We start from the raw sequence: 72089 nt of genomic DNA, 5'->3' as shown, positions 1-72089 counted from the left end.
CCACTATATTTAATTGAATTATTACACTTGGATCCAATGGATCATCCAAATGCACCACATGGGTTAATGGAGAAAATTTCATCATGGGGCCGCGTTTGGATGTGCAGCAAAATCCTATAATATTTACAATGAGGCTGCGTTTGGATGTGCACCAAAATCCTATAATATTTTCAATGAGGAATCAGCTCTCAAATTACAATTATGGTTCCTTTCAATACCAAATTGGAAGTAATGTAATGGCAATTTGGAGCCTAATCCCTAAATATGAATAGCAAGCAAGGTGTTTTTATTGAACTAAGATTATTGCAATTCAATTTGATAATGCATCCAAACACTACCTTACCTATTTTATTTGATTTTTATGGTCATTTCTATAACACAGCCAGGCTGGTCTTGTGGACTTTTGTAGGTTCTTGGGCCAACCCTGTCCGACCCAGTTAGGATGGCCCATGGATCTATACTGGGCCTGAACATTAACAACCCAGCTCTAGTATTGAATTAATGACATATCGATTGAAGGCCAGGCACAAGCCCGATTGAAGGCCCGTTTAGAACTTCCTTGGGCCTAAAAGGTTAATGGAGCGGATTGAGACTGACATCGATCTGGCCCACTGAAAATCCTGCACATGAGGTCTTCATTTACTATGCCTCGAGCCTCAGTAATCCTACATGCACCTCTATGTGTGATCAATGGTTACAACCTAGCACACCTGCAGGATATCGGAGCCGTGCATAAGTGGGCCCCACCATCTCAATAATCTGGCCCAAAAGAAGGCTGGTCAGCTCATCAACTGGGCCAAACTCATATGGGAACACTGGACAATTTGGAAAGATTTCTTCGAATTTGTGGGCCCACGTGATGATAATCAATTCCTATTAATCAATTTTAATCATTCAGTTGAAACTATTAAAATTTGTGGTCATTTGCATAAACCGCTTTTTATGATTAGAACGTCCCGAACGAAGCTTATCGACGATCGGAGAGAAGGAGCGCATTCATATCGATCGATCGAAATGACTTGTTTCCTTACCTTCTGGTCATTGTCGGCACTAGCGTCGCTCTGAATATGGTAAGTCCAGTGGCTATATGTGGACCACTTAATTCTCATTAGTGATCCCACATGAATTCTTAACAAGCATACAATGCATGCTTCTATTTTCCAACCGGGTGTAGGTGACTGGCGACGGGGAATTTAAACTGATTACAGGAACGAATTTAGGCGGCGGAACCATCTCCGGTCTCGCGAGGTTTTTAACTGGGTGTGAGAGGTATGCTTACCATTTTATAGTGATATATTAACTTAGGCTGTGTGTGGACACACAATCTAATTGAGTTGCAAATGCTAGAGTTTAATAATGCCTGTGGCGAAGTTGTAGTTGGTAGCCTATTAAGGCCAACTTGAAAGTAACATGATTGTAATTTGGATAATTTCCATGCGAATGCTAGTGAAGGAAATTGCAATTCAGTTAGATATTGCATCCAAATGCACCCTTAGCTACTTTGACCAGAATGTGGGTGCACTTGGAAGTAGTGTTGGACCATCCAAACTTGTTGATGACTTGGACCCATCATCCAGTGGGGGTATCATTGCTCATCTAACCGCCCATTTGGTGGGTCTGGGGTGGATTGGGCTGTGGTGGGAAAACATCTCAGCAATGGGGTAAAATCCTTTAGGCCTGTTTGGATGCCATACAAAAATCAGCCCAACTCATTAACACGGCCGAGTCAACTTGACTAGCCCAGAAATTGAGCCGAGTATATGTGAAACTCATTGGCGAGCTTGACTGAGTTCAGACTCGGCGTGACTAGAGTTGTGCACGAACTGAGTTAGCTCAATTAATTCGCTCTACTCGACTTGCTCTAGGTTTGAGCTAGTCGAGCTGATTTTTTTAGCTCGAAATTTGAGTTCGAGCTAGACCGATCTCGACTCGATTTGGCTCGGAAATTGACTCAAACTTGACTCAGTTCGAAAGATCATGTTCACTTAGTGTGTGTGTATGTGTGTGTGTGTGTGTGTGTGTGTGTATAACTATAAAACCTAAACTCGAACTTAGCTTGTAGGCTTGAACTCGAATTCGGCTCAAAAGAGAGCTCAAACCCGACTTGAGTTGGCCCGAGCTGATCGAGCTGCCCAGTCAGGCTCGAGGACCGAGCCAAGCCGAATTCAAGCTGGGGTAGCCAGCTAGCCGAGCCGAGCCGAGCTCGGCCAAGCTTGACTCAATTCGACTCGTGTATAGGCATGACTGGTCAAATCAGCTTGCATACTCAGTCAACTGGACACAACTCAGACCGAGTGAACTCAAGTTGACTAGAGTTTTTATGTTTTTAAATTATGATTTAAACACTTTTTTAGTAACATGGCATTGTTGTAATCATTCAGTTCTACAGGAAATCAAATAAAAATAATTAGAAAAAGCGTTTGGCTGTCCACGGATTCTCTTTATATCTTTAACTCTGTATATATCCTTCTTCCAGTTTTGATGATTTCATAGAGCTAAGCCAAAAGGGAGATAGCCATGCATTGGACCTGACCATTGGAGATATTTATGGTGGAATTGGATATCCTAAGGTATTGTTTTCTCTACTGAATATTTACTCCTGTTCTACAAGTGTTGATGATGTACCATAGATATTCGCCAACTATCTTGGGTGACCCGTCCGAGTCAACTTAAACTCAGTTAAGTCCATCAGTCAACCCTTGATTCAGTCGAGTCACCCTGAGTTGACTCAGTACTAGGGGTGGCAATAGGCTGGACTGCCCAACCTGACCTTGTAAGTATGGTTAAAAGTTGGGGGGGTTGGTTCATGTTAAGGATCAACCCTTAGCCCTACCCAAGGTTCTTATACCTCAACCCTAACCCAACCCAACCCAACCTCAGTTGGGAATTCTCAACCCAAGCTCAACCCAAGTGGGCTTGGTTGGGTTGGTCGGGTGGATATATGCTAATATTTTCGTTATGACAACCGTTTATTATGTTTTCAATACACGACTTATTTTTTGTGCCTATGATTTTATTAATTATATACATAGTTATTTATTGTAAAGAACTTTTTATTTGTTTCTAAACAAACAAGCTAAAATATAGGACAACTACTTCTTTAAAAGTCGTGTCGTGTAGCACTCAATCTATTTGGGAGAGAAATCTAGCATATCTTGTTAGCTTGAGCCTTCGGAAATGCATGGACCAATGAAACCCGATGGTACTCGAATTTCCTGTACCTTCAACACAAACGATCCACACTCGTATATATATCAATTGGGTTTGAGTTGGGTCAAGCAACCCAAGACCTCAACCCAAGTTTTATCGGGTTGGTGTTTGTATAACTCAAGCCTGAGACCGAACCCGATACTTTCTGCCTAAGCCCAACCCAATGTCGGGTCGGTCACAAGTTGATCGGGTTGAAACCACTCAACTTTCAGCCCTACCTGTAAGACCAATGCTTGGGCCCCTGAACTTGGCCTGATGTCGGGGCCCGAGATTGAAATCCACGCCCGATGCTAGGTCCGAGCTGGAAAGATCCAATCATTAGTGGGCCACCATTACAATAGTTTTAAGATGCTTGTTAGTGATTCTCCGCTATCTGGCTGGAAAAGGTGGTTCGAGAGCTTCCTCTCTCCCAGCAAGCAAGACAAGATGAGATCACCACTTCTCAGTAATGGACTTCTTTGAATTCTTCCTTAGCGGTAGATGTCCTTTCATAGATTCTCAAACCTTTTTTTTCAGTGCAACACAAGAAAGCGCCCTCTTTTTGTCATCCCTGCAGCTCCCCAGAGGCTTTTTTGGTATTGAACGCATGGCGTAGCTAGGACCCTTCCAAGAAAGCGAACGGTCAGCGTGAAGGTTCAAGACTTAGCCGAGCGTTAGCGAAGCGGAACGAAGTGTATACACGTAGTTTTAATATAATCATTGGATGTGTGGAATAATCTAACATTTCACATTCAAAATAGATGGTTGTCTAAGGATTAGAATAACATATTTACAGAATATAATACGCACATATAAAGCCATAGTTGGGTCATAAAATGACTTTAGCCCGAGCCTGGCCCCACAAATTGATTAGGCCATTCATGTGAGGTCCAAGCCCAGAACCATGCTAGTAGTTCCAAGCCCAGCCACCATTGAGTCAATATTGAGAACAGAGAATAACTCGGCCTAATTGCGAGTTGACTCAAGAAACCAGAAGAGTCAGTCCGAGTCATTGGGTTGGTCATTGACTCAGGAAACCAGTAGCCTTCTCCAAGCCATTCATGGTATGGGTTTAAGAATCCTACTCCAAAAACTCCAAACAGGATTTCTCCCATGGTCTAAAAATAATTAAAGTACGTGTCTATTTAGCACTCCATTTCCATACATGTGCCACACGTGTAGAGAGTCTGGACCGCTCATCTGTTGGCCTTTACCATGGATGAGGCATGTTCCGAAAATCAGACCAGTCTAGTGATCATAACCATCGATTGGACGACTTTACCATTACAATTGGGTAGTAGAAAAAAGTACAACCAACGGCCAGTAGTTACGCATCTTGTGTAAATTTTTGCGGTATGACCCACCATAGTAGGGTCCTACAGATGAACGGTCCGGATCTAGCACGTGTGTCACATCTACCAAGCATTTGCCAGTTACAGGTTACTCATCATCCCATACACTTGTACGTTGTTGTGATAGTCAATGGCCTATATTGGTCTGTAATTGTAAGGCCCAGCAAACAAATTGCATTGATCAACTTTGGAAAGGTTGTTTCATTTCTAGAGATTTTAACGGTTGAGATTTTTCGTTCATGGTCACAGGTTGATTTTCCATCTACAACAGTTGCTGCTAGCTTTGGAAAGGTTGGATTTAAATCAAAGCTCTATGATTATAAAGCTGAGGATATTGCTGCTTCCCTCTCTAATTCTTTCACATGCAACATTACACATGTAATTAACCTTACTCATTTCTTTCTGGTCACTATACATTTATGGAAGTATGGTTCTAAATATTATCCAAAACCGAGTCAACTCAATAACAATGTAGAGCAAATCAAGATCAAATTGTAAAAAGAGGGGACAAGTCTAAAAGTTTTATGGTCTATTTGGGAGTGTGGATTTGGAACCCCTGGATTTGAAATCCTCCTATTATGTTTGGCACCTTGGATTAAAATCCCCTTAAATCCAAAAGTAGTTATGTATAATATATTTATGAGGGTTTGAATTTAATTGCTAAATTAACTTTAGTATTTCTAATTAGTGCACATATGTAATGTTTAACACAATGGTTGTAATAAGCCTGTTAAAATATGTACTTGGCCCGAAAATGATGAAATTTCAAGTCTCGATGGGCCACAAGCACAAGATCACATTTGAGTGACTAACCAATAATTTTTAACCGTTGATTTACGTGGACAATATTTGGATGGCGCAGATCATTGTATTAAAGTAACTATAGCGATGCAATCAACAATCTAATTGTTTTGGGATATCATTAGTGGGCCATGTGACCAATAGATTAATAGTCTAGAGACATACATGTTACACATGATTTTAAATGTAATCCAAGCTTTCACCTTGGATTTCAAACCCTCTCTTTGAGGGGATTTGAAATCCCCTCGAATCTATGGTGCCAAACAGCCTAGTATGACAGTGAATAACCCTTGTTTGGTAACTTGTTTGGATTGGTAGAATCCTCTTTTGTACTATGGAAATGAAATTAGTTATATCATATGTGATGCTTTTAGACCACCCTCGTAATATCCTTGGATCACACATGGATGAAAAAATCTCAGTGGATGGACTATCTTTACCAACCATAGGTTTTTTTTTTTTTTAAAGGAAGAAGAGAGACTAATGGTTAGCATTCATTAGGAAAGCCCATTGTTAGGATTACTCGTTTGGTGTGTTTTCAACAGTGGGCCATCTATCATATAGGACCCACTAAATTGGTCATCTTTGATGAGCACGATGGATCTCAGCCGTTCTCTTTATGTGTTTTTTTTAATGATTGATATCATGTTTTAATATTACCTGATCTGTGCATTGTAGATTTCCTACCTTGTAGCAAAGCTCACAGGGGTTAGAAGGATCATTTTTGGAGGATCTTACATTCGCGGGGTGGCAAGCGTGATGGACAACATTTCTAATTTGATTGGCCACTGGTAAGAATTTGAACTGCTAATAACTTCAAAGTTGTAGCGTTTGGATGCATAGAGGGCCCGTTTGGCCAGGTGGATTGGAAGGGATTGAATGGTATTAGGGTGGATGGCATGGATTTCTAGGTAATGATGGTGTTGTCAGTGGATTGTCTTGAGATTCATGGGATTGCTATATCCCTGGATTGCTATATCCAGTCTGTTTGGCAGGCCCGGCCAATCCCGAGATTAAACCTTCCCATCCCTTCCAATCCCTCGGACCAAACACGTCCCAGGCAAATTTGAACGGATTAGGGTGGATTGGATGGGATTTAAAGGTAATGATGGTGTTGTCAGTGGATTGTCTTAAGACCCATGGGATTGGGATCAGATCACCGACTCTGTTTGGCATGCCCAGCCAATCCCGGGATTTAACTTCCAATCCCGTCCAATACCATCCAATCCCTTCCAATCCGACCGGCCAAATGGGCCAAGTGAATTAAATTGCAAACATTCAATTTAATCAAAAGGAAGTAGCCCCTAAGTTGCACATATTTCTCTCAACTCCAATTTGGGTTGTAAGTCAATTGCAATTTGAAGTCCAAACAGACCCTAAACAACAAACGCTAATAATACCAATCTTCATCATCATCTAAACCTTATCCCAACTAATTGGGGTTAGCTACATGAATCTGTTTCTGCCATTACACTTTATTAATGATCAAAACTTTAATTAAATCATAAGTCATCAAGTTTTTTCTTACTATCTCCATTCATGGTTTTTTGGACCTTTTTCTTGCCCTTTAAAAGCCTTTAAATTGTATGAACTCACTATTAACTAGCATATTTCTTGGTTCCCATAGCACATGACTAAATCATCTATGTCTACTTTCCTTCATCTTATTTTCTATTGGTACTACTAAATTTCATTGGATTTGTTCATTTCTAATTCTATCATTCTGGGTCTTTATCAGCCATCCATCACAACAATCTCATTTCAACTACACTCATTTGATGGACATCTTGCTCTTTAACTGCCCAACATCTTGTCCCATGAAGTACCGGGTCTTAAAGTCATTAATTCTATAAAATTTCCCTTTCAGTTTGAATGGTATACGACGATTACATAAAATTCTAAAGGCACGTCTCCATTTCTTCCACCAGACTATCGATCAAAATTGAATTACAATTTGTAGTCTAAAAAAGTCAAAAAACCAAAAAACTCATTTTCTACATTTATATTGAAGAATCTCTTCCAAATTAAAGTTATATTACTTTCACATTGGACTTGAAATTCATGTAACCCTAATGCAAGGGCTACTTCTTGCTAGGAAATTCTCTTTACTAAACTGAATGTGTGCAATTTGATTCACTCATGATCTTTAAATATAGTTTTTTAATTTTTTCCCTCAATATATTCTTTTTTTTCCTTCTTCTTTGGCATTGGACATATTCTTCTATTTACCATAACATGTGGTTCAATTAAAGTTGTAACTAAGGTCAATATGGTTCATTTTAATATCAACTACCCAATCCAATGTAGAAGAGGTGATCAAAGCAAGGGTGATGCCATTCTAAGCTAGAGTTGAAGAAATCATAATTCAATTCTACTTTTTTCGAATTAATATATCACAATCCAATTCAATTTACCATCCAAACACCATTTCTTCCCTATATTGTTATTCTCTTCAGATTATTCTCTCACAAGCTTCTTTGTTTCCTCTTTCAGGTCTCAAGGTCAAGTTCAAGCAATATTTTTTCGCCATGAAGGTTTTTTAGGGGCTATAGGCGCTTTATTGGTTAATGGCAATCTTAAGTTTGTAAAAACATCAATACATAATTTCACAAAAGAAGTTAATGAATAGAATAAAATCAACAACCTTCTTAGCCTTCGATGAAGCGATATGCATTGGCTTGTGTAGCTTTAAAAGCAAACTACACACATGTTAGACCTATCAAAAAAAACTCTTTATTATTTTTATTCTAATATATTGCATCATATGGGTTGTATCTGTAATACATGAATTTACTTTTCTATTAAGTTCGCGGATTTATATTGTAGCCAGGTAAGGTGCATCGGCACTAAGTGCAAAGGGTCTTGTACCCATGACTCACAATTTCCTTACTAGCTTCATGAAATAGATTTTCAAAATTCTATAAAAAGATTATTGCTAGCTGCTCAAAGTGAAAAGTAAAAATGTTTTGATAAAGACATTCCTCAATAATGTCATTATGACTCTCAAAATCACTCATAGAGTTTTTTTTTTGGTATGTAGTTCATTGCCAATCTAAAATTGGTTTACAACCAGTGATGTGCCGATGTAGCTCTTCACAATGTTGACATGATATTGGATGATTGCTTAAGGAGTATGGGTGGGTCTTAGTCATTTTGAAAGGTTCTCAACATCAGATCATGAGTATGCACATTGAAAAAGGATAATATACATTAAAGAAAATCTTTCAAGGTTGTTTGGATACTTGTAATCTTTTTAGTTGTAAACACATTACACCTGAAAAGAATTTACGGTGTAATCAATTTACATGCTATTTTGTTTGGCTTTTAAGTGGTAATCTATTTACAGGTAAATAGATTGTGTGTTTGGCTAACCTATAAAGTGTTTACAATGAATAAAGCATGTATTAATACCAGAGAGCTTGGACAGTAAATCTTCCAAAATCTGCAAAAATCACATAACAAAGACGTAATTTTTTTAGGGCCCTTAGAGGGCATTAAAGCATGCACACACAAAACGAATTGGATGTCTTCCACCCATTATAGTGGGCCTCAAATGCAATCTAGAAGTTTTTAATGGTGGACGTCCCATCCTTCCCTCGTGTGGTCCATTTGATAATGGGTGAGCTATTTTTTAAGGCCATAAGAAAGCATCAAGGGAAGTACATGATGGATAGATTGGATGTACTATACACATTATAGTGGGCCCCACATATCATGAATGTATATTAACCATTGTGTTCTAACATGTATAATGTCTTTTTGGTTGTAAAGACTTCACCGATAATATAAAACATGGCTTTTTACCAGGTTTAAGATTATAGCTAAAGGTTGTAATCTGTTTATAGCTAAAAGTTGTAATATGTTTACAACATGTAAAGCCTTTATAGGCAAATACTGGCATCCAAATAGGCCTTGTAATCAGATTACTAGTAATCCCTTTACAATTTAAGGACTTTACACGCATCCCAATGACCCCTTAGGCCTTACTACAATAGCATTAAAACCAAGATATACTATAGGGCATTTAAAAGTGAAGCACAGTAAAATACACCAATTAAAAAAAAAAAATAGAAATGAATTTACCTCGAATACGTAATCATGATCGTTATCTTTATTATATAGAAATGAAGGAAAACTCACCAGAGAAGCTAATTCTTAACTGCAAGAGGGAAGATAATTCTCTAAATTTCATGGACTAAAATTTCTAGGACTGAGGGATTTCTCCAAAATTCACCCCACTTAAGACAATTCTCTTGCACTTGCATTAATTGATAGAGTAATGAAAATTTATGGTTTTACTTGCACTTACTGGTGTTTACCAATAATTCATTTTTCGATTGACGGTTGACAAGGCCACTGGTGGTGGGACATTTGCATTTCGAGGCATCTTCAAAGATGAGTGGCCCCGTATAGCAATTCTAATCATTTTGGGTCCCTCTAGGAGATAGAGAGAGAGAGAGAGAGAGAGAGAGAGAGAGAGAGAGAGGCCCACTTCAATAATGATGAGTGGCCCCATATAGCAATTCTGATCATTTTGGGTCCCACTTTGAGAGAGAGAGAGAGAGAGAGAGAGAGAGAGAGAGACTGGTTGTAGATGGGCCTTTGGCAGTAGGCCCAGTCTGAGTAAAAAAAAAAAAAAAAAAAAAGGTTGACCAAGGGCAGGGGTCCAAATTGATTAGATCCTTATTTCCCAGGTGAATGTTCAGGTGCCACACATGCATAAAAAAGACATCTAGAAAAAGATCAATGATCTAGTGGGCTAGGTGCATGGTTACCTATCTGGACCATTCATTACTTCCAGCGCACTCTTCATAGGCTGCCCTCAAAAAAATCATACTAATTGGATGATCCAAATCATCCAATTAGCAACATGTAAAAATAAAGTTACAAGATGACATGCACTTAGATCATATATCATTTTTAGAAAAATGAAACCAACATTCTACATTCAAGATGCATCTGTGGCCTGAGGATTGGAAGGGTATATTTATAGGACAAAACATGTACATGTAAAGTCAAGCTGAGCTAAGTTGAGCTGGGCTTGGTTTGGCTCAAAGGATTGAACCGAAGCCTAGCCCAAAAATTGATCCAGCATACATGCTTGCTGGCCTATGGACCAAGCTAGTTGATCTGAGCCCAGTCAAAAGTTGGACATGGCTCACCGAGCCAGGTGGGCCAACCTGTCAATTGCTACCTGGTCCAAAAACCAAAGAACTCAACTCATACTCTGATGTAAAGCGGGTTGCAGACACTTTCATGGCAAAGATGGACCAGAGAAGGCCTAATCGAAGGCAGAAACAATCTGGACCGTCAGAATGTTTTAAGTATCTTACAAACTGGGATGATTTTTTAAACAATATATGATTTTGGGGTAGGAGAATTTACTTAAGCCAACCAACCCTACTATTTTGGGTTACCCAAGCTGAATTTGTGTGATTCCATCAGATCGACGGTTAAAAGTTTCATTTAGTTTTTTTTTTTTTTACTATAAATAGTAAGTTCTAGTTTGAGTATAACTTTTGATCCTTTGAGTTGTATAAATCGTCCCCAACATGAAAAGGGCTTAGAAAAGTTATGAGAATAACATGGTAGGGCCAAATTGGAAACTTATTATTTTGGCCAAAAACCATAAAGTCTAGTAAGAATAGAGGTAATCTATAAATAGTAAGTATAGTCAGTCACATTTTTAGGGTGTTTGAGTTAGAGTCTAAGTTAAAACTCCATCCTAGGTTTGAGTTCCTTATTTTAAAAATCGTAATTTTTTTAAAAATTATCAATCAAATTATTTTAAATTTATTAGGAATTATTCATACTTTTATCCCTCATTGATTCGAGGAGGCTCCATGAGGAGTCTAAAGAGTTCTATATATTTGGAGTACTTATCCCCTTAAGAGCGCAGAATTATGCTAGTTAAGAGTGAGTTCATACAAGTTGAAGGCGCTTTTAAATGCATCCATTTCTAATTGTTTGTTTTTATCACTCATATATTGCAGTATTATCATTTCAAGTACACTCATCCCATGAACATGTTGCTCATTAACTACTCGACACTTTGTACCATAAAGTATGGGATCTTATAATCATCCTATATAAAAAAATTCATTCAGTTTTAAGTGGTACACAACAATCACTTAAAAATATAGAGGCATCTTCATTTCTTCCACCCCTCCCTTGAACTCAAATGCTAAGAATACCACACTTGGTGTTTTTTTTTTTTCCTACTTTCTTAGACTATTAGACTATTGACCACAATTCTATTCAAATGCGTTTAGGTGCACAATCGAATTGCAATTGGTAGTTTGTTTAAGTTATAAAAAAAAAACCAAAATCCCATTTTCTACATTCATATTGAGGCATCTCTTCCTAATTAAAGTTATATTACTTTCGCATTGGACTCAAAATTCATGTAACTACAATGTGAGGGCTACTTCTAATTGCTAAGAAATTCTCTTGGCTAAACCGAATGTGTTCATTTCAATTCACTCATGCTCTCTAAATATAGTTTTGTAAATTTAATTTTTCTCAATATATAATTGTTCTCTCTCTCTCTCTCTCTCTCTCTCTCTCTCTCTCTCTCTCTCTCTCTCTCTTTGATATTAAACATATTTTTCTATTTCCTATAACATGTGTTGGGGGAAAACATAGATGATTCGATAGGTCGACTTATGGAATGGAATGACTTTACAAACCAGCACGGACCCAATGAGATTTAAGCCTTAAGGGGCTTTTACGTCCGAAGACAAGTTGACCTTCAAGGAGGTCGAATTAACTATAAGGACACTCAAAGAGGATGCAACTGCAAGTCCACTCAAATCGCCAATTGCCGACCTAACCTATAGGTCGACCATAGCTCGGTCATAGCTTGGCTATAGCTCAACCTTATCTCAATCATAGCGCGGGATAACCTCTAAAAGAAAGCAAATGCCAATTCAACGGAAAGCTCAATATGGCTTACACGATTTTCTCCCGGACCAATAGTCTGAGAATCTCTCCAACAACCCGAAGATCTTGGGACCAAGATATTCGGAGGATCAAATATGATCCCGAGAACCTCGGACGACGATAATCTCGAGAGGATCTTGGACAAATCTCTGAACGGATTCGTATTCGGCATATTAGGAAGAACTCTTTACGGCATTGTCTTCCTTCTCTTATAAATAGATGTGCCCCCAACCAATGTAAGGTACGCATACATATCCCAATACTCGACGAGTGACTCTTTTCCTTAAAAGATCCTATCCTATAAAATACCCAAGGTCCTGACTTAGGCATCGGAGGGTCCCATGTACAAGCCAGGGTCTCCTTTGTCTGTTATTTTCATATGTGCAGGTCCTGAAGGGTTAACTAGGGAGGGCCTACCGAAAAACTGCATAAACAACATGTAATTCAATTAAAGTTGTAACTAAAGTCATTATGGTCCATTCCAGATGCTCGATGGGACTTAATATCAACCATCGAATTTAATACAAAATAGATAATCAAAGCAAGGGCGGTACCATTCTAAGTTAGAGTTGAAGAGATCATAATTCAGTTCCACTTTTTCCAATCGTTATATTACAATTCAATTCAATTTAGCATCCAAACATTGTTTCTTACATATTAGTCTCTTCGGATTATTTTCTCACATGCCTCTTTGTTCCTCTTTTAGGTCTCAAGGTCATGTTCGAGCAATATTTTTATGCCATGAAGGTTTTTTAAGAGCTATAGTTCTCTATTGGTCAACGGCAAGCTTAGGTTTGAAAAAAAACATTGATACATAATTTCACAAAAATTGTCAACGAATAGAATAAAATCAATAGCTTTTTGAGCCTTTAACAAAGCGATATGTGTTGGCGTGTATGGCTTACATATGATAGAGCCTATAGGATATACTATTTTCTTAATTGTAAAATAATATTTTTATTCTTACATGCTACATCATATGGGTTGTATCTCTAATGCATGGATTTGCCTTGTTATTAATGTTGCATATTGATATTTAGCTGATTTAGGTGCATCGGCACTAAGTCATCGACTCAGAGATTTTTGTTACATAGTTCCTCGTCAATCTAAAACTAGTTCACAACTAGTGATGTACTTAGGCAACTCTTTAGGAAGGAAGATGTGTCACTGAATGATTGCTTAAGTGGTATGGTTGGTTCTTAGCCATTTTGAGGGCTTCTCAACACCAGTATATGAGTGTGCACATTGGAAAAATATCCCAATGAAGAAAAGCTCTTGCATCTCACTATAAGGCACAAGACTAAGATGTACATGTGAAGCACAGTAAAATACATTAATTTAAAATTTTTAGAAGTCAATTTACTTTAAATATGTAACCATGAGTATTTTCATCATTGCATGAAGACGAAGAAAAGTTCACTAGAAATATTGATTCTTATCCATAAGAGTAAAAAAACGCTATAAATGGGATCTCTAAATTTCATAAACTTTAGCTTATTCGAGGGAGAAAATTCTTCATAATTCACTCTAATTAAGACAATTCTCATTTACCTACAGTAGTTAATATAGTAATAAAAAGTTATGATTTTACCTGCACTTTAAAGAATTCTCACCAAGCAGATTCCTGGAGCATGGTCTATCCCTCGTAAGACTCAACTAAAACCAATGAGTATGATTAGCTAAAAATGATCCCACATCTTACAGTTAAACCTCTAAATGTGAGTCACGCGCACACACACACACACAAATAACTTTAGTAGCTATCAATGCTTAATTTAGTGATAGATGTACTGTGTTTTAACATTAAAGTCCTAAGATCAAGTTGGATAAGATATGTAGAAAATAAATAGAGATTACTTTGATACCTTAGAAGAGTGTGATGGTACTTTAGTAGAGTGTGATGGATGATACACACGCAGCTAGAGATTTCATACATTGAATAGCAAAAACCAAAGTTAAACTTCCCCAACTTAGATGTACCATGAACTGAAAATATGGCCATTTGATAATTTGACAATTGGATTGCTGTTCATTTATTGGACATTTAAAATTGAAAAATTCCAATCGTCTTATTCCATTTTTAAAAAATGGCCAAGAATCAAAGGTTATTATTGTTCAACCAGTGGATTGTGACACTTGTGTATTAACGACAATGGTATAGGTAATTTATTGGAATTAATATGAGTTAACTATGTCACTTGTACATACAATATTGAGTGGGTAGGTATCAAGTGTCATGCTCTGCCAGAGTATCAAAGAACTGATCACATACATCCGGATATAAGTTAATTACCATGCATTCGAGCCGCGTGGGATCCAAACTTTTTAACTTAAATGTAAACCAAACCATGCATCTGATGGAAATGTTAACAGTATATCCCATGAATCTTCCAGACGCGTAGAAAACTACCCACCATGATGTATGTGTTTTATCCATGCCTTTCATCCATTTTTTCAGCTCATTTTACAGCATGAGCCCAAAAATGAAGTAAATCCAAATCTCAGGTGGACCACACTACAGGAAACTAGTGTCAATTGAACATGCACCGTTAAAAACTTGCAAGGCCCCACTGTAATGTTTATTTGCCATTTGACCCCTCACACAGGCCTAGATGAAGGGAAAACACAAGTATCAGCTTTCTCTAGAGCTTTTGTGGTATCTAAAAAGTTTTCAACGGTAGGCATTCGATCCCCACTGTTTCTTGTGGCGCGGTCCACTTAAGATTTGAATCTGCTTCATTTTTGGGCTCATGTCCTAAAATAAGCTTAAAAAATGGATGGACGGAGTAGATAAAATACATACTTCATGGTGGGCCTCACAGTGCTTGGACATCAGCTGGCAGGCTAGTGTTGGGGTCCCTAGCCAAACCGCGTCGAATATTCGCGAGTAAATACTCAGGTGGGACATCATACAGGGAGCAATGTACGGCGCATAAAATCTATACATTCACTTATTGTGGCCAAAATGAATCTTAAATAGCCTCATTCTATCATGTATGCCTTCATCTTATTTATTCTCACCTGATGAATGGATCAGATTGAATATAAAAACTAATTTGGGTCCCACATTCTAGGTAGAAGTTTCTCTGATGGGCATCACCCTCCTCCACGTTCACATTGTTACCTCTTTCATGTCCCACATAATTTATGGACCACACTCAATTTTTGGATCTACGGATAAAATTAGTCTTCTCATCTAATGAACGGATTGGATGGAACTAAAACACCATGATGGACCCCACGATACTCGAACACGCATGGGAATTACCGTACGTTCTGAAGCACGTGATCATTCCCCGGATTGCGTCCTACCCCCACCCGGACAGTAATCCGTCCGGGAAGGATCCTGTGGGGCCCACCGTGATGTAAGTATTTTATCCACGCCGTTCATCGTTTTTCTCAGATCATTTAAAGATATGAGACAAAATCTGAGGCAGGTAAAGGGCTTAGGTGGACTACAAAGAGGGGATTGAAATTCCACCATTAAAAACTTCTTGGGAGCTGGAGAAGTTTCCAGTCAAGCTGATATTTGTTTTTTCACTTCGTCCACGTCTACATGACGTTATGAATAGGTTGGATGGTAAAAAAACATCACGGCGGCCCTTAGAAAGGTTTCAACGGTGGGTGTAATTATCACCACATCTTCTTTTGGTGTGGTCCACTTGAGCTGTGGACCTACTTCATTTTTTAAATCATACCTTAAATTGATCTGAGAAAAGCGATGAACAGCGTGGATAAGACACTTACATCACAGTGGGCCCCACAGAGCCTTGCCCGGACGGATTACCGTACGGGTGGGGTAGGACGCGATCCGCGTCCCATCCCTTCAAAGCAGTCGGAGTTTACAACACAAGTAAGAAGAAGGGAGAAGAAGCACCTTCTCCTCACCTTCTCCTCCATTCATCATCCGCACCGTCCATGGCGACGCCATCATCGCCATCGGCCATCTTCTCCTCCATCATCCCATCCATACCGTCCAAATACTCGGACAGCCTCACGATCCTTACCATCTCCATCCTTACGGCCATCATCACTGAGGCAATCTCCTACATCCTCATCTACCGCACCACATCCTACAAATCCCTCCGTTCATCCATCCTCAAGTCCTCCAAGAAGCTCGATCTCATCAAAACCCCACCATCAAACCCTAGCAAGAAGGCCCACGGCAAATCGAAGAAGATCGACCGCATCGAGACCGCCCTCAAGGAATCCACCCGCGATCTCTCCCTCTCCAAGTTCAAATCCGGCGCTGTCGTTGCTCTTGTCCTCTTCGCCGTCTTCGGCTTCCTCAATTCCCTCTTTGAGGGGAAGGTCGTCGCAAAATTGCCGTTCCGGCCTGCTGCTATCATCCAGAAAATGAGCCACCGTGGGCTGGCTGGAGACGATCCCACCGACTGCTCGATGGCGTTCCTGTATTTCCTCTGCTCGATCAGCATACGGACGAACCTGCAGAAGTTTCTAGGGTTCACACCGCCAAGGGGGGCTGCTGGGGCAGGGCTGTTCCCGATGCCGGATCCAAAGACCAGTTGATCGGGGGAGATCAGATGGCGACGATGACGGTGCCGTCCGGTTTGTTTTCTTGTTATCCATTGATATTTTGATTTTGGAATTGCATGGTGTAGTAGTAGTTTGGTTGGATCAGATATTGTGAATTTTCTATATTGGTATGATCTTCTTTCACGACGATGGTCTCTAATTAGATTCTTGTTCTGATGATTGGAATGGCTGAGATCAACTGACCAAAGCGGCCCATTCTTAAATTGTTAGTGATTTGCATTTGGATAGTTTCAGAATTGAGAAAGGTAGAAGATAGTTGAAATGTTTACATGCTAGAATTACAGATCTGGAATGATAATTCTCATGGCAGTTTTCATTCCAACAGTTTTTTCAGTAACATTAGGGGCATTTCGGGCAGGAAGAAGTGGACATCTTCAGTGAATCCCAGCTATTTAGGTTAATCTCTCTTGATTAGGGGCATTTTAATTAAACCTGCTGATATGTTACGAATATCTGAAGCTGTCTCTTCTGAGAAGGAGAGAGTGTCCTTTTTTAAGGGGGGGCATTTTAATTAAACCTGCTGATATGTTACGAATATCTGAAGCTGTCTCTTCTGAGAAGGAGAGAGTGTCCTTTTTTAAGGGGGGGGGGGGGGGGGGGAAGACAACGTTTCATATCTTTTCCCAGATGGAATATCAACACAGTCGAAATGTTCCATTCCTGTGGGGAAAATGGAATCAGCATCAAATTGGGATTTGACAATTATAGTAATTTTAGGTATCTTGCATATGATTGTGCGGATGATTGTAGTTTCTTGAGGGACAAGGGCTGTGTTTGGATGCCAAAGTGAACTGAGTCGCGAATCTTCAGTTTAATGAAGAGGAGATGACAACTATTGACGATGTTTTCTATCATTTATATTGAAGAAGTAGCCCTCAACTTGCAATTACAAGCCGTTTAAGTCCAGCTTGGAAGAAACGAAATTTGCCAATTTGAACCCAATCCATGGCCTCGATGTGGATACTACAAAAGGAAATTACTATTTTGTTCTTTCTACTTTATAAGAGTGTAACAATTACAATTCAATTCAATAGTGCATCCAAACGCTCCCTAAGCTTTTTCGTCAACTGCTTTTCTTTCAAACAAGAGCAATTCACATGATTCATAATCTTCATTGCTGCCATTGCCTTGTCCAACCTATTTGGGTTCAGCCTTATGAATCCAATTTTGCAAGTCATTCCAATCCAAGGCCCTATCCTCAGTAAATGAACAAGCTGAAAAAAGGGAAGGATCTTCTTCTGTGGATGCCTCTTGTTCTTGTTTGGTCCCCGTCGTTTCAGAAGTTGTTTCTATTTTTACTTCTGTTTCTCCTACAATTTCCCCCTTTTCTTCTGTCCTTCGTATACCTTTTTTGCCACCTCAATCAATCCTCTCATATGCTTTTCAGGACCTTCAACCTCGATCAATGTTCCAGACTTCACTGTACTTGACCAAACCATCTCAATTTGCTCTCCATCATGTTGTCTCTTATTGAGATTACTCCTAGGCAGCTTTGGATGACCTCATTCATAATTCTATCCTCCTAAACTTTTTACACGTCCACCTTAACTTTTTCATCTCTGCAGCACCCAATTGCAGCTCATCCTGCCTTCTAACTGCTCATAAGCATATTCAGGCGAATTGTCTTATAAAAATTTCCTTAAGTTTCATATGCATTCAACAACCACACAGCACTCTGGAGGTACATCTCCCATAAAATCACATTATTCAAAAAAGAAGAAGAAGAAAAAATTGATGACCTTATTTTATCGATTTGAATCGAACCATCACATGTCAATAAGGGGCTGTCCACACATGACCATAACTGGCCATGTTGTTCATGTCATTGGAACATTTGTGTGTCACATCGTATTGGAGAAGAGAAGATTTGGTGGTTGCATTCATTTAGTTAATGGATGAGATATAACTCGAGATGTGCTATTCACAATTTTATTTGACTGATTGGTGTGTATGATAATGATGATTTATATATTTATTTATTCTTCTCAATTCCAATCAGCTTATCAATGAGATAAAATACAAGTTTGGTGAATGAATCATTTTATGATTGTCATATTTGGATCGTGTACCATGTACTTTAAGTAATAATGTTGAATGCTTTGTTTGTTAAGTTCCTTGATGGCCTATTTTACAGAAATGGGTGGTGTATTTGGATAAAAGACAACTTTATGCCCATGAACTTATGACTGAGTTAGTTGTTCTAATTGACTTTTTTATCAGTTAGTTGTTGTTAATTGTTATAATCAATTAGTTTAATTTGTATTATTGCTATTGAACTTGGATGAGATTTTTTGGGTTTAACCATTTAGGCTTGGCAAAGAAAATTTCAAGAGTAAAGTTTCAGATAGGGCTTCAAAAGAATGCAAAATATCGTTAAGTGCCAAGACATAAGCACCCAGGCAAGACCAGGGTAATGTAGCCTCCCAAAGAAAACCCAGTCGGAAATTTACCTTTGGTGGCCCCGAGCCTTCTTTCTTTCCTTCTTTTGAGTGGTGGCCCTCAACCACTTTGGGATTTTTTCTTGCAAAGAGCTTTGGTGAGAGTATCTTGGGTCTCTATTCTTCAAGACAAGATTACAAGTGCTTGGGCAGTGGGTGTAGGGCTTCGGGAAGGATGGAGAACTTATATAACTGGATCTTAAGTAATTCACTCATTGATTTGCCTCTTGGAGGGGTGTCCTTCACGTGGTCAAACTATCAAGCCAATTTGGTAATGTTGAGAATAGACAGATTTCTCATTTCAGGGGATTGGGAAGAATTATATCTGGAAGTGTTGCAAGTGGCAGATTGCTGTCTTGGTTTTTTACCACACCCTCTAATTCCTTCATGCAATGTGGATTGGGATTCCCATCCTTAGATTTTCGACTTTGAGACTCAGATTGACTTGTTTGGTATCCAATCAAGTCAATTGAACTGGATCCAGTAATACCAATTCCAAGTCGATTTGGACACTTTGCTTGTCTGAGTCTTAAAACCACGTCCCATCTTCTTTCTTTTTGAACTAATGTGGTTTGAAGAGGAGGGACTCAAGCAGCATTTAAAGGAGTGGTGGAACAAAGTCCAAGTCCATGGAAATGAAGGTCGAATATTGTTGTCTAACTCGAGTTTCTTAAGGAAAACTCAAGGAATGGAGTATGAATCGTTTTGGGGAAATGGAAGAAGTGATTGCTAAACTTCTCCTCAAGATGGGAACAAGTCTAACAGCAACAAATCTAGCGGAAATAAGCTCGATATCAAATACAAGACAAAAGCGGAGGAAGAAATAGTGTGATTACACCAGTCTTGAGCTTTATGGCTCAAAGAAGGGACTAAAACACAATTCTTTCATCGAATGGCTAGCCCTAGAAGATGGATTAATGGAATTCAAAACATACAGGCGGATGGCTTGGCATTGGACAAACCGAAGTATGTGACGCAATTGTAGGCTTCTATAAAAAACATTATAAAAAAGGGTTTTTTACTGCAAAATTTCCCACAAATTAGGTACCAAATAGTGCCCTCTATGAACCGAAATGTCAGTGAAATGCTTTTTAGCGGTGAAATTACCATAATGCCCACCATGCACTTTTTCTTCAGAAAGCGGTGAACTGCAGAACTTTGGGGCTCACGTGATATTTTTATAATATCCAACTCATCCAATAGATGTAATCCGCCAAGATGTCCAGAAGAAGAAAAAAAAGGTCAATCTAAATGTATGATGAGCCACCATAAAAATCAATATACACTTAAAAACATCAATACGCACATGCAACCCATTGTGTGATTCAATTAGAAAGATTTTTGGTCCGTGTGATTATTATTGTTCGGTGCATGTTTGACAGGTTGGATGTCATACTCATACCACGTGGGCCCCAAAAATTTATGACTTCATTACTTTTTAAAGAAAAACAATACATGAGGGTAGGTAATTTCCCTTCTTAAAAATCAGTACTTGCGTATTTTGATTCATGAAGGAATCTTTTGGTAAATTTGGAATTTATGAGGCATTTTCCTGTAAAAATCCCTATAAAAAACAGGACTGGAGAATATCGCTTCTTGATAATCTTGAAATTGATCGAATTAGTAATGTGGCTCTTTGGGAAGACTGATGGAAGTTGAACAAGTTAAGGAAGCAATCAACACCTTGGGTCGAGACAAGGCATTGAGCCCAGATGGATTCCCTGAGTGTTCTTCAAGCTATTCTGGGAGGACATCAAAGATGATTTGATAGGGTTTATAAATGCCTTCTACCATTGGGTTTGTATTTTGAAAGAGTTGGTGCACCTTCTTCATTACCCTTTTACTGAAGAAGGAAGAAAGCAAAGTAGTAGGCCCATACAAAACAGATACAAAGGACCAAAAGAAAAGACAACAGACTCTGCCTCTTGACAACTGAGGTAGGTCTCTAAGGTTTTTGGGAGGGCTAAATCGGATGTAATTGATTGGGCCTCAAATGTTAAGACCCTTCTTGAGTGTTCCATTTCATCTACCCTTTGGGTGGTTTTGTGGTCATTCCAGCGATTTTGGCCTTTCTAATAAAATCATTACCTTCCAAAAAACAAAAAGAAAAAAGAAAGAGACAACTGAGGTACCATTTATTGGCCAACAATAAATTACTTAATCTATTAAGTAATTTAAAAATAATAATGTCTAAGATATCTAGTAATTTGAATAAAATAATTAATCCTACTGGTATTATTATAAGAAATAATAATATTAAAATGACTATTGGGAAAAATATCATTTTTTGCAACACTAATAAATTCCATATCCTAAAATTATAAAAATGAAAAAGAAAATGCTTAAAGGAATATAAAGAGACATTTTATGCTTAAAACTTTGAATAATGAAAACTTCTCTTAATAAAAAGATTACAAGACTTGATACAAAGATTGTAAAATAAATACTTACAAACCAAATTTGTTTGCAAGAAATTACAAGCTTGTGGAGATACATGATGTAGGGTTACACTTGTTTTACAAGGATTGAGTTAGTAGAAGAGGCTTTATGTCTCTGAAAATTGTGAGTGAGAGTGATCCAGTGATGCCCTCCTACTATGGAGGAGAGAGCTTTATATAAACTGCGGATTTGAGCTTTGTTGAAGTCCGAAAGTTGCCTGGAAGATGCTTGAGGGGAACTATGCTTGTTTCTTTTGCATTATTTGGTGGTTGTTACAGTACTTCCGTGCTGCTATAGTGACTGCTATAATTGATTGCTATAGCAATCTTGTCGGTTTGTCTTCTTGCGGAGCTGACATCTCTAGAATATTCTTGAAAATCTTTGATATTGCTTTTGTGATTAACTACTAATGTGATATTACTATTACAATCGTGGTATAAAATCTATCCCATAACAATCATCTTCATTTTGCCGTAAATAATGAGTACTTGAAACTTCAAAGTCTTCTTGTGGTCCAAATGCTAATGCTGCTTCATTTAATATGGTCACATATTCGGCTTTTGTCTTTGCTGCTGCTAATCTTGCTTGTATTGAAGTCTTTGAAACTAAGAACTGTTAATCTTGAGTAGAGATTGATTGAGATTTTGAAAGATTAATTCTATAGATAATACCCATAGAATCAAAGTTCTACAACAAACATCTTTAATCTAGAACTACAATATTTCTACAAGACTGAAGTCTACCCAATAATACCCATAGAATCAAAGTTCAAAAACAAGCCTATTCCTCTCATCATCCAGCAATGTTTTCCTCCAAATTGGCATTGGCCAGCAACAATAGGAAGTAAAATACACAAGTATTATGAATTTATTTTAGCAGATACTGATTCATGTATTTTTACTCATATAAGAGAGACAAGATAACATAAAAGTAGCTTACTCAAAATGTCAAATTTTAAAAGTAATTACTTTCTCAGAATGGGGGCCTAATCTCAACTCAACACGACAATTTTCTCAAGAATTTAGTCCACCAAATTTTACATATTATGATTATCAAAAAGTATGGTTGTATGCATTTTTCTATCAAAACTAAAATCTTTCTCATTCATAGTTTTTCCATTTCCATCAAAAAACAAACTTAAATTTTCTCTTATGGTTTCGTCAATTCTAGAATTACTTTAAACCAGATTCAAAAATTTTACCTCCACCAATACAAGAAAGATTTTCTTATTTTTTAGAAAATTACAAATTTTTAGACCAACAAAACCAGTCTCCGAAACTATTAACCTTTTTCTCCCTATTTTCTGTAGCATACATTAGTACATGGGAATACCATATTCAAGGAATTACTTTATCTCCAGGACCTTATTTAATTGGACGTTTTAAAAGTAAGTGCTAGAAACAATTTACGTTAGACAGACTTTTAAAATTTACTCTTCATTCATTTTTTTCAAAACAATATTCATCTTTCAAAATCTCAATCAATCTCTACTCAAAATCAACAGTTCTTAGTTTCAAAGACTTCAATACAAGCAAGATTACAGTAGCAAAGACAAAAGCTGAATATATGACGATATTAAATGAAACAGCATCAGCATTAGGACCACAAGAAGATTATGAAGTTTCAAATACTCATTATTTACAGCAAAATGAAGATGATTATTATGTAATAAATTTTATACCATAATTGTAATAGTAATATCACATTAGTAGTTAATCACAAAAGCAACAACATAGTCACAACATCAAGGATTTTTCAAGAATATTCTAAAGATGCCGGCTCCACAAGAAAACAAACTAACAAGATTACTGTAACAATCAATTGTAGCAATCATTATGACAGCACGGAAGTACTGTAGCAGCACAGAAATACTATAGCAATCAGCGGATAATTTCAAAAGAAACAAGTATAGTTCCCCTCAAGCATCTTCCAGGCAACTTCCGGACTTGAACAAAGCTCAAATCCGCAATCTATCTAAAGCTCTCTCCTCCATAGTAGGAGGGCATCACTGGATTACTCGATCACTCTCACTCACAATTTTTAGAGAAATAAAGCCTCTTTTACTAACCCAATCCCTGTAAAACAAGTGTGACCCTACATCATGTATCTCCGCAAGCTTGTAATTTCTTTCAAACAAATTTAATTTGTATGTATTTATTTTACAATCTTTGTATCAAGTCTTGTAATCTTTTTATTAAGAGAAGTTTTCATTATTCAAAGTTTTAAACAAAAAATGTCTCTTTATATTCCTTTAAGCATTTAGGGTTGCTCCACTAGTATTGTTGAAATTGAGTTATTGCATGTCAATGGTACATTTCTTGGGTCCATGCACATCAAGTGTTGCGCTCTGGTTGAGATTTCCATGTAATTACAAGGAACTGGCATCCACACAAAAATGAGAAGACAACGATTAGGTGTCGCCCTGGCCCTGACCTCACCTAACAGTGCAGCACTGACCATGGGATTGCATAAAGAACAGGTGGACCAAACTTTTGTGTCCACCATGATGTATGTGTTTTTATTTAACGTCCATTTTGCAATCTCATTTTAGGGCATGAGCCAAAAAATAGGCAAATCCAAGTTGAAGTAGACTACACCATAAGAATAATAGGATTAATGATTCCCACCTTCTCAACCTTTCTAAGGCCTACCATGATATTTATTTGCTATTGAACCTGCTCGTAAGGTTACACAAACTTGGACGAGGGTGTAGCTTGGGTGGATCCCAGATCCATCCAGATCATTGGATCCCTAACTGTAGCACCCATCATGAGGTCCACCATGATGTATGTGCCTTACATCCATGTTGTCCATCTATTTTGAGAGCTCACTTTGAGGAATGATCATAAATACGAAGAAAATTGAAATATCAGGTGGACTACACCATAGGAAAGAGTGCTGATTGACCGTTAAAAACTTCTTGTGGGCCGCAAAATTTTTATATCAATCTAATATTTTTGTGTCCCTCTGTTCATGTCTTTGTGAACTTATCAATAAGTTGGATGGCAAATAAACATACATTCCGGTGGCCCCTAAATAGTTTTTAGTGCTACACATTTAATTACCATTATTTCCTGTGGTGTGGTCTACCTAAGTTTTGGATTTGCTTCGTTTTGGGATCATCCCCTAAATTGAGCGGTCAAAATAGTTAGGAGGGAGTGGATGGAAGGTGGGCCCCACAGTCAGGGATCCACCAAAGCCTGACCCCTAGATGAAGCAAAACACAAATATTAGCTTGATTCAGAAATTCTGTGGCTCCCAAAAAGTTTTCAATGGTGGGCATTCAATGCCCTATGTTTCCTATCGCATGGTCTACTTGAGCTTTGTATCTGCCTTATTTTTTGGGCTGAGACCCTTAAACGAGTTAGAAAAACAGATGGACCGCTTGGATAAAACACATAAATCACAGTGAGCCCCACATAGTCGAGTGACCTGACACGGATTAGCTACTTAACTTGACGGTAGCGAGTTTCCCTACTCAAGTGATGTCACCACATTATGTGAGCCTCAACATGATGTATATGTTGTATCCATACCATCCCTACATTTAGGAGATATTATTTTAGGGCATGAGCCAAAGAGCGGAAGATCCATAATTCAAGTGAAACCCATCACAGAAAACTGTGGGAACAATGACTTTGACCTCTGAAACCTTCCTAGGTCCACCGCAATGTTTATTTGAGATCCAACTTGTTTATAAGTTAACAAAGACATGGAATAAGGGAAAACACAAATATACTCTTGATCGAAAACATATGTGGCCTAAAGAATTTTTTAATGTAAGCGTTCAATCCCTACTGTTTTTTATCATGTGGTCCACTTGATGTTTGGATCTTTCTTATTCTGTGTATCTTATGCTAAAATGATCTCTCCAAATGGATGAACGGTGTGGATACAACACATACATCGTGATGGGGCCACAAAACATGGTGACATCAATTTAGTAGCGAGACTGGTTACTGTAGAGTCCAGTAGCTAATTCGCGTCCCGGGTGACCTAGTTTTGCAATCTGCATCGGCAAGCTGTCTACATGTTACCAGTTCTTCCAGTAACAAGGTGTCCGTGTCGGAATCGGATTGGCTACTCCCCCTGCCATTAGTTAATGGCTGGTGGTCGGTGCTCTGTGGGCCTTATGATATAAAAGCCAAGTTGACATAATTATTCTGCACTATACACCACACTATTCTGTACTGTAGCACAGGTTGCTACTGTAGCAAATAATGTTTTCCGTGATCAACACTGTTTTATGATCAATGTTTAGATCGATCTACTATTCTAAGGTGTGGACCCGTACTGGCTCCAGGCGAGAGGATGCCACATGGCCGCAGGGGACTCGTAACTGAACAGTTTAGTCTCTAAACAATATCATAAATAGTGGTATGATGGATAAGCTATTTCGTAGCAATAACAGTATCATAAATAGTGGTATGGTGGATAACCTGACCCAAATATATGTGATTTTTTCCAACCCAACCTGAATTTGCTCTCAACCCAAACTCAACTTGATTTCAAATTGGGTTGGACTTTTCCAACCTAACCCGACCCCACCCAACCCAGACTCAAGTTGGGTCAATTGGGGTTTGGGTTGACCTAAACCTAAGTTGCACCTTATTAACTAGTAAGGTGCTGTTCTTTGTAAGGACACTCCCTCTGGTACTGGCATTGACATCAAGGTTCCCTGGGATTGGAATTTTGATGCTATGGGCATATCCGGCTTTCCAAAATAATCCTGATTTGAGTAAATCTCTCAGACTTAGGATGGCTCTTCAAGCAAGAAGTAACTTGAAATTTCTAGATCTAAGGTATTTGTAATGGAGATGGCTTGCCCATTCCCAATCTCTCCTTAGTAAGGAGTCTCCAGCCTGATTTGTCAAGAAGGGCTCTAATGACCAATTTCAGCTGTCAGCTTCCCAGGCCACCTTCATCACATGGTTTTCAATTGTTGTTCCAGCTGATCAGGCGCCATCATCACTTCCCCACATAAATCACCCAAGAGTTTCTCGAGTTTGTTTAGGATTAAGGTCAGCCTGACATAACATGGTTGCAAAGCATTTTATTACCACTTTGACCGGAGCTAAATTCCCAGCCTCGGATAACAACTTGCCTTTCCATCCCCAAACTCCATTTTTTTATCCTCTCTGTAAGCATAGTTCTAAAACTCACTGACTCAACTCTGCCGAGTCAACTCAACTCAACTAGGTTTCAAGAAGAGACACAAGCCCTTTTGTGATGAAATGTGATATAATGGAAATGAGGCCAAGGAGATTCGATTCTCCTAGCAGCTCCAGAAGAGAAGGCCCTTTGCCAGCAAACCACCAGCTTTCGAACTGTTCCTCTTGGGCAATTTAGGGATTTTTACATAATACTGCCTCAGTGATATGGTATTTACATCCTGGTTATTAAGTTACCTCATGAATCAAGTTAATTGTCATAGTGGTACCTTCTGTTTGTTTTCTCTAAATTCCATCATATTAGGTGTGCCTTTTTCATAAATGACAAAAATGCCTACTAGCTTGCCAAATTACAAAAATGCCCCTGGAATTTTCCTTCTGTATCTGTTGCTAAAATAAATGAGAAGTCAACTACCAACCATGAGGTATGCTAGATTACAACCATTCTCATTGATACCATGTGGCTTTAGCCATTGCATCTGGGTCCTTTTCAATGATCCAAACCGTTTATATGATGGGCCTTGCATTAGATGGAGAATCTGGAAAAAATATCAGATAGAAAGACATCGACTTTTTGATTTTTTAAATGTCAAGTATATCCATATTCAAAAGAAAATAGTGGAATGATAAAAGGGTTACAATATCCTGATGTTAGATTTATTTTTTCTCTCCGTCTGTTCCCCATCTGAGCGAGGGACATCAAACAGACGGTTTGAATCCCCAAGTCCAAAGGTGAAAGTCCAGACATATCCTATTGCAGTACATCTGGATTTATTCTAAGCAAATATCTCATATAAAAGTACATAAAATATTAAATATTAATAGCGACGCTGATAGCTAAGTACATGTCCCACAATGATAGTTTAACAGTTATGAATAAAGGAGATGTGCTTTGGTGGTCCCCGGGATCACCAACTCATTCTGTCCCCTGGGCGACCTACCAGTTGGGCCTCGCAACTTCAGGAATGGATCTATGGCCAGTGAACTAAGAAAATTGGTGGTCTATCAGACTTGTGCTCTACAGTCTACCCATTAGTGAAATGACCAAATTACCCTTTAAATACATGCATGGGTGTGAGGTTTTTGAGCACATCTTCAGGAGGGGAAAATGGCCTAGTTGGAACTTGGAAGAGACTACTAGATATGGACAGATTGTCTCCAAACCCTGACTGACTTTACATTATTTTTACCTCTTTCCCGCCCAAATGGGGAAAAACAGTTGTAGTTTGTTGAATCATGAATTAGCTGGTCCTAGGGCTCATTTTGGTGGACAACGTGGGGCCAGATGGTTTTGGGCCATTGCTCCTGCCAAACATACCTGGGGTTACCAAATAACTCAAGTGCTAGTGTGGACTACCATGCAAGATGACCAAACTAGGCATAGATGTAAGAAAAGAAAATAGGAACAATTTCCATAAAAATGGATTGTAAATGGTGTAGTATTCTTCCATGACCATTTGTTTCTCAAAGAGAAAAAAGAAGACGCTGGGAAGAGGGAATGAAGAGGTGTGAAACTTAGAATTGAAAAGGAGATGAAAAGAGGTCATGGGACCTTAGTCATGCCTCAGTGGTAGACTCACAAGAGTTTCAACATGAGGTCATGGGTTGTAGTACCCATGGTGGTGAAAAACCACTGTGGTGTGAGTGCGTGTGTGTGTGGGGTGAGTGAGGGGCACATGTTTATTCATGATGACGCAAATGAGGCCTAGCCCTACACTAAGATGCGTTGGGTGTGCCTTTGTCCTTCGACAGCAGCTGTTTTCATGACATACTGTTCAACCTTTCTTATGAAAGGAGCCCCTCTCTCTCACTCATCTTTTGATTTATCTCTACTCTTCTTCTCTACTACTCTTTCTTCAGTGACATGTTGCCCAGATTCTCTGCCACTCACCTACTTTTCCTCTTTTATTTTATTTGCTCAGATTTAGAAATGCAGTGGTTGTGTGTTTTCGTGTTGCATTTTTGTCATTTATGAAAAAAGCACACATAATTTGATGGATTTTAGAGAGAAAACTAATGGAAGGTACTGCCATGACAATTAACTTGGTTAATGAGGTAGCTTAATGAAAAGTTATTTTAAATAGATATTGGGATATACTAAAAAAATTCATTATTTAAATATTATATAATAACAGGTGGAGTCAACTTAAGAGCCATTCGAGTCTCTGAGTTGACTCAACCGAACTGGTCATTGAGCTGAGTTGAGTTTTCAGGTTTTTGAACTATGTCTAGAAAAGGTTGAACTAAGCAGGTCTTCCCCCCCTCACTCTTTGGAGAAACGGTAATTCCATGATATGACAATGGTGTAGAGAGAACCAAGGAATATTCAGAAATCTGTTGGGGGCTCTTTTGAATATTGGGTGGAGATTTTCGGGGATGTCCTCATCCATTTTCTTGAGGTTTGCTTGTCGGCCTTTCTATCTGTTGAGGTTCCATACTGTTTTTAGGTGATTGCATGCCATTGTGGTGGAATGGATGAGAAGATCTTGTCCACCAAGAAGCCAGTATGAGGGACCCATTTCTACCCACTTGGATGGGGTGCATATTCCTTGATCTAGCAGGTCAGATGACAGGACTTCTTCCACATGAGGGAATGTACATGTATGCGGATCAATTGGAGCTGGTGGGATAACTTGAGCCAACAGACTTAGGTATTTTTGAGCCCAGTCGATTTCTTGAAGACTCTGAAACTCAGTGGAATAGCTTTTGCCCTGACATTCGAATTTCAAGATGTAAGTTTTCATAGGATATAAAGAGACTGAAAGAAGCCAAGTTTTAAATAAAACTCAAATAGATTCATTAGCTGACTATTTCTATGAAATGGGTTTCATGCATTCTTTTAGCAGCATCATGATCTACTATTACAATTAAGGTAGCAGTGTGTATTTTAAATCCTGTGGAGTTTTAAGTGGGTTTTGCAAATCAGCTTTGAGATGGGAATGCAAAAAATGGCTCTGAAGGATTTTGATTTCTCTAAAATCCATGCTGCCAAACAAGCCATATCAATAAAGAAAAGCAAACATGATTTATTTTCTTTTCAATATCAATTTCTGAAAATGTTTTGGATAACGATCTGCAGTTCTAGAAATCTACACAGCTAAATGGATAGCAATCTGTTCTGCTTCCCATTTAGTCTCCCTCACGAGTCAGTGCCGATTCAGTTAACTTGATTACAGTTCTGGAGGGTTACATCTTGCTATCTCAATTTCTCAGGTTTTGCCAAATATCTCCTGGTTTTGGTTTCTGTGATTGCGGCTCCCATGATTCAGTGATGGGGCCCACTGTGGATCCCATGCCCCGGAATCTCCCATACATCCAAGTCTCTGTTCTTTCTATCAGCTCAAGTTTGGAATGTTTTATTTATTTATTTATTTATTTCAATTTTCTTAACATTAGGGATGACAGCCTGACTGGACCCATTAGCTAAATGGCCCATGATTTCCGGCCAGACCCACCCACTTAATTCATAACACCATAACTGACCTGCCCCATTTAATTGCAATGAGCCCAATCTGGCATGACCATTCTCGGGTTTAAGAAGGTTTGGGTCAAGTCATTCACCTTGGTCCATTGATAAAGCTATATGGATGAGTCATGTTGGGTCGGGTTCGACCCAACCCCAACCGTCTACAAATGGATGGTTAGAAGGGAAAATGTTCACCTAACCAATCTGAATTTAGAATTGTGTTTCACCTACACTGGGTCCCACGATCTTTGTGGTTATGATTCTTTCCGGGCCATAGTTGAATGAATGATCTCGGCAATCCCAGTGACCCGATCCGACGTACAAGTGGGTCCTCTACCTGATGATATGTATTCTATCTTTTGGTCGTTTTTGAGTTCCTACAAGTGGGTCACACAAATTCATTTATCGAACGGATCTGATGGGCCCCACCCTTGGCCATGCCTTAGAATCGGAAGCGGATTGTGTGGTGTGCCCAAGTCTGTGGGGCCAACCATGATGTATGTGTTATATCCACGCTGTCCATCCATTTTCAAACCTCGAGTGGACCACACCATAGAAAGAAGTGGGGACAATGTCTCCCACCATTGAAACCTTCCTAAGGTCCACCACGATGTTTATTTGCCATCCATACTGTTCATAAGGTCACATAGACCTGGATGAAGGGAAAACACAAATATCAGCTTGATCCAAAACTTCTGCAAGCTTTCAAGGGCAGGCTTTCAATCCCCACTGCTTTCTGTGATGTGGTCAACTTGAGGTTTGGATTTGCCTCATTTTTGGTCTAACTGCCTTAAATTATCACGCAAAATGAATGGACGGTATGGATATAACACATACATCATGATGGGCCCTACAGAACTTGGTGAGGTCAACACACCACAGAGCCACGCAATCTGCTTCCACCTTGATTGATCAACATCCCATTCCCAGGTAGTGATCTGATCTTTGGGATTCATTCTCAGTGAACCGTTTATCTGCAGGCCACCAACCAAAGGGCTCAAGAGTGTCCCGTTGTGAGTTTTTTGGGCATGGCCCATCATCATATCAGAGCAGCCTGGGCCCCATTTGTAGGAGCTTAGGCTACGAATTCATAGGGCTGCAGCGGTGGGCATGCCTGGATCATGAATGTAGAAATACCGAAATGGTACACAGATGGCCGAATTGCACTTTCAATCCACCCATTCCCATCCATGGATGAGATCCATAAAGCTTCATGGTTGGAAGATCTCACCAATCCTTTAACTTGCGTGGACCATGTCCAAAAATCTTACGGACTGGACAATCATAATGTTCAGCTGGGCCACATCAACTCTATCACGTAGACAAACAGCCCAGGAAAACGCCCACTTGATCCAACGACCAAGATTATTCAAGCAATGCTGCTGTAATAACATGTATGATCAACGGTGGGTCTCCACTCATGCCTCAGTGATAGACTCACAAGAGTTTCAACATGAGGTGATGGGTTGGAGTACCCATTGTGGTGAAAATCTACTGTGGTGTGAGTGCGTGTGAAAAAAAGAAAAGAAAAGAGAGACCATCCTTCACCATTCATAAGGACGTGCTAACACGATCCAAATCATCCATCTAGTTGGGCCCATCATGGGCAGGCCACAGTTAAGAAACCACTCCAATTGCATGATTACGGACACTAAGCGCATGTTTGGATACCACCTAATAAGTTACTTTCTCTACTTGCAGTAAGTTTTGTTTATGATTAGTACCTTTTTTAGATAAGTTTAGTTTATGATAAATTACAAGTACCTTTTTTCGATAAATAAGTTTACTTTATGATAAATTATAAGTAGCTTTCTAATTTAAAGTTACTTAAAGGGCACTTGGATCTTAAGTTGTTTAAGATAAGTTACTTGTGCCACAAGTATCTTATTTTAGTTTCTATTTATTAAGAAGATTAGTATGTTTGGTAAACAATGTACTTATCAGCTTCTCCTCTCTCTTTCTCATATGCCTCTTTTCGACAACTTATGAAAAGTAGAAAAGCTTTTAAAAATAATAGTGGTGACTAAGTACTTTTTAAGTAAAAATGATACTTATAATTAATCATAAACCAAACATATCTCAAATAAGCCACTTATCTATTGTTGTAAGTAGAAAAAACACAACTTATTTGGTTGTATCCAAATAGGCCCTTAATTAAGGTAAGCTATGTAAGGCATACGTAGATCATCTTAAGGAACCCACCATCCAAACACCCCCTAAGGACCTGTTTAGATACCACCAAATAAGTTACCTTTTTAATTTATCTTAAATTATCGAGATACTTTTTTCACTTAAGTTAGTTTGGTAAACATGATTATAAAAGTAACTTTTGTACTTAAAGCTACGTATCTCTTATGTTGTTTTCTTTCCTTTTTAGCTTTTTAACGTTTCTACTTCTCTCACTCCATCAAAGGAGTCCCCACATGATGGAGTATTCACATCAAAGGTGGGTCCCATGCAATGAACAATCCACATCAAAGATGAACCCCACATGATGGATCACCCATATTAATGTGGGCCCTCATAATCGATGGTCCACATCAAAGGTCGCCCTTAATGATAAATAGCCAACTTTCAAAATGGGTAGATATAATGGACAACCCACTTCAAAGTTGGGGCCCACATGATAGATGGTCCACATCAAAGGTGAGCTCCACATGATGTCTATGGACATTGAAGATGGGGCTGCATGATGGATGACCGACATCAAAGGTCAACCCCCAATGATGAATGACCCACATCCAAGGTGAGCCCCTCATGATGGGCAGCTCACATTGAAGGTGGGGGCGACATGATGGACAATTCACATCAAAGGTGGGCTCTACATGATGGACAATTAATAATGGTGGGCCCTGCATGATGGATAATCCACATTAAGGTGGACCCCACATAATGGACAATCCAAATCAAAGGTCGGCCCTAATGATGAGTGGCCCATATCCAAGGTGGCCCCCACATGATAGGGCCCAAATTGGAGGCGGGGCCCACATGATGGACGGTGGATATTAAAGATCGTGATGGGTGACCAACATCAAAAGTGGGCCCTACATAATGGACAATGCACATTAAAGGTCAGCCCCTAATGATGAATGACCACATCCAAGGTGAGCCATGCATGATGGATGGCCCAAATCAAAGGTGGAGCTCACACAATGAACAATTCACATCAAAGGTTGGCCCCACATGATGGACGGTAGATGTGAGGGGGACTAAACAAACTTGAGGGATATATACTTAATGACGTTGGATACTAAAGATGCATTTTTTAAAACTTTTTCCCTTATAAGTATGTTGCTTACCAAAAATACCGTTGAATAAGTATAAACCAAGATAAGCTACTTGTGGCATAAGTAGCTTATCCAAAGTAACTTACAATCCAAACTCCCCTTAAAATGCATATAAGCTCATTTAAGTATAAATATCTAGCATTCTGCAAATGAATTCATATCAAATGAAAATGAAGAATTTTCTACCATTCTGCAAAACTTTTTTTTTTTCCTCATATCAAATGAAAATGAAGAATTTTCCACCATTCTGCAAATGAATTCATAACCAATGAAAATGAAGAAATTTCTACACACCCATCGCTCTTAACGGCCCAACCAAAAGTTCATTTAGGGCCAGGTGCTCAGGCCCTTTAAAAACTGAATATATTGTGGCGCGTTTGGTTGCAAAATAGAATTGGACTGCACTTACCAGTATGAACCGAATTGGAACTTCCTTCCATAACAGTCATATTGAGGACCTGGATTCCATATTTCAATTATGTTGTTACTTGCAAAGGTGAACTGGAATTCCTTGGTACGAATGCTAGGAAACATCATTAGTTTGTCACCTTTGATGAAACCAAATGTTTCATAATTCAATTCGATAGTGTGTCCAAACGCAGCCTCCTCCAAGTGCAACTCTCATGTGTGCAGGACCGTTTGCATGCAAACCTTAATGTGAAAATCCTATGTATCCGAATCATCTTCAAAGTCGAAATACAATCAGTTCTATGTGAGAGACGAACACAGCAACTCACCGTCGGATGGGAAGCTCTTTGGTGCAAAGAGCTCAAGGCTGGCTGTTGGGCAGCCTATTAAGAACTGAATGCTCCGGCTTATGATCGCACTCAAAATCAAGATGAACAAACGCACGCTCGACTTCCGGTAGCTCCTCGATCTTTATTTGCAAAGTCTCCCCAATGGAATGCGCTTCTTTCAGAGGCAAGTCCTCTGGCAGTTCGATGTCTACCTGCTTTCATTACATGCTGTTATAACCCAGGAAATTATAGGGTCCGTGATCATGGATGTTGATCAGGTGGGTCCCACCTTGGATAGAATGACCCAACTTAGTTATTTCCACTTCAGTGAACTCAATATTGCAATTCCAATAAATAGCAGATCCAAATGCAACTTTAAGAAAGTGAATGTTAGTTAACTAACCTCCACGAAATAAAGAACACCAAATGTGTAGGCTCGAACGGTGTCGACGCGCTTGATTTGAGGATGGTGCCTTATGACAAGGTATGTTAATTTCTGCAACATTTCCGGAGGGGCAGATTGTCCTACCAGAGAAGCTGCATCAAGAAGCCTTTTGGTAATTAGTCAAAGATGACCATACATTGTTTAAATTTCAGATAGAAAACCCTTAGTTGCATTGTGGGAGAGGCATTCAAATTCATTGTTTTCCACAGTTTGAAAATCCTCAATACCATTCCATTCTTATCCACTGCATTTCTCTTTATTTAGACACCACAATTACAATTTTCCATGTCCGCACCTCGGATTAATGGAGGGAAAATCTGAAGAAGTCCCATGGTACATGGAGATATCATTGAACAATGGCATCTTTTGGAAGTGCCGCCAAATCAGGTTCTGTATTGTGATTTGGGTTGCATCACGTTCGCCTTTGGGGAAGTGTGGGAAATGGAAAACACGGTAAGAGGTATTCCGTTTTCCCTGTTTTTTTTTTTTTTTCCTTCTTCTTTTCCACTCCAAATCCCAGTTGGGACTCATTCTAATACCAATCGACATTCGGATACTGCCGCCAAAAACAGAGCACTTCCAAAAGTGAGTTCTGCTGAGCAAAGATGCCGATATGGAATGTATGAGATCCACATCATCAATCAGGCGGGCCTCGTATAGATATTCACTGACCCAAAACTAGGCTGATCCACTCATCACATGTACCTTGGATATGGATAATTGACAACAATCTTACAATCATTCTTTCTGTACACTATGGTCCACCTGATGAGTTGACTAGCCCAAGTTTTGGGTCAATGTATATACATGATGTGGCCCACTTAATAAATGCTTGGATGTCATGCACATGTACCGCACTGGGATGTGGGCCACATGTAAAGCAGGACAGGATCTATATGAGCTTATCAATCCAGCTGCATCTCAAATTTGTGAGTTTCAGAAATTCTTCTAGGATCACACATGAACTTGTGCAAAGAGATAAAAAGACTATATACCTGCATTTTCCAGAACGGTTCCCGACCAATTGCAGATTGTATAAAGCGCGAGGATAATAGCGCCAATGGGGTCAATCCACCAGTAGAACTTATCTCCAAGAACTGCAGCCGCTAACCCGACAACATTTGTCACGACATCAAAGTAATGGTCCTGGATTGTCAGCATTGGAAGCAGTAAACTTTCTGAGAAAGCGGAGACATGCATGTAACCAGTAATTTCGGAATCTGGAGATTAAGGGCGTGTTTGGACGCACGACTGAATTCAATTGTGAGGGTTCATTGCAATTAAGAGCATAGTATCAAAACTTAATGAATAAACCCAAAACTTGGCCAAGTCAACTTGGCTTGATGGGATTTCAAGCCAAGTCACCATGAAACTCGATTGTGAGAGTGACTCATTCTCTACTCGGGTCAACTCGAGCCGAGTCACAAGCTTGAAAACAGTTTTTTCTTTTCTTTTTCAATTAAGGTGGGGGTTCAAACCCTAGACCTCTTTCTAAGGTACCAATGTCCCTAACTAGCATGCCAAGCTCTGCTTGTTTGGTCTTTCTTCATTTTTTTTTTAATGTTTTATCCTCTTAGAAATACACAAAAGATTTATAAAAATTATTAAATTAGTTATTATATATCGAGTCAAGTAAAAACTCGTCCGGGTCTTCAAGTCAACCCAGCCCAGCAGAACATTGAGTTTAGTCGGGTTTTCGAGTTTTTGAACTGATCAAGAGTAAGGTTCCTTTTGGAATGTTGGTTGGACAATTTAAATTGGCTCTTCTTTTAAATTGAAATTATAATTTTCTTTGGATGGTGTGGAAACGCACTCCACATTGAATGAAATAGAGAAAGTTCATCCCTTGAGATGGCAAACGAGTTTAATGCTGCAAAGAGCTTAACTAAGCCCAATGCCCATTCCATTCAATGCAGACATAGTAACTTCCAAGCACAAACTAGGGAAATTGTAATGATGTTTCCTAAGAATCAAAATCACGGTTCCAAGTACCAGCGATATTATCAGTATTGCCAACTTGGCAATACCAATAATACTAGTAGTATTAGCAATTCTAGATATCGGTGATGATATATCACTAACTATTGTCAATGCATTGATATCACCAATGTCTTTTACCATGTAAATTCCAGGCGTCTCTTGTATTGCCAATGTATTGGCAATATTTTGATAATATCACCAATGTATCAATATCGCCAAAAATCTGTTTATTAAAATAATTCAATTTTTTTATAGGTGCATAGTTGTATAATGAATGCATTTTTGTATGTATGCATCCAAGGATGGATGGATGGTTGGTTAGATAGATGGATGAATGGATGGTTGTATGTACGTATGTGTGTGTATATGTGTATGCATGGATGGATCATGCATGTGTGCATATATGTATTTTTCATTCTATGTATGAATGTATGCATGCATGGATGGTTGGATAGATTGTACATGTGTTTGTATGTATGTATGTCCATGCATGGATGGTTGGATGGATGGATCCACCATTTTTCCCATGTTTCCCCAATATTTCCCAGAGTAAATGATACATGCTTTTAGTTTCCCATTAAAGGGAAACTTATTATTTGATTCCCAAATATGAAAATATGCATCTTTTTTATTGTTATTTGATTTTTAAAAATGTAAATATGTGTATTTTAGCATCTCTTAAAGTATCATTGAAAAATTCCACCATTTTCAAATGTTTCTTTGAGTCATTTTTACATCCTTTTAAGCTCTCATTAAAGGGAAACTTATTATGTATGAGTCTTTTTGCAATTAGTTGATTCCTAAATATGCATATTTACATTTTTAAGCATCTCTTGAAGTTTCATTGAGAAATTCCACAATTTCCCCCATGTTTCCCTCAGTCAGCAATACATTTCTAGGAATCAGCGATAATATTGTCAATATCAATACATGTTTCCATATCCCTGGTCAATAATACACATAATGATACCGATACTATGAACACTGATCACAATTCGATTTAATAGAGCTCACAAACACATCTTAAATGTCTTACCTTAGCATAAGCACGAACGATGTTGTTTCCTGAGGTTCTGCAATAAAGCCAAAGGGCAAGTTTTACTACTGTAGCAGTCAACATGATCGAATATAACCACACCAATTGATTAGTGGTCATCTTGGCTGTAGGTTCATTCTTTACGAGTTGCTCCACAGCTTGGACCAGGACTTGAAAGCCTGAAGATATGATGAGAAAGAACAGATGTGTCATTTAAAAAAACATAGCAGTGTAAGATTTCCTTTGCCATTTTATCTACGGATTGATGTTGTTTCATAAGAAGCCAGCCAGCAAGCATCAACCCCAGGTAGAGGAAGGTCGATGTCAGGCAGGAAGGCAGTCCCATATAGAGCTAGGACAAGGCTACAATGATTGTGGTGGTGGTTGTGGTTGAGAAATGAATATGCCTTGCTTTGATATAGAAACCTCAAGCCCAAGAAAGTATCGGACGGTGTAGTTAAGACAATTAACCAAGGCCACCTACCTAAGTCTTTCACTTGGACTTTTGATGTAGAACGTGTCACAGATACGTTCCCAGCATGGTTGAGCCAAAAGAAGATGGACCGTGAATTGACCATAACTTTTGATCCGGGTATCGTTATGGGGCGTACAACCTATCAATCTTTACTGAAACGGGCCATCCGAGGTGAACCGACCCACAAAGTGGGTCACATCTGTCCGTTTCGTCAGAAAACGTGCGCTTTCAGCTCAAAAACGAATTTTTAGAAAATTTTTACTATTTTTAGTAATTCCGATTTTTTAAATATTTTTAGAGTTTTAGATTTTCTTTCCTTTTAGAAATAACTTTTAGTTATACTAGGACTCTTCTAGAGAAAGTTTATTTGCAATTTTTATTTTTAGAAATTAGGCCTTAGAAGAGTTTTATTAGAATTAGGATTTTTATTAGAGTTAGAATTTTGCTATTTTTGGTAATTACGAATTTTAGTTTATTTTTTTCTATATTAATGGTGTAAGGAGACACATTAGACAATTATCAATAATCAATTAACCAATTTCGAATTTATTAGAATTTATTTCTATTTTCTGCTTTCTTTCCTTGTGGATTCGAGAAGTCTCTGTGAGGAGTCCAGAGAAGCTCCGTGGATTCGGAGTAGTTATCCTCATCACGTTCATCCCTGCGTCAATTGGTACCAAAGCGAGGATTCCCCTCGGGCCGATGGCAAACAATGAAGGTATGAATCAAAATCCTGCGGACGATGATCCAGAGATTCGTTATCTTTCGGAAAGAATAGAAGCTTTCCACCGAGAGAGTCAGTTGACCATGCAAGGGCTGCAGACAACCCTCAACCGTATTGCGGATGCGCTAATTCCACCTCGAGCTCAAAGTGATGCTCAACCGCCTGTGGCCGCTATACAACACAACCCTAATTTCTACAAAGCACCATCAGATGATGGTAAATCACAGGCCACCACTTCGATTATGAGGAAGCTGTTATACATGCTAAAGGTAGAAATAGAATTACAGCGAGACAACATCTTTCGAACAAGGTGCACTGCATACAAAAAAGTCTCTAATGTGATCATTGATGCCAGGAGCAATGAGAATTTCGTGTCGAAAATAATAGTGGAAAAGCTACAACTGAAAACAGAAAGATACCCATCTCCATATATGATTGGATGGATCAAGGAGGTCAACAAAACAGAGGTAACTGAACGATGTCGTATATCTTTTGCCATTGGTAAATATTATAAGGATGAAGTAATGTGTGACGTGGTCGACATGGAAGCTTGCCACATGTTACTTGGTCAATCCTGGCAAAATAATATTAATGTTACACATAGGGATCGGGATAACCTATTTATCTTTATTAAAGATGGTAAAAAGATTATCCTCGGCCCTATGGGAAGGTAGAACCAACCTAAGACTTCTAAAGTTGAGGAACAGTCTCTCACAACTAAACAGGCTTTTGTCAAACAATCTGAGGAAATAAGACATATATATACATTAGTTGAAAAGAAAGAATATATGGAGCCTGTGAATATCCCAGAAGATTTGGAGCCAATTTTGCAGGAGTTCAAGGAGATTGTGCTCGATGAACCCCCCGATAAATTGCCTCCCATACGAGATATACAAAATCACGTTGATCCTGTCTCAGGGGCAAGTCCACCTAATTGCCCACATTATCAGAAAAAATATGAGATCTTGAAGACAGATGTGAAGGAACTGATCTATATTAGTCAAGTCAAGGAAAACATGAGTACATGTATTGTGTTAGCTCAAGAGCTTAATGCCAAGTACAAAAAAGCGGCTAATGAACATCGGCGTCAAAAGTTATCTCAGACTTATGTGCCAAGTGTTTTGCGTAACTCGAGGGTGAGTTTTTTCAAGTGGAGGAGTCTGCTGTAGAACGTGTCACAGTTACGTTCCCAGCATGGTTGAGCCAAAAGAAGATGGACCGTGAATTGACCATAACTTTTGATCCGGGTATCATTATGCGGCATACAACCTATCAATCTTTACTGAAACGGGCCATCCGAGGTGAACTGACCCACAAAGTGGGTCACATCTGTCCGTTTCGTCAGAAAACGTGTGCTTTCAGCTCAAAAACGAATTTTTAGAAAAATTTTACTATTTTTAGTAATTCCGATTTTTTTAATATTTTTAGAGTTTTAGATTTTCTTTCCTTTTAGAAATAACTTTTAGTTATACTAGGACTCTTCTAGAGAAAGTTTATTTGCAATTTTTATTTTTAGAAATTAGGCCTTAGAAGAGTTTTATTAGAATCAAGATTTTTATTAGAGTTAGAATTTTGCTATTTTTGGTAATTACGAATTTTAGTTTATTTTTTTCTATATTAATAGTGTAAGGAGACACATTAGACAATTATCAATGATCAATTAACCAATTTCAAATTTATTAGAATTTATTTCTATTTTCTGCTTTCTTTCCTCGTGGATTCGAGAAGTCTCTGTGAGGAGTCCAGAGAAGCTCCGTGGATTCGGAGTAGTTATCCTCATCACGTTCATCCCTGCGTCAACTTTTGTATAAAGAGAATCCAAAATAGAGAAATGGAAGAACCCCTATGGAACCGTCAAAAAACAAAACCCATTTATGCACCGGAACCTTTGAAAATAAGGACAAGTCCTCAAATTTTGACTGTTAGCATGGATATAGTATGCATTTACTAAAAATTTCAAAATAAAGGTGAGGAAAGTTTATCCCTAGTTCATGCATGCAAAAAGACGATGTTTTGTGCAAATGCATCAGATAACATGAGCCAAATGTGCCACCATCAAAGTTCAAGCACCCCATGTTTGCACATGTTCCACCTTCATCAATCTTAAAGCGCCCTACATGTCCCACATTTGTCAATGTTCACATGCACTACATATACATTTATTTTCTTTTGGGGGGATTGAAATAGCATGCTTCAGTACTATTTCAAGCCCCATTGTCGAAAATGGGTGGATGCAAGTCAATCAGGGTGGGTGTAGATATCGATTCCCTGTAATTTTAGTGACCAGATCTTATAGCATCAAGTAGAACAAGGTATCATGATCTTGAGTCTGCATAGTTTGGGATTTCTCAAATGGCTATCTTGAGCAATGTCCATTCTGAAAACACAGCAATCCACAATTGCTGAATCGAAAAAATTAATGTGAAGCCCAAAGAACAATGTCCGTCCATCGAATCATGTCAGCCAGAGAGCAGATGTGATCACAGGCATACATACCTAGAGTAGCCATGACAGCAGCGAAAATGATAATGCCCACCGGCTGCACGCGCAACTTGCCGATGGGGTACTTGTAGATATTTATATTCTTCATCGACAAATGCGTGAACCAGAGAATTCCACCCGCCATAAGATCTAATAGGGAATCAAGTGTTGAAGCAGCAATAGCTATGGATCCACTCCTTACCGTTGCATAGATCTGCACATCGCAGTAAAAACAGTTACTTCAAACCATAGATGTTGCAAATATGTTGGGTTCTTCTGATCATTGGGGCACCATGAGGATGGGCCATAGCCCAAAACATGTGGTGATCAGATGATCCTATCTATTTGATTTCAACAGGTTATACCTGTTCAGTGTTTTCTCAACTTTCAATCAACCGTCCATTGCAGGCCACAGATAGGTGCGATGAATAGGTTGACTTTGGGCTACAACCATACACATGATGACCCATCTAACCGATGGCCTCAATCACAGTATCCAAGATCATTCGGGTGTGTAATATAACATGTCTTCTGAAATGTTTGACAGTGAGGCAGTCAGGAAGTGAGAGTAATGGATTTACTTTAAGCGCCAGCAAAAGAATATTTGCAATGTTAGAGATCTTCATTGCAAATTCATGCTGCTGTTGCTCTGCATGGTCTTGATCCTCATCAATGCCACTGGATGCTTGCAAAGATTCAACTTCCTCGAATGATCTTAGAGTAGCAAATTGCCTTTCGTAGTATTCCTTCTCTCCTAAAACAAGTATGATACAAGTGTTTCAATTTGGCAAAGACAAGGAAGCTTGAGAGAAATGTATAAGCAATTTAAAGTCAAAACAAGTCATGTAGGGCAGCTCATCTTATGAATAAACGAGTTTCCCAATAACAGTTAAGCCCTGTTTGGATGCTCTAATTGCGTTTCTGAATTATCATGAAATTGCAGTGAAGGAAACCATAAATTTAGTTATTTCCAATTTACTAGACCAACAATCAGAATTCATTTTGATTATGCATCCAAACATGCCCTCAATGATTTAATTAAAATAAAATGATGGCATCATAGCAGATTACTGTATATTATTCACATTTTGTGTGTGTCGATTTGATATTATAATCCACACAAGATTCGACATTTAACAACTCATACCTGAAATTAAATAAATTGTTTGAAGTGTTGGAGAAATTATGGTGTTCAATCAAATGATTACAGCTGTCGAACACCTTGCATACGTTGCCAGCCTCAAAATCTCAGTCTGGGCCTGTTTGGATGTCCCGATGATTCTCCACCCAGATCAGTATTTGTCGCATTTCAGGTCAACAGTTGCCCAATCGAGTTTTGGTTTTTCCCATCCATTTCAAAATCACCCCACTTGCAAATTGCAGCATATCCAGGAAGTTTAGTAAAAGACCCATGACATTCAATCGAAACTAACATATTCAATGGCTCTGATAGCTTTATATCTTCAAATGCCCCACTTTCGCAGAGCAATGGGCCCATAAAATGCTTTTGAGTATCAATTGTTCAAACAGGTATATCAAAAGGGTGATCTAGAATTTATTTTTAAAAAAAATTAAAAAAAAAAAAAAAACAGTAAAAACTGACCACAGATGAGTTACCAACATGAGACAAAAAAACAAAGAACACTTCCAAAATTATGAAATCACAGACCACGGACCAAAAAATTCCCTACATGTGATGAAATTTTCAAGAAGGAAAAAAAAACAAACAAAGCCAAATTAATAGAAGATCACTCAATTACTAACAACAGATTAATATAACTCAGCCCATCACAGGCATTAGAGAGAAACCATCCCCAACACCACAAGACAAAACAGAGAAAAGAGCCCTGCACAGGCTACTCACTTGGGCAGGTGGGACCTCATCATCTGTTCCCCCAGTCCAGAATAAGGTGAGCCACTCATCAGGTGGGCCATTCAGGAACAGGAAACAATAGCTGATAGAAAACATCAATCAAGGTGTCCACATTCAGCACAAGTGATGAAAAAACAGCATGATTTTCGCGGCAGGGCAAACAAATAGCAGGGCCCACCTGATGAACGTCTCGCATAACATGCACATGTGCTTAGGATCCCAATCCAAGAAGATAAGAACAACACAACAGAACTCACCTCCCATCAACCCATTGGTTCTTGAAAGATCAAAGTCCAGAGGCTTCTCTGGATCAACCCCACATTTCACCTTCTCAGGCAGCTTCGTGAAGAATTCGCTCGTCATGGAATTCACGGAATTCTTACGGCCCACCCGCCTGTGCCCGATCTTGGGCTTATGGCCGTCCATCAATGGCACAATGATTTCCGGGCCACGGTCCATCAGATCACACACACCCAAAAATCCAAAACAAAGAAAACAAAGAAAAATTCTCTCCAACAGAAACTACAACATGTATGAAGAAAACAGCCTTATTGCTTGAGAATTGAGAGATAGCCGCCCCAAGTTCTTGAAAGATGTGTTTATATTTCTGATTCCTAATTTGAATTTCCTTTTTTTTTTTTTTTGGAAATGATTTTTTTTTAGTCAATAGAAAATCCCAGATACTCAGGTACACTCATCTTAAACGCTCAAAATCTCGGGCCCACCTCATGTCACACCCAAGCTTCAACGGTTGATGTTTTATCATGACTATAGTCAATGGTGTGGATTTTACGAAAAGAGTATATAAATCAGAGTTTGAGAGTGTCTGGTGAAATATAATTTGGGTCTCTGTGCCATCTATGTTAGGTTATACTATTTGGACGGTTTCGATTTAGATGAACGTGTACCACGTGTGGCATGGCTGAGTGCATGTGTACAGTGAAAATACTCCACTTTTTATGTAAGTGAAAGTGTCCGGAGGAAAGGGAGCGGACAAGGTGCGGCCTCACCCAACACGGTGTGGCCATGACCGTGGCTCCCAGCTTTACGTATGTATTATAAATCCACGCTGTCCATTCGTTTATCAAGATCATTTTAGGGCATGATTCTAAAAATAAAGAAGATCTAAGTCTCAGGTGGACTACACCACATGAAACAGTGGAGATTGATCATTAAAAACTTATTGTGGACCAAAAGCGTCTTGGATCAAGATGATATTTGTTTTTTCCTTTCATCCAGATCTATGTGACCTTATACATAGGTTGGATGATAAATAAATATTAATGTGGAATTAATATGAGCCCTGGGAATTTTTTAGTGGTAGGCATTCAATCACCATTCTTTCCAATGGTGTGGTCCACTGAGATTTGAATCTCCTTGATTATTCTAATAATTCTCATAAATGATATGGAAAAACGTATGGACGGCGTGGATATACAGTACATACATCAAGATAGGCCCCACCGTCAGGACAACTGATCCCCTCCTGTGGAGGAAACGGTGTCTAAGGTCAGACACTGACACTAACGACCGTAACGGCTCCGTGCAGTTCCCGAGTTTACCTAACGGAATTCTGACGGACGCGGATTTCATGTGAAAGCCTTTTGCACGAAGCTCCTGCGCTGTAAACATAGGTGGGGCCCACCGTGATGTTGGTGAGAAATCTACTCTGTCCATCCGTTTTGTGAGATCATTTTAGTATCTAATACCAAAAATGAGAAGGACCCAAAACTCAAGTGAGCCGCACTAAAGGAAAAGTTGAGTAGGGAAATCCCACCGTTGAAACCTCCCTGGGTCAACAGTGATGTTTAAATGCCATCCATACCGTTCGTAACGTCATTCCTATTGAGATGAACTGAAAAAACAAATGTTAAGCTGATTCCCCTGGAATATTTCAACTGTGGACGTTCAATCCTCACGTTTTCGGCCCACTTGAGTATGTATCCGTCTTATTTTTGGCACCATGCCCAAAAATAATCTCGAAAAACGGATAGACGTGGTGGATTTCTAACAAATATCACGTGTGGGCCCCACCTAGGTTTCCAGTGCATTAACGTCCTGATCCGCGTCCAATTCTGACAGAAGACTCGGGAAACGAAAGACCTGACTCTTGCGCGTGGATTCGAGAGTATCATTCGCATCATCAAATGGGCGAGATCCTGGCCATTCGTCAGGTGGGGCCCCCTGTGACACATGCTATGGCTCAATATTAGCATTGCTCGGTCATCTGTTAAGTGAACTGTTTCAATTTTTTTGCCAGAGCATGTTCTCATGACCCACCTGATTAATGGTCCAGATCTGGCACAAAAGATTCACGCATGGAAATGGCACCCATGGGCTTTGTCTGATCTAACCATCCTTCTTTTCCTTCGTGTCCGTCCCATCCAATAAATAAACCGGCCTTATCCTGTGGGCTAAGGAAAATTCATGTGGACACATTCACTACACGTGTATGGCCCACGAGATAAATACACTACCGTATGAACGCTTAGACTCCCGCACAGAGGCACGTGTGGGGCGTTTGCGTTTGACACCTGAAGCACTAATCTCTATTGCAACATGCAATAACACGTGAGGGGGCCGTGCCAGTTACGGAACGTTAAAAAGAGACAGAGATTTGATACTCTGGCGCGGTATGATGGTTCACACCAGTGCTGTACACGAACCGAGTTAGCTCGGTTAGCTAGCTCGACTCGGCTGGAAAAGCTTGATTCGACTCGGTTCGAAACTAAGTTCAAGCCAAGTTGAGCTGATTTTTTGAGCTCGAAAAAATTTCGAACCGAGTTTGAGCTTACTCGAGCTCGACTCGGATCGAACCGATCGAACTAGTTCGCTAATTCGATTACTTTGATATTGATGTTGCTCACCAAGTGTTTAACGAAATGACTCAACGAAGTGTCAACTGGTGGTAAGAAAGGTATGTTTCATCAAACAAATACACTTTTTTCTTATGTTGCCTATAAGTAGAGCTGTTCATGAGTCAAGCTAGCTCGAAAAGCTCGCTTGATTCGGCTCGACTCAGCTCGGATTGATTTGGCTTGAAAAGCCCACTCAAGGCGAGTCAAGCTTGTTTACTAAAGCTCAAGTTGAGTTCAAGCCAAGTTCTGGTGTATTTCAACTCGACTCGAAGCTCGAGCTTGACTCGGCTCGAGTAATTTATTTTAATAATATATATTATATTAATATTATATATATATATATAATATTTAAGTTTAAAAAAAGAAATTAAAACTTAAAAGTTTTTACTAAAAAATCCTACCTAACCCTACCGGTCCTCATTCTCTCTTTTTCTTTCCCTTATCCTATCAAGGTAAACTCAACTCAACTCAAGATAAACTTGACTCGACTCGAACTATTAGCTCGACTCGAACTCAACTCGAAAGCTTTGGCAAACAAACCAAGCTTCAATGTTAAGCTCGAGGGTGAGCTCGAGCTCGAACTCAAGTATAGCATGGAAGAGTCAAGCCAAGCTTGGCCCACCTCGCCTCGACTCGGCTCGATGCACAGCCCTACCTACAAGGTGTTTGATGAAATACATGTAAAATGTGTTTTATGTACCGTGAGAAATTGAAAGTGCCGTTCATGTGTTTGTAAAAATGCTGCGGAGGCGAACTCAGCCCGTTCTTAGCTTTAATTGGCAAGAGCTGCTGACCGAGCCGAAGCGAGCTAGCCAGTTAGGCTCAAGGACCGAGCCAAGCCAACTCAGTTCGACTCGTGTACACCTTCACACTCATGAACTCACAGATAACACACGTGGCATAGAAATCACTCATATGTACCGTCCAAACTGTGGGATCAAACTTAGATGGATTCCCCACTTGACATTATGCTGAAATTCTATTCTAACTAGATGGGCCCACCATGATATATGTGTTTTATCCACGACATCCATATATTTAGGGGCCTGAGCCCAAAAATGAGATAGATTCAAATCTGAAGATGAGCCACAAGAAAACAGTGCTGGTTGAAATGTTCACCATTAAAAACTTCCTAGGGCCTACGTAACGTTTATTTGTCAATCCAACCTGTTGATTAGGTCCCACAGACCTGAAAGAAGTTAAAACACAAATATAAGTTTCATCTAAAGCTTTTGTGGGCCCCAATAAGTTTTTAATCATGGCCGTTCAATCACCATTGTATTCCATGGAGTGGTCCGCATGAGATTTGGATCTGCCTCATTTTTGGATCATCATTTTTGGATCATCCCATAAAATGATCCGAAAAAATAGATGAATGGCATCGATAAAATATATACATTACGGTGGGCTCACAGAGCACTATTACATTTCTGCCCCCATCACTTCAGTAGCCTTCTGACCATTGAGGCCTTCATTAGGCAATCCGCGTCCGTTGTCAACGGCTACTGGAGTATTTAATTTTTAAACTTAGATTTTTTTTTCCATTTGAGTATAGTGGCCCACCCACCTAACGTACCTGATCAAAATAATAATTAATAGTAATAAATTGAAAGAAGAAAAAAAAAATCCAAGTAAACAGATATTTTTAAACTCAGATTGCGGATTGCGTCCTACCCCCGCCCGTCTCTAGCCCCGAACGGGCAGTTCTGTGGGCGGGCCCACTGTGATGTATCGGTTTATCCACGCCGTCCATCCCTCCGCTCAGATCATTTTAAGGTATGACAACAAAAATGAGTTAGATCCAACGCTAACGTACACCACACCAAAGATGACCCTTACATTTAATGCAACCGGCATTGCTTTGTGCATTTAATGCAACTGAGCTTATTTTTTGGTGTGGTACACTTGAGCGTTGGATCCGAGTCATTTTTGTTATTGGATCTTAAAATGATCCTAGAGGAGGGATGGACGGCGTGGATAAACCGATACATCATAGTGGGCTCGCCCACAGCAGTGCCCGTTCGGGGCAAGAGACGGGCGGGGGTAGGACGCAAGCCGCGTCCCACTAAAACCAGTCTCTTGCGTGATGGCATCGAAGTCAACCGTGCTAAACAAAAGAGAGTCGCTAAGCGCACACGCGTGTGCAATAAAACTCATGACAAGCCACACATGCTGGTGTGGTATGATAGGTCCAAGATCCAATCCATCCATCAGAAATGCATCACTATATAAATACCCTAGCCAAAAAAGAAAGTTCATCTATAAGCCAGGTGGGCCACTATTTGCAAAACAATTACACTGCTATGAAAAGTTTGACTGAAGTTTTCTAACCCATCTAACTGTTTCCAATGTTGGGGCCAACATATGTCTAACAAAAACCTATTTATGAGAAATAAAGGTCTGAAAACCTGATGGATGGATTAGATCTAACACCTACGTACCATACTGGTGCGTGTGGCCTGTGCATGAACTTTATTGCACACGCGCGTGCGCGTTATAAAGGTCTGAAACCAAAACCGGTAACGACAAGAAAACAAGCGAAGTTATACACATACAAACAAGCGGCATCTCAACCATCCGGTACGCATCTTTTCAATCATTATAAGTGGGGCCTGTGATAATTGAATCCCATCCCAGCTACAAATATTGGACCTTTTAATGCTGAATGTGGAATGGATTTGTGTTATCTTCTTAACAATCTATCTGTGGCTGTGGGCCTAAAATAAAACTGTTGAGACTGTCCCATTAAACGAGATTCTAGAAATATTCCATCCATGGTGGGGCAAAACAGACCAACGGTATGGACGATAGAATCACGGGCCCGCTTTTCAGAGTTAAAAACCCATGTGTACTGTGCAAACATGCAGGTTCAACGTAACATACAATTTCTCCCCTTCATAAAAGTCCATCGTTGATTAAAAACGACAAAAGAAAGTATATGGCAGCTACCTCCCTTGAATTCTACATTATTGCGGTAAACCCCCTTCATTAGAGACGTTACGTAATTTTTATCAAATTACTCTAGTACAGGGAGTTGATTGCCTACACATGGGCCCTACCTATGTTTATTAGGTCATCTCACTATAAAATTGGAGACCCAAACAACTTAATTAATTATTATGTGGGCTACACTATAGAAAATAATAAACAACCACCCAAAAATTTTTAAATTCACATGATATTTGCCTTGACAGTCAAATCAAATTTTCATCCTCGAAAGACTGAGCCAAACAAGGTCGTAGACGCCTGCATTGCGGTGGTCCTACTATCAGCGACTAATTGCATTTTTGATTAGGTGTAATGGCCGATTGTTCAAAGATCACAGTCATAATGTCCAATAACCATTTTAGGTGGGGTACACGTTTTGACGATGTCTAAATCATTAGACTAAGTGAGAAGTTTTCAAATGGTCTAAGAAGTTCCAGAGAAAATTCAATAAATATGTGGATTTTTCGTTGCGTAGTCCATAAGGCTAAGGAAAAATGTCCAATTGTCTTGATGGTGTTTCCTTACATGGAATAATCTCATTGAATCCTTGAAATAGAGGGAGAATATCATCAAATATTCAAATGAGAGGAAATATAATAAGGTCTAACCTACAACTAGTTGGAGTTGAGCTCATTGTGGTGTCTCCACGGCATCCAACTAGTGTGGTTGCCCCATGCCAAAAATGAAATGCCCCAAAAATCATGTAGATCTAACCATCAAGTGGACTATCACATGAGTTTTGAGGATTTTGCGTGGGTGTCTATTGCTTTTTATTATGTGGCCCACACAGTAGCTACATCAATATAATTTTTGGGCCATTCTATATCATGATGGGGCAACCTCATTAGATTAATTGGACAATACACATACACTAAAAGTTACAAGGCATATAGAGAGGAAGGCAAAAAAAAAAAAAAAAAAAACAAGAAGGAAGAAGAATACACTTAAAGATAAGGTTAAGATGTGTTATAGTGTCGATATTTTTAAGGCAATATTTGCACTCTACTCGTGATTAAACTAATTTACAAAACACTTACAACAAATACACCTTCAAGTACTCTGAGAATGTAAACTTCAACCTACAAAACTAAAAAAACAATGCCCTAACATACTTTCGTAACCTACACTCCTAACTTTTTTATTTTCATAATTTCACCTTAATATTTTTCTATTTGTATTTTACTTCCTAAAATTTCTACAATTTTTTAAAACTACTTAAAACAAAAGTGATTAAAAAAATAATAATAAAAAAAGAAAAGATTGTTAAATATAATTATTTTTTCGAAATTACTCGAAAATAAATTTTTATAGACTTGCAATAATACTTAGGGGGGTTTGGATTGTAATTTTCATTTTCCTAAGCTACTTATGCCTCAAGTAGTTGATCTTGGTTTCTACTTATTAAGCTAATGTGATTAAGTATCTTTAAATAAAAAAGTTGTCAATCTTAAATCAAACTTACTTACCTTAGATAAGTTACTTATCTATTATTGTAAGTAGAAAAAGAAAGTTTTCTAGTGATATCTTGGATAATAAGTTACTTAAATTATTTATGCCTCAGGTAGCTTATCTTAGTTTCCACTTATTAAACAGATAAGCATGTTTGGTAAACAACATACTTATCAGTTTCTACTCTCTTTCGTATCTCATAATGCCCCTCTTCAACCGTTTATCAAAAGTAGAAAAGCTTTAAAAAATTAACTATAGTGATTAAGTTATTTTAAGTAAAACAAGTTACTTATAACCACTTATAAACCAAACTTACTTATCAGAAATAAGTTACTTATCTACTACTGTAAGTAAAAAAACGTATCTTATTTGGTGGTATCCAAGCGGGCCCTTAGAGTCCCCTATAAAAATTTTCACAACTTTTGCATTGTGGTTTGTTTTCATAGTATCTTTTCATCAATAACAATTATTCACTAGGATTTTAAATTAACAAGAGTTATCATCATTCACAATTAAATGATCACTAAGAACCACTAAAAATTACATCTTAATATATATATATATATTATGTTTGAAAAATCCATTTTTTTTTCAATTTTCTTTTATACTATGGAAAAAAACCCAACATAAACTGCAGTGGTACAGACCAACCAGGCGTATATCTCTATTTATATAGAGACAGTTGCATGTCAGACAAGAAGGTGGGTGCTGATAAAAGCTGGTATTGAGACGTAGTACTTGGAAATTCACTTTCAATAAATAAGCTAGGAGTCTTATAAAATTGCCCATCATGGTAGAAAAAGACACATGAAAATGACGCATCTTTCATAAATATTAATATCTGGGCCGAATCTGGATTCTCTGTTTGTCACAAACAAACAGTAAATACATTTCCTGTTTCCCTACACTGTGATTGCCCTACATCATCACTCAAGTCACCAACACTGCTGCATGTGTAATCATGTGCTCAATCAGAATGCAATAAACAGTAATTTCATGTTTGTAGGCAAGCAGAGGATCCGGATTCATCCTGGGGCAGGCCGTTGAATTAGGTCACACAAGTTGCAGTCCATCTGAAATGTAATTGCACTCTCCTCACATGTGCAAACACAGCACACGTTTGGAATATCAGAACCAGTTATCAAGCTATCCTACAATTTAGATGCCGCGTCTAAAGAACGAGGATCGTCTAGCAGGCCATATCTGCACGAATAAAAGAACGGCTAAGAGAACTTGACCAACGGTTTCGAATTTGTGTGTACATTTGTGGCCCACCTGACGTTCGTATTTATCTGATCTTAGATGCATGAGGTTTGAACGGTGAGGATCTTCTGATAAGCCGGCCTAACCTTACATGCTTCTGGTTCGTTTCCGAGTGTAATCGGTAAACTGTAGGACCCACCGTCATGTATATAACTTATCCACGCCATCCATCCATTTTTTCAGATCATTTTAGGGCAACAGCCCAAAAATGAGACAGATCCAACGCTCAAGTGGACCACACCACAGGAAACAGTGGGGATTCAACGCCTACCATTGAAAACTTCCTGGGGGGGACACAGAAGTTTTAGATCGAGCTGATATTTTTGTTTTCCCTTCATCCATGTCTGTGAAACCTTATGAATACGTTGGATGGAAAATTAAAATCACTGTAGGCCCTAGAAAGGTTTCAACGGTGGAAGTCACTATCCCCACTGTTTCCTGTGGTGTGGTCCACTCGAGCTTTGTACAAGCTTCGATTTGGGTCCACGACCCAAAATGAGTTTTTAAAACGGATGGACCGCGTGGATAAGACATTATACATCACATGTGGGCCCCACAAAGTCTACTCAATACCCAATCCGATCTAGATTTTCCTACAACAGTTGCAAGGAAGCGCGTACAAAAAAAAAACACTGTGGGGCCCACCGTAATGTGTTTTGACATCAACTCAGTCCCTATTTTGGCCAGCTCATTTGAGGCTGCCGTCCCATAAATAAGACCAATTCAAAACACAAGTGGGCCAAACCACTGGCAAAACAGTGATGGAGACGTCTTCTATTAAAAATTTACTGGGGCCCACCCAATTTTTTTTTATCAGACTAACATTTTGGATTTTTTTTTTTTTCATGAACAGATTGGATTTTATTATTATTTTTCTTTCTCATGAACAGATTGGATGGCATATAAACATTATGGAGGGGCCAGGAAGGTTTCAACGGTGGCGGTCTCCATTCCAACTGTTTCCTTTGATGTGGCCCACATGAGTTTTGTATCTGCCTGATTTTTTGGCCTTAATGTGATGCGGCGAAAATGATGGACGGATTGCACGTCACACACATCACGGTGGGCCCGACCAAGCTTTTTCTTGCACGGCCTCCTTACAACCGTTGACCGTTCCAGCGTGGCACACGTGGAAAGGGCCATGGGATCTTCAGGGAACAGCCGTATGGCCGGCATTGGCCCCACACGTATGAAGAAAGAGGGCCTACTGCTCAACGTATGAACATGCTGGATACTACACACATATGCCATTTAGGCACGTGTGTTGCTTTTTGTGTCTAGCGCTTGATGATGGGTTACTTTGTCGGGTCCAGATGCATCAAAACACACTACAGCATCTTGATCCGTCCTATTTGTACAAGTGGGGCCCATAGATCGGAGATCCACACCATTGATCCGATGATCCCATGACGTGCGGATCACAAAGCGGGAATAACGTTGCCACTTCTCATTTAAACATTTGTAGTTTTTGACTCCATAAGGATCATGCATATCGCAAAGGAGTCAGTACATCCGTGGGCCCCACGCATTTACAACCGTCTGTATGGTCACAGTCACTCCGATACAGGTTAGACAAGTGGGGCCCATCAGCATCTGTACTGTCAACTTCTCACATTTAACCTATGACTAAAGCAGGTGTCCTTCGACCTAAAATCGTACCGGCCGCAATTAAATCTAGATCGGGACCGTTCATTACGGTTCGGCAGGGATCTTTATGATGATACCATCGGATCAAAGCAGGGCTGTCAACGGGCCGGACCCGGTACGGATTTTGAACTGTTTCGGGCCGGGCCTACGCCCATACCGCTGTGTCGAGAAAACCTTTATACCCTGACGGAGTATAATGATCCATATACGTTTGTACAATCAAAGTACACGTGGCATTCATTTACATCAATGCAAACCGTCCAGTCATAAACCCACTTCAGATGGCCCACTTATAATTGGATTGATTGGAGGAACCTATGGTCATATTTGGATTGTCAAGTATAAACCGATTTTCATCTTAGCCGTCCATTTCACGGCCGGCAATCAGACATGACCATTGTAATTTTCATATTATGCTACAAACACAACGGTCCCAGAACTTGGACGGTCCGGTTGAGCTACATGAATGCCACGTGTACATTGCTTGTGCTTACACATGGATTATCCTACTCCGGCAGCAGGTCCAACAACTCCTCCTAATGCAGACCGTTTGTCATTATTGTTGTCAAGTCACCATTTGTACCTTTTGATTTTTGAGCTACCCAAGGGCCCACTTTATTAATGGTCTTGATCTCGTCCCCTACTGCGACGTGTAGATTTTGGGACCTGTGTCCAGGACGCGGATTTCCTGCGAAAGCCTTTCGCAGGAAGTTCCTGCGCAAGAATGCTGTGTGGGGCCCACCATCATGTTTTTGGGAAATGTAATCCGTTCATCCCTTTTTAAATGTCATTTTACCTTACAAGCCCAAAAATGAGGCATATTCAAGACACAAGTGGACCACGGATGGGATTAAAATCCCACCGTTAAAAACTTCTACGGAGCCACGGAAGTTTTTGATCAAGTTGATATTTGTGTTTTACGTTCATCCATACCTATGTGACCTTATGAACAGGTTGAATGGCAAATAAACATCGTGGTGTTCCCTAGAAAGGTTTCAACGGTGGGCTTCATTATCACAGCTGCTTCCTGTGGTGCGGTCCACTCGAGCCTTTGATCTATCTCATTTTTGTAGTTATACTTTAAAATGATATGGAAAATTGGATGGACGGTGTGGATAACACCATACTTCACCGTGGGCTCCTCAGCGTCGCACCTCTACATGTCAACATGCATGGCGAGCTGGCACACGTACGTGTCCATCACATGGGTCCCATTCCCTGGATTCCTAACAAACCTCCGTGGAAAAACTATAGAAAAGGAAAATGATTGATGGTCCACGGTACCGCCCCGAATAGTCCTTAGGCCTCCACCGTCCATTGGGCCCACTCCGTGATCGGAACCGTTCAACATGTTGGGCCTACCATTAACGGCCAACATAAAAAATACCACTTTGATCCTATTGTGATCACTACAAACTGTTACCAGGGGGCACGCACAACGGGTCACGCAAGATGAACGGTGCTTATAGCAAAGGGAAGTCCTACAGTACCCTAAACCGACACAAGATCCATACCGTCCATCAGGTGGGCCTCGTAATATATTTTATGGGACCTAAAGATAGGGAAGCGGATTAGGCGTCACCCGGGTAATGTGGGTCCCACCTTAATTTTGTAGGCTACAAAAGTTTCGGATCAAGCTGATTTTTGTATTATTCCTTCATCCAGGACTGGTTGACCTTATCAACGGTTTGGATGGAAAATAAACATTACAGATCTTCTTAAGGTGGGCCCTGGGAAGTTATTAATGGTAGGCGTTCAATCACCACTGTTTCCTGTGGTGTGGTCCACCTGATTTTTGGATCTGCTTAATTTTTTGGACCATGTCCTGAAATAGGCTTGAAAAACAGATGGACAGCGTCGATATACAACACATCATCAAGGTGGGCCCCACCGTAAGGGTAACACCTAATCCGTTCCCTAAAGATAGGTTGGTCTGATCATCAGTGGCCACATCTGTAGCTTCTTCTCGCCTCGAAAGTAGACCGTTGATCTTTGTTTTTTTATTTCTTTGGACCATCGATAGAAATAAGGACACTACCTGATGAAACCCAACCCTGTTTCGAGCCAGAACGCCCTTATCTTCCGCGCTAGTGGACAACGAAACGTCTCAGAGAGCAGTGTATCAGGACAGTCTCTCGAAGGTTCTAACCCAGCTACTTCTCCCGGAATGGGGTTAGATATTTCTCCCGGAATGGAAGCGAATCCCACAAACAAAAGGCGGTGCACTTCGGGATTACCTCAAATGATACTCCTCCGGAATTATTTGGCCACTTCTATTTTTATTGGAACCGTATGTCACCTCACAGTTGGTTGGCCAAGGCCGAGTAAATTCGCACCATTTGGATGATCATAACCGTTCAATGAATGTACCACCATTGATTGCAGACCCCTGTCCTGATTAATCATTCCGTGTACATTTCGCTGTACATCGAGCCGAGTCGAGTTAAGGTGGGCCAAGCTTGGCTTGACTCATCTATACTATACTCGAGTTCGTGCTCACCCTCGAGCTCAACATTGAAACTTAACTTGTTTGCCAAAGCTTTTAAGTCGAGTTCGAAACGAGCTAGTGGTTCGAGTTGAGCCGAGTTTATTTTGAATCAAGTCAAGTTTACCTCAGTGGGGTAAGGAAAAGAAAAAGAGGGAATGGCAATGGGTAAGATTAGGCAGAGTTTTTTAGTAAAAATTTTAAAATTTTAACTTTTTTTTTAAAGCTTTTATATATATATAATTTAATATTAATATAATATATATTATTAAAATATATTATTCAAACTGAGTCGAGACGAGTTCAAGTAGAGTTGAGCCGAAATACACCATGGTTGAACTTAGCTTGAACTCAACTCAAGCTTTAGTAAACAAGCTCGACTCGCCTTGAGTCGGCATTTCAAGCCAAGTCAATCCAAGCTGAGCCAAGTCGAGTTGAGCGAGCTTTTCGAGCTAGCTCGACTAGTGTACAGCCCTGCTCTTGACCAATTTCAATAATCCGTACGTGCACCAAGATACGGAGGACTAGAATTTCGGTAGTTCTCCCCCAGGTGTATTTCCCGTCACAATTAAAAGTCTGCCTCATACCACCCTTCTCATGGCAAATACAATAGAATATTCAATGAAAAAAGTGCAAGTAGGGGCCTGATGATGGTATGCGTAGGGGCCATGGGTTTTATCCACACCGTCCATCCATTTTTTTCAAAGCCTAAAAATAAGCAGTTCCAAGGCTCAAGTGGACCACACAGCGTAGATTAAACACCTACCGTTGAAAACTTTTCAAGGGCCATAGAAGTTTTGGATCAGGTTGATATTTGTGTTTACCCTTCATCAAGGTCTATACTACCCAATGAACAGGTTGGATGGAAATTAACCATAATGGTGGGCCCTAAAAAAGTTTCCGCAAGGTATCATTATCACTGCCGCTTGCTGTGGTGTGATCCACTTGAGCATTGAATCTACCTCATTTTTTAACTAGTATGATATGACAAAATGGATGGATGGTGTAGATAAAAGCTCCCGTAGTCACTCAGAGTCCTTATCTCTTCCTAACTAGGGAGGGGTAGTACCAAATTAGTAGGTAGCTTTTCACATACATACATGAACCATCCGAGTCGTTCAACAAGGATGTCCTACCATGGAAGTGGACCCCTGAAGTTCAAACCGTCTAACTATCATTACAACCACCCACTGAAATTGAAGGTTTTCGTACCTTTGTCCAATATTTTTTTTAGTGTGGCCCACCTGATGACTGGACTGTCCTAATTTTTCTGGAATCTCATTATCACGGTGAGGGTTACTTGATGTGTGTATCGCCTATACAACCGTGTTATCCAGTGGAGTTATATATTTTCCTAGTCTGTGTCGGTTTACCATACAGCTACATGTTTGTATTCTTACAGATGGTTTTCACATGCTCAGTGGCCCATACGTAGAAATTTGAAAGTGAAATAGAAAAAACTATGGTACGGAAGCCAGGTGGGGCCCACCATAATGTTTGTGAGAAATCCACTCCGTCCATCCACTTTTCGAAATCATGTTAGGACATGAACCTAGAAATCACAAATCAAAAACTGAAGTGGGCCACACGACAGAGGATTGAACATCCACCTTTGAAACATTCGTGGGGTCACAGAGGTTTTTGATAAAGCTAATTTTTTGGGCTTTCAGTTCATCCCAATAGGAATGACCTTATGAACAGTATGGATGGCATATGTATATCATGTTGGGCCCAGGGAGGTTTCAACGGTAGGCATTTACCTACCCACGTTTTCCTGTCATGCGGCCCACTTGAGCTTTGGATTTGCATCTTTTTCGGGTCAATGTCCTGAAATGATCTGGCAAAACGGATGGACCGGGTGGATTTCCCACAAACATCACGGTGGGTCCCACATAGCTTCAGGCTTTCGCTGGGAAACCGCGTCCAGTACAGGTTCTGATTTATTGATGTATTTATTTTTATTTCTTTCAACTGGGTAACTAACGGACGCGGTTTGGCTGGTGACCCCGACACCAGCCAGGTAGCTGATGTCAAAGATCGGTGGGCCTCAACATGATGTATGTATTTTATCCACGCCGTCTATCCATTTTTCCAGCTAATTTAATGGCATGAGCCCAAACACGAGGCAGATCCAAAGGTCAAGTGGACCACACCACAGGAACAGTGGAGATTGAACGCTAAACGTTGAAAACTTCTTGGGGCCACAGAAGTTTTGAATCAAGATGATATTTTTTGTTTTCCCTTTATCCAGGTCTGTGTGACCTCATGAACAGGTTGGATTGACAAATAAACTCCATGGTGGGCCCTAGGAAGGTTTCAATGGTGGGCGTCATTATCCCTGCGTTTCTTTTGGTGTGGTCCACTTGAGCCTTGGAACGGCTTCTTTTTTAGTATCATGCATTAAAATGAGCTAGAAAAATGGATGGACGGCCTGGATAAAACACATACATCATGGCAGGGCCCACAGAGCTTTGACATCAGCTAGCAGGCTGATGTTGCTGTCACGGGCCAAACCGCGTCCGTAACTAACCCCGTTATGGGTATCGGGCATCCCAACAGCCACATGTACAATGCCTAATGTAGTCCTGGTGATGGGTACGGGTACCTCCATGGATAGTAAACGGTTTGGCTATTCCCCCTGCCATTGGCCCGGTGGCTGGTGGCTGGTGATCGGTGCTCTGTGGTCCCACCATAATGTATGTGTTTCATCTATGCCGTTCATCCATTTTTACAGGGGCTTGAACCCAAAACTGAGAGGGATATAAAGCTCATGTGGACCCCAAATCTTCCTAAGGCCCACTATACTGTTTATTTGAAATCTAATCAGTTGATTGGGTCACACAGACCCAGATGAAGGGAAAAAACAAAGATCAGCTTGATCTAAAACTTTTATGGACCCCAAAAAGTTTTTAATGATCGACGTTCATTCTACAGTGTTTCCAGTAATGTGGTCCACTTGAGATTGTGATACACCTCATTTTTTTCTCATTTCCTAAAATGATCTGGAAAAATAGATGGACGGCATGGATGAAAAACATACATCATGGTGGGGTCCACAGAGCACTGACCACCAGCCATTGTCTGGTGGCAGGGGGAGTAGCCAATCCGTTTCCCCATGGGTACCCCTCTACCCGACCCGAACCCAGACTGGCATGCTAGTAGACGGTTGGCGAGCATTCCCCATAAAAGGTCCAATTCTTGGACGGATGGATGAGACTCTTCCGTGTTGAGGACTCCTGGCTAATGATCCATCCACCGTGAGGTTCATTGGATCAACGATCTGGACCGTTAAAATACATACACAGTCGGCACAAAATAAATTGTCTGGATACTAGGATGAAAGCTAAGCCCAGCCATGCCGCATTCAACACGCCAGCACACGTGCCAACAAGTCACACATGTCAAGCCACACTCTTCTAGCCTGGAAATCTGGCCGTTCCACATCTAAGTATGGCAGATGGGTAAAAAACGAACCGACGGCTAGAAATAATCCGTCTCGGCCATCCGTTTGCTTTCTACAGTGAGGCCCGCTTTAGGAGTGAAACAACATGATATCCATGCCAGAGTTCTTAGCAATGTGGCCCACCTGATAGAAGCCACGGATGACTCCCACGTGCGCTATATTGGCACGTGTGCTCCATTGCAGGTACGGACAGGCTCGCTCTACATGCGCGTAGACTTTAGTAGCAAACCTCAAATGCAGAAACGATCTCAATCAAACCCTAAGACGAGAAATGCAAGCAATCAAACGGAAATTCTCGTACCTTTGGATTGTCCCGAGCCGGAGAACTTCCGAGAGGTGTATGATTCGTACTCGACCGAGTAATTTCCCTGCCAAGCTCCTGGAAATCTGTGGAAGAAATTAGCCCTAGCTGCATGAAGAGAATCTACATCTCCTCCATCTCCACCGTCCAATATCAACAACGGATCTTCTTCCGAGATTCTCCGTCCTTCCATCGCAGCTTCTTAAGTTTCTGAAATCGAGCCTTTGAAATGAAGTATAAAAGGCGGAGGAGGTTGGCTGAAGTACCTCACGCCAGCTATATAGCTGCTGTATTGGCGTTAGCAAGTTCTTTGGTTCTAATCACGAGGCATGTGTTATATCCAAACCGTCCATCCATTTGGTCGAGATCTTATTAAGGCTTGAGAAGAAAAATAAGACAGATCTAACTATAAAGTGCACCACATTACAGAAAACAGTGAGGGATTAAACGTCTACCATTAAAACCTTTTTTTGGGGTCACATAAGTTTTGGATCCATATGAAATTTATTTTTCCTCTTCATTCAGGACTTTGTTACCTTATGAATATATTGGATGGAAAATAAACACTATGGTGGGCCTTAAAAAATTTTTAACGGTGAAAATCATGATCTCCACTACTATTTATTGTGTGGTCTAAATGATCTTTGGATATGATTCGTTTTTTGGATAATAATCTAAAATGATCTCTGAAAATAGATGAACGGTGTAGATATAATAAATACATCCATATGGGCCCATAAAACTTTGATCTCCTTTGAACCGTTCGTACAACTCGGAGATCGAGGAGCGTCAGTTCTCGTCTTCGTACGACACGTACCTACAGCTGGTGTGAGGTTCACCGGGCAATCCGCTTCCGCTTCAGACCTGCATTTCCTGCCTCGGGATTCGGGACGGGAAGAAAACGGAGCGGTGGATTATCTCGAAATTCTATTTTAGGGAGGGTGTTCACATGCACAGACAAGTTCTTTTTGTCTCCGTCGCGACTGAGGGTCCAGCATGTGTCGCCCACACACCAGGCCCACATGATCAGGTGTCCAATGATTTGAACTGTCCATATTTTGTTTGCTACAAATGAGTTACCATCCAATAGTCATGCTTTATTGATGATCCTAACCAATGATTTTTAGATATGAATTTGGAGCCATTGAAATGTTCTTGTAATTATTTTGAATTCATCTAACGATAGTAAAGGTCGCAGATATTTATTAAACGTATTTTTGGTATGATAATTCGTATGGAATGTATCCGACAATATGGACGGTTTGGATCATTTGGGAACTTAGCATGTGGGTCCCAGTAGCGGCAATACACGCTGGATTCTGAGTGGCGACGGCAAAACGAACTCCTGAAAAAGTTAGCATGTGCGAACCACCAGTACCAGCCAGAGACGGACGGTGCTGTCAGGGGGATCTGTGGGGGCCACCGTGATGTATACGTTTAACCGGGCGCAGATCGGATACTGACAAGGTCAGTAGCTAAATCGCTACTGAAGTGACGTCACCAAGCTATGTGGACCCCACCATGATGCATGTGTTGTATCCATACCGTCCAACCATTTTTAGCTATCGCTTTATGGCATTACATAGAGAGAATGTGATAGATAAAGTTCAAGTGGACCCCACCATAGAAAATAGTGGGGACAGTGACATCCACCGTTCAAAACTTCTTAGGGGCCAGAGTAGTTTCAGATGAAGCTGATATTTTTGTTTTCACTTCATCTATCTCTATGTTAACTTATGAATAGGATGGATCTCAAAAATACAACACTGTGGTCCCTGTAAATGTTTCAATGGTGGGTGTGACAGCTCCCACGGTTTTCTATGATGGGTCCACTTGAAGTTTAGATCTATCTCAGTCTCTTTGTTATGCCATAAAACTTTCTCTATAAATGGTTGGACGGCATGGATACAACGCATGCATCATGGTGGGGCCCATAGAACTAGGTGACGTCACTTTAGTAGCTACTTGGGACTGACCTTGCCAGTATCCAATCCGCGCCCCGTTTAACTAGGGGGATCTGTTGGGGTCACCGTGATGTATACGTTTAGCCACACTTAGACTAAACAGTAAGGATTGAATTCCGACCGTTGAAAACTATCTAAGGGCCAGCCTAATGTTCATTTGCCATCCAACCTGTTCGTGGGCTCATGTAGACGTACCCAAGAAGTTTTCAACGGTGGGCTTAATCCTCACTGCTTCATGTGGTGTAGTTCAATTGAGCCTTCAATCCGTCTACTTGTTGGGATGATACTTTAAAAATGTTATTTCAAAAGGGATGGACTGTGAGACCCGACCCGATTTCACATGTGTGCATGTGTGTATGTGTATGTGTGAGTATGCATTTTGTATATTTTGGTCCTGCAGTCCTATCGGTCAAATTCCGATGACCTACAACCTTTGGATAGTGTTTGCGGTCATCCTTGAGTTCGGCCACATAGACCCGACTCGGATTAACCCGAGACCTATGCCTTTGTGACCGCATCGTCGCCACGGTTCCAACGCCGCGTCTTGTGCGTAAATCCAATGTGTTCATCAAAAGTTGTAGGCTGTACATTATTTGGGCCATTGATTACGATGTGAGACCCACTTGGTGCTTGTACACGTTTTCCTAGGTGGACCCACCCTGGTTCCATCATTTCCTATGAGAGCTATCATTACTTATAACCATCTAGTCAACTCTCTTACAAGCCATCAGGATTTTCTTCCCAAAAAGGGTCATCATGAGCTTTCTTCTCAAAAAGCAATGATTTCCTTACATTGCAATGATGAGTTCTCTACAACACTCCTTCTTCTCATTTCCTTCATTTCTCTCCTCTAACAACCCAAGAGAAGCCCTTGGACGTCCCCCATATTCCAGCAACTCTAGCCCATTTTCTCTCAAAAACCTCCCAATTTAACCTTTGAAAAGTAATCTCAAACATAGATCTATAACTCCTGGAGCTTAAGGAGCTTGTAGATAGGAGAATCTTGAAGATCCATTAAGGTGGGTGTACTTAGCTTAGTATTTTTTGATTTTCTTGTGGTAGATTCCCATTCATCTCATCCTTAGGAACTTGTGGGGCCCATCAAGTGATGATGGAGGTCCCCCATGTTTCCATGATTGAGGCTAATGGTCCATTCCTTTGCATGCAATCTCCATGGATGGGGCCATTCTCCATGGACCCCATCATAGCATTTTTCTTTGATGCATGTCTTTTAGGGGTCATCTAGAACATAAATTTAGGTGGGAAAGGCATTCCCACCATTAGATTGATTCCTAACTCCATGCATGTGCTAGATCTAGATTGTATATAATCTAATGGATGACATGAATGTGTTGTGATGAAGGGAGGACCTCAATAGTGGCGGAGATCCTTTGTTGTGGCCGGACTTTCATTTTTCTCTTATTCTATCTTTCATTTCTGATGTGTGTGGCCCACTTAGAGGCATTGGAATATCCAGACCGTCCAAGCAAGGTAGACGCCTATGGCTGTCCATTCCTTAGACGTTGACACCCTAATTCCTCCATATCGGATGTATGCAATAGGTTTTATGAAGGGGAATTGGTCTGGATGTTTGTGGGGCCCACTGAGGTGGACCGCAACACTGATTTCATGGGGTGATTTCCCCTTATTTTGGTTTCCATGCTCAGTTCATTTCATATATATATATATATATATATATATATATATATATATATATATATACATATATATATATATAATATATATATATATATATGTTGTTGTCCAGAAATTTTCTGGACAATTGTTCTATGGTTCTTGGGTTAGGATTATGGAATGATAAGAGGGATGTTTCACCCCCATTGATAGATGATTCTTGGAGGTGTGGACCCCACCTTAATGTGTGTTGAATCCCACCTCCATCCGCCCTTGATTGATCACCCAAAAAGGGCCAAGAAGGTTGGTTAGTCCAGATTTTCTGGAGTGTCCAGCCACTATGCATGTTGTAAAAACATAAATATCAGCATGTTTCTGAAACGGTGGGCCACCTTCACCTTGTTGTATACTTGTACGGTGATGTTAGCCCTACATTTTTCCAAATTTTGGTAGATCTGGGCCCACTCTAATGGGGCGCACAAGTCAAGGGCAGCAGCATTGTTTTAGCAGGAATTATTTCTGGACCTTGCTATCCATAATTTGTGTGAATTAAATAAAATACTCATATTATCTCAAAAATTCTAAAATTTTGCAGAGAGGTGGCCCACCCATGGTAGGACCCACCTACAAAATTTGGGTGTCAATGGACACTTGTACACACCATGGTGGTGGCTGGACCGGCCCACTATATTGTGGTGTCCAGATCAGGCAGTATCTCAGGACAGATTGTTTTCTTAAAATAAATTAACATATCTCTGAAATTTTGTGGAGGTTTGGTACACCCATTTTAGGACTCACCTACCAATTTTTGGGTCCAACAGACCCCTATGCATACCGTGGCAAGGGCTGGACCAGCCCACCACGCTGAGACGTCCAGGTCAGTCCAATTTTCTGAACAGACTACCTTATTTAAATTAATTAAAATATTTCTAAATGTCTAAAAATCTTAAAATTTTGTGGAGGTGTGACCCACCTATGGAAGTATTACCCTATAAAATTTTGGAGCCATTGGGCCCTTGTATTGCCCGCGGTGTGGCCTGGAGTGGCCCATCAGGCAGGGACGCCCAGGCTGGGGCGTCCAGCCTTAGGTGGCCATCCAGCCTGATTTGTGGGCCCACCTAGACGTGTTGTATATCCCATCATCCATCCATGTGGGGTCCTTAAGGGACTTGATCATCTTTCCCTTTGGTGGTTTCCAATTGGGGCCCATTTGGATGAGATTCTAGGCTAAATACCCGGGCCCATAGGGCTACTTACACATGAGGCATCCCTGTCTTGGGCCGCTGCTGGGCCTGCACTCCAACGGCACGACCCACTTGATATATGAGTTGTATGTCCTCCTCTCATCTGATGGGACCCATTGTTATATATGTGGGCCATTAGAAATTTCATATACTATAAAATAATTTTTGTTGTTGGATTCCAACCAACCTAGAAAATGGGTGGGCTAGAATTTGGCAATGAGCCCAATAATTGTTGCCTATAAATGTCTGTTTTGGGGCAGTATGGCCCACTAGATTTGAGGAGGGTTTAAATCAGTTATCTTACCATTTTTTATAGTATTATTGAGTGTAATTAGGGCCCATATGAGGCCCACCCAAGTTGAGTTTTAATGGAATGTTGCATGTGATTGAAAGACTAGTTCCTTAGGCCTTGTGGACTAAATCCTTTTAGATAGGCCCATTGATCTTGGGCCTATACTCTCCTATCTATTGTGATGGATTTAAGGGCTATAATATGCAAGTAGTTGGGCCCTTGGCTGCCCATTAAGTTGATCCTGTACTTGGGCCAAAAAGTGGGGCCCAACTCACTTATGTAAAATATGAAATCTGCCTATGAGGATGAACTATTGGACTGCCCATGAAACCCACCACAATATATGGATTTATGACCTTTATGGTTGGGCCCAAACCTTATTTGAGGGTCCACCATATTACCTATGAGTTGGGCTTTATGTATAGCCCATTAGGCTATACATTGCTTAGGCCTTAGACCTTACTTTACATACGTAGGTCGCGCATCCGCTCGACTCCCGAGTTCCCGAGAGTCACCATAAACAATTTTACATATTTATGCATTTGAGCTGTTAGGGTTTCACAGTTGGAAATACTCTAAACATGGAATATGAACGCACAAGTCTGCTGAGACGAAAGAGGCCGGTATATATATATATATATACAAGTCCAAAAAGAAAGGGGGCGCACCAAGGCGTTGCCCAACGAACAACAAAAAAAGAATATACTGTCCAAAAGAATGAGACTGAGCCCATTGCTCAGCCGTCCGATCTCGCCCTTCAAGCAGGCGGCGAGCCCTCCATCAGCTGAAAATACGATAGCTCAACCTCCTCGTCTAAGCTCGGCTCTCCAGGCTCCTCCTGTCCCGAGTCACCTGCATCTAAAAAGGGGTCTGGTTGGTGTTTTAAAACACCGTCCCAGAGTGGGAGTGAGTGATCAACTCAGTGGGTGCTATTAGCCATAAGTTATAACAAGCATCAATTGTAATAAGAATCTAATGAAAAGCGATCAATCATTAGCATTTGTCTAGTCTTGTTAATGCGCATGTATGCAGGATGACATGATGAATGCCCTCGCCCAACACTCCCTCGTGCGACGCCATCTAACGATCGCCAATGCCAACACTCCTTCTGCGACCTCGATCGCCGAGTCGCCAACCTAACTAATGCGATGCGATGTAGTCGTGTTAGCCGAGTTGTTAGTTAAGTTCATTCATCCAGCAGATTTGGAATCTGGAACACCCCATCTAATTAATGCCCTAAACTGGTTGCGAGGCCAAGACCCCCCAATGCGTGAGGCCGAGGCCCCGCGGTCCGTGATCCCGTCGGGTTCCTCATCCCCGACTTCAAGCACATGAGGAGTGCCATGAGAAAAGGGATCGCTCGCGGTCACTACGGGGAGGCGCGGTACCCCAGCGTAGGCCGACAGCTCGAACACAGTGTCCCATTCCACCATGCCCGGCTCACGAGGCTGTGGGCCGAATTCAAGTGGTTTGTCGTTGGGCTACAATGGTTGTGGGGAGTCCCAGGTTCCATACAAATGTGAGCAAACATGGTTAACAATCATGGTTGGCCAGACAGTAGGCTAGACCGCATGAGTCCAGGCAAACGTGTGGCGGAACGACATCGGGTGCAAGCAACCCACGTAGTCTAACTACAGCCGCCCACACACGCTCGCCCAAATCCGAGAGTATAGCCTCAAGGCGGTCCTACCGACGAGACCACCTTAGCCTTCTTTGTTTCCTTGGCCAACCGCAGAGTTTGAGTGGCGGTCCACAACATGTCAACTGACAGAGATTTCGACAGGCAAGATCATCATGTTCTCATACATCAATCATATAATCCAGATACAACAATAAACAAGCTAACAATTCATAAGCAATGGTGCAAGTGTGTTGGGTGTGTTAGTGGGGAAGTTGCGCACTTCCTACAACTCATAGAAAAATTTCACGTGTGGTAAATAGGACATGCATGCAATAGGGCATCGATCTTATGAGCAATCAAACAAGTCATCAACAAGCAGTCATTAAATTCCAACAAGTCATATGAGAAACACAAATAACATCTTGTGAGGAAACCAAACAAACACACGATTTCATACGATTAAAGTAGGCATGCATCCCTAGGTTTTCTCTACACTCTCTAAACGCATCAACCAACAATCATAATCATTAAACTCATATGAAAATTGGTGCTAGGCCACCTAGGAGTAATAGTCCGCACCTATGGCTCGTTGGAGGCTCGGGAAACGCCCTAGGAAAGAGGGCTTTTGGGATGAACGGCCGGAATCCCTAAAGCAAGCTATTGCATGTTAGATTTCCAACCCAAATCCACAATACTACTTCGAATTTCAAGAAGGATGGAGGAACACTCACCTAGGCAACCCACGGAGAGTCGATGAGGTTAAGGAAATGAGTCTTCTCCTTACAAGAGTGGCAAAGAGATGAGAGGTTTGGCTTTCTTGGGGCCCACCTCGATCTAGGGTCCACCTTGGATCTCCTCCCTCTCTTTCTCTCTTCCTCTTTACTCCCCTTTACTCTCTTTCTCTCTTGGTGGTTGTAGCAAATGGGAGAGGGAGTTATGAGGGATTGAGTTTATTTCCTAGACTAGGCCCCTTTGGCCTTAAGTTCCCTCATATTCCCAAAATAGCCTATAAGGGATATTTTCGGGGTTGGCGTGGTCCTAATGCTCCCTTGGCCACCAAATTCGGTGGGTAGGTGCCTCATGGCCCGCCTAGGAACCGTGTAAAATTTGGGAATGAACGGATAGACGAAAGTGGGGTTTGAGTCAAAGGCTTTGATCTTTAAACGGCCCTGTGGGGTCCATTTTAGTGACTTAAGTAATTCTGGTGGTCCTCAGGCTATGAAACTTCTAGGATGGGTGCTTCACGGCCTGATGAAGGGCCTCGCAAAATTTGGGGACGATCGGACCAGGGGTTTGACCGCACGGGTCCGATTTGTGATCAACGGTGACCGGCCCACGATCGGGTCCCTGAGTTGGTGGACAGGCGCAGGAAAATCCATTAGGCCTCCACGGTAAATATGGAAGAGATCCAATGGTCGGATAACCTGAAATCTTGGTTCCATTTGCCAGCGCCAGATTGGTCCTGGCATAGTTGCGGTGCATTAAGTCAGTGCCAGATCCCACTTCTGAGCGTCTGCCGGGTCCGCGGTCCGCGATGGACCACAAGCCCAGTGAGCCCTATGACCCCCTAAGTTTCTAGATTTTTCTGACCTAGCCAGCACGGGCTGTTGCTCAGCGTAAACGGTCATCCGGCTTGGCGGCCCGCACTTGGTCTTGCCATGACCTGTCCGGTACAGGCAAATGGGCTAATCCTAGATTAATTAGCTCATTGCATCCCTGCCACGAATGTTTCAAACGCTCGGTCCTGTGGAAAAATCCTACGTGGACGCCCCAGGACACTGTACCGATTGGACGGGTTGTTACAATCTACCCCCCTTACAAATAAATTTCGTCCTCGAAATTTGTACCTGATCATATTGCTGAAGCAGGGTTGGGTAATGCTTGCGGACTTCTGCTTCCGTCTCCCAAGTGGCCTCTTCTTCATCGTGATGGGTCCATAGTACCTTGACCAACGGGATGACCTTGTTGCGTAGGACTTGCTCCTTCCTATCAAGTATTCGAGTGGGTCGAAGAATGTATGTGGCATTTTCCTTAAGTTCCACATGCTCCCACTTGATGATATGCGAAGGATCGGGGACGTACTTCTTCAACATTGATACGTGGAAGACGTTATGCACTCCGGCTAGAGGCGTGGGTAGGGCCAAGCGATAGGCAACCGCACCCACACGGTCCAAAATCTGGAATGACCCGATGAACTGTGGCGCAAGCTTTCCTTTCTTGCCAAAGCGCAAAACGCCCTTCATTGGGGAGATCTTGAGAAATACATGGTCCCCAGCTTCAAATTCCAAGTCCCTTCGCCTTGTGTCGGCATAGCTTTTCTGCTTTCTTTGAGCCGTTAAGAGGGGGCGCCGGATAATCCCAATCTTTTTGGTTGTGATCCGCACCAGATCCAGTCCTAGTAAACCCTTCTCGCCAATTTTCTCCCAACAATGCGGGGCTTGGCAGGGACACCCATACAAGGCCTCATAAGTCACCATACCGATGCTAGCTTGGAAGCTATTGTTGTAGGCGAACTCGGCATATGGGAGGCAATCGTCCCAACCCTCCTGGAAGTCTAGAACACAAGCATGCAACATGTCTTCCAAAATCTAGTTCATCCGTTCGGTTTGCCCATCTGTTTGTGGGTGGAAGGTGGTGTTAAACTTTAGTTTCACTCCCATAGCTTCTTGAATGCGGGTCCAAAAGATCGACATGAATCGAGTATCCCGGTCCGACACAATCTCCAATTTGACGCCATGGAGCCGCACTATCTCCTTGATATACAGCTTAGCCAAGTCGTCGGCGGAGCTAGAAGTCTTGATTGGCAGGAAGTGGGCGGATTTGGTTAACCTGTCCACAATCACCCATATCGAGTCGTGCCCCTTTCTAGTCTTGGGTAACCCGGCAATGAAGTCCATGGAGATGAAGTCCCACTTCTATTCTGCTATGGGCAGTAGGCCCGGTGGTCGGCGGTGTTCGGCCTTGACTTGTTGACAGGTGAGGCATCGGGATACATATTCCGCTATTTTCCTTTTCATGTTGTCCCACCAATATGTTCGCTTTAGATCCCGGTACATCTTTGTACTATCAGGATGCATCGCCAACTTGGAATTATGGGCGGCGTTTAGAACTTCTTCTCGTAGTCCCTGGAGGTTTGGAACACAAAGGCGGCCTCGGTACCGCAATCCCCCGTCGGTGCCGACTCTTCATTCAGACTTCTCATCATTCCTTGCCCCTTCCCTCATCTTCCTCAATAGCTCATCCCTCTCTTGGACTTCAATGATCTTACTGTCAATCATTGGTTGGGCTTGAATGTGGGCTATGAATTCATATGGTTCCTCCACCGTTAGCTTCATGTCGAAGTCCCGAACGAACTCCACCATGTCCCACTCTTTCACCATTAGCGGGGCCGCAAATTCAATCGTTTTCTTGCGACTCAAGGCGTCTGCCACCAAATTTGCCTTGCCATGATGATATGAGACCTCAAACTTGAAATCTTTCAACGTCTCCATCCAGCGACGCTGTCTCATATTTAGGTCCTTCTGGGTGAAGATGTATTTGAGGCTCTTATGATCAGAAAAGAGCTCAAACTCCTCACCATAGAGATAGTGCCTCCATATCTTCAATACGAACACCACCGCCGCAAGCTCGAGATTATGTGTAGGGTAGTTCTCCTCGTGCTTCTTTAACTGCCGAGACGCATACGCAATTGCCCTTTCTTTTTGCATGAGTACGCAACCCAATCCCACTTGAGAGGCGTCAGTATAGACGGTGTACTTGACCCCTTGTTCGGGTAGCACAAGTACAGGTGCCGACGTCAGCTTGTCCTTCAACTCTTGGAAAGCCACCTCCGCCTTTTCATTCCAGGTGAATTTGAGGTCCTTCCGAGTTAGCTGTGAAAGCGGCCGGGCTATTTTCGAGAAGTCTCTAATGAATCTGCGATAATAGCTTGCCAGACCAAGGAAGCTTCACACTTCCGTAACCGATTTCGGTTGCTTCCAACCTTGTACCGCCGCCACCTTGGCGAGATCCACAGATATCCCTTCCTTAGACACAACATGACCCAGAAATTTGACCTCCTCCTTCCAAAAGGCCCATTTCCTAAAATGCGCAAACAATCGATTCTTTTCCAAAGTTTCGAGGACGGCTCTTAAGTGTTCCCCATGCTCTTCGCGGCACTTCGAATAAATTAATATGTCGTCGATAAACACGATGACGAATCGGTATAAGAAGGGCCTAAGGACTCTGTTCATTAGGTCCATAAAGACCGATGGAGCATTGGTGAGTCCAAACGGCATAACCAGAAACTCGTAATGGCCAAAGCAGGTTCTGAAAGCCGTTTTCTGAATATCCTCGTCCCTAACTTGTAACTGATGGTACCCTGACTTTATATCGATCTTGGAGAAATATTGAGCATCCCTCAATTGGTCGAACAAATCGTCGATTCTAAGCAACGGATATTTGTTCCGAACCGTCATTTGGTTCAGCCTCCTGTAATCTACACATAGCCGCAAAGAGCCGTCCTTCTTCTTAACGAATAGGACTGGGGCTCCCCATGGCGACACGCTGGGTCTGATGAAGACCGACTCTAGTAAGTCGTCGATTTGAGTCCGCAATTCTTCCATCTCACATGGAGGCATGCGGTATGTAGGCAAAGAGATGGGCTTGGCTCCAGGGACTAGGTCGATCGTGAAGTCTATCTCACGTTGAGGTAGTAGTCCAGGTATATTTTTGAATACATCCCAAAAATCCTAGACCACGGGTGTGTCCGTTATCGAGGGCCCAGAATATCCATCCTCCAATGATGCATAACACGAAATCCTGCGTTCGTAGTTGACCTGTACCGGAAAAGTGAGGGAAGAGCCGTCATCCTCAAATATCTTTACTGTTTTGGCATCGCAATCGATCTCTGCTTTCATCATTGTCAACCAATTCATGCCCAGGATGACGTCGTAGTGGAAGATTTTGGTCACTATCAAGTCCACGTGGGCTACCTTGCATCCCAAGTCAATGGGGCAACTATAACATATCTTTGTCTCCTTTGCAAAAGTGTTGGCGGCCGCAATGATCTTTACCCCCACGAAGGGGCTAGGGCGTAGCCCCAAGTGCTTAATAGTCGCATGCAATATGAGGGAAGCAGTGGACCCGGTGTCCACTAAAAGGAATATGGGAGTACCTTGGATGTGGGCCGTCACCTCAAAGGCCGTAGGAGTGGGAATAGCCGCGTCTTGGCCCTCAACTGCTAGGGCATGCACCCGAGCCTGTTGTGGAAAATTTGGCCGTTGCATGGGCCGCTGTGGCGGTCTAACCTGAGGCGGTGGTGGACGTCAAAGCTGTTGATTTGGCCCCATTGCTTGCAGGGGCGGAATCTGTAAGGCCGGCTATGGAGGCCTAATGTTGCACTGCGGTGGAGTGAACCCGAGGTCTCTCATCCTCGTAAAACAGTAGGGCTCAGAATGTCCCGCCCTCCTGCAATAAGTACACATCTGTGCCGGACGCGTAGAATG

General features: G+C 40.8%; 4 protein-coding genes across 5 annotated transcripts in view; 2 read left to right on the top strand and 2 right to left on the bottom strand.

Annotated features, from left to right (window-relative positions):
• Nucleotides 1–8220, top strand: part of LOC131228014 (pantothenate kinase 2-like) — a 13757-nt gene extending 5537 nt beyond the window's left edge. The window contains exons 6-11 of the mRNA XM_058223829.1: nucleotides 951–1070; nucleotides 1175–1269; nucleotides 2477–2570; nucleotides 4791–4919; nucleotides 6021–6133; nucleotides 7836–8220. Of these exons, the coding sequence (XP_058079812.1) occupies nucleotides 951–1070; nucleotides 1175–1269; nucleotides 2477–2570; nucleotides 4791–4919; nucleotides 6021–6133; nucleotides 7836–7971 (687 nt within the window). The 3' untranslated portion in view covers nucleotides 7972–8220. The remainder of the gene's footprint in view (nucleotides 1–950; nucleotides 1071–1174; nucleotides 1270–2476; nucleotides 2571–4790; nucleotides 4920–6020; nucleotides 6134–7835) is intronic.
• Nucleotides 8221–16128: 7908 nt separating this feature from the next.
• LOC131227161 (uncharacterized) lies at nucleotides 16129–16967 on the top strand. The gene has a single exon (XM_058222891.1). It carries the CDS (start codon nucleotides 16203–16205, stop codon nucleotides 16812–16814), a length of 612 nt encoding a protein of 203 aa, XP_058078874.1. The 5' UTR covers nucleotides 16129–16202; the 3' UTR covers nucleotides 16815–16967.
• Nucleotides 16968–33830: 16863 nt separating this feature from the next.
• On the bottom strand, nucleotides 33831–60076 carry LOC131226659 (metal tolerance protein 4-like). Of its 2 annotated transcripts, none has more exons than XM_058222272.1 (7): nucleotides 59848–60076; nucleotides 42102–42274; nucleotides 41536–41734; nucleotides 37841–38019; nucleotides 35820–35970; nucleotides 34783–34916; nucleotides 33831–34591 (listed from the first exon to the last, which is right to left on the bottom strand). In XM_058222272.1, the coding sequence occupies exons 1-7, from the start codon at nucleotides 60038–60040 to the stop codon at nucleotides 34412–34414; spliced, it is 1209 nt and encodes a 402-aa protein (XP_058078255.1). In that variant the 5' UTR covers nucleotides 60041–60076; the 3' UTR covers nucleotides 33831–34411. The 2 variants fall into 2 exon arrangements, with proteins under 2 accessions (XP_058078255.1, XP_058078254.1); XM_058222271.1 differs by lacking the exon at nucleotides 59848–60076 and adding an exon at nucleotides 43651–44016.
• Nucleotides 60077–69788: 9712 nt separating this feature from the next.
• Nucleotides 69789–70310, bottom strand: LOC131226983 (uncharacterized). The gene is made up of 2 exons (XM_058222672.1): nucleotides 70181–70310; nucleotides 69789–70027 (listed from the first exon to the last, which is right to left on the bottom strand). The coding sequence occupies exons 1-2, from the start codon at nucleotides 70308–70310 to the stop codon at nucleotides 69789–69791; spliced, it is 369 nt and encodes a 122-aa protein (XP_058078655.1).
• Between the last annotated feature and the right edge of the window lie 1779 nt (nucleotides 70311–72089).

The sequence above is a fragment of the Magnolia sinica genome, chromosome 15 (assembly GCF_029962835.1).
Source record: "Magnolia sinica isolate HGM2019 chromosome 15, MsV1, whole genome shotgun sequence".
In the NCBI taxonomy this organism is placed as follows: Eukaryota; Viridiplantae; Streptophyta; class Magnoliopsida; order Magnoliales; family Magnoliaceae; genus Magnolia; species Magnolia sinica.
Note: the sequence above shows the minus strand (reverse complement) of the source record. Positions and strands in the feature narration are given on the sequence as shown.

Bases quoted from the DNA above. Each gene is read 5' to 3' on its own strand.
- LOC131227161 (XM_058222891.1), top strand. From the start codon at position 16,203: ATGGCGACGCCATCATCGCCATCGGCCATCTTCTCCTCCATCATCCCA.
- LOC131226659 (XM_058222271.1), bottom strand. From the start codon at position 43,852: ATGGACCGTGGCCCGGAAATCATTGTGCCATTGATGGACGGCCATAAG. The intron at 38,020-41,535 runs GTATGTATGCCT...TCATATCTTCAG, and splicing joins TGCTGTCATGGCTACTCTAG to GCTTTCAAGTCCTGGTCCAA. The intron at 35,971-37,840 runs GTAAGACATTTA...CTGACAATCCAG, and splicing joins TCGTTCGTGCTTATGCTAAG to GACCATTACTTTGATGTCGT.
- LOC131226983 (XM_058222672.1), bottom strand. From the start codon at position 70,310: ATGCAAAAAGAAAGGGCAATTGCGTATGCGTCTCGGCAGTTAAAGAAG. The intron at 70,028-70,180 runs GTGAGGAGTTTG...ATTTGGTGGCAG, and splicing joins ATGGAGGCACTATCTCTATG to ACGCCTTGAGTCGCAAGAAA.